This window comes from Podarcis vaucheri (assembly GCF_965113315.1).
Source record: "Podarcis vaucheri genome assembly, chromosome: 8".
Classification (NCBI taxonomy): domain Eukaryota; kingdom Metazoa; phylum Chordata; class Lepidosauria; order Squamata; family Lacertidae; genus Podarcis; species Podarcis vaucheri.
Window position 1 is genome coordinate 43,570,510 of NC_138766.1, and position 71,857 is coordinate 43,642,366.

Sequence of the window (71,857 nt, forward strand, 5' to 3'; positions counted from 1 at the left end):
GAGTTCACACTAGGCCCTCTAAGCATAGATTATATAGGATTGGGCAGTGAAAAATGTATGAAAGTAAATCAGAGGTGACTGAGCTTGTCTCTGACATCTCCCACTAGCCCTGGCTACTGGCAACCCCAGCTGTGACTGATAATCTTTGAAGGGCCAGAGCCAACTGCTATGGCAAATATTTCCATTTATAGTTTGAGGAAGGTGTTGTAATGTTCTGCCTTTCCCTCAGTTTCCCCACCCGCTTTGTATGGGTTCATAGCCTAAAGCATGGGTAATTATCTAATTTTCAAATGCCATGTATTTGAGTGTCATAGCATATATTTAGACAAATTTACTTTTGACTAAGCTCAGGACACGTCACCACTGCAGAAGCACCATTGACAAACAACTGCTAGCACGGAATGTGTCATCGTTTTGGTAAAAAGTGCTTCCACAGGAGTCATTTCTCCTTTGAAAGCAATATACAAATATTAAACTGCCACCCCGAACACACACTACATTTCAGGGGTAGAACTCAGCTAACAGGCAAGGAATGAAGTCTGGCAAAGGCTGATTGTGAATAATAGGATTCCTACAGGGCATTTAAAAGTACCCTTTTTTACAACAAAGGAATCACCTTTCCTATCCTGTTTCTTGCGAGTTTTTCGTCTTGCGATGAGGCATCAGGCATAAGACTGCATTTTATTAATGTTTGATCAGGACTTGTATATTAAAGAGAGAGCTCAGATTTTCAAAAGTTTCAAGCCAGAAGACCAGCAGTTTACAACCTTGGTAATGTTTATTCTTCTAGACAAGGGCCCCTTTGATTGATAGCAGAAAACAATTCTCTAAGTCGTAAAAGCTGGAATTACAGACTGAATGAGGACACTGACCCTACATGTTACAGAAGATAAAAAAGGCAGAAATAAATATAATTAGGAATGAGTAAATAGTAAAATAATGCCAATGTGCCTCCCAGTAAAATGAGCCAGATCTTCTTTCTAAGGTTAAAAGGCCAAGACCAAATGGGGAAGCATCTAGCTGGCAAGTCTTTTTTTCTAATGGGAAAAGCAGCTGGCTGAAGGAGGGGTTGTAAACTGGAGAGGCTTCTTTTGAAGCTGTTTTTTTACTGAGTTCCTTTTTACTTTACAAAGGCCTTATTCCTTTTAAAAGGCTACCTATGTTATGTATTAAATATATTGTCTTAAATGTAATTATGCAAAGGATTTAAGAAATGCTAGATTTCATATAGTTCTAAGAGTTGTATTTTGAAATTAAGTCAGCCACCAGTCTTGCCCCCCTTGCTAGACAAGAGACGCCGTCCTGAGCAGTCCTGATATATTAGTTGTCAGACATTGGTTTAGAAACCTTCAAATGAAGGAGATCTTTCAATGTTGATGTGAAACTCAAGATCCTTGACATATGTTTAAGATAAAAATTTAAGATTAACCATTTGTTTTAGAAGGCAATAGGGCAAGGAGGGCAAGAGGTGAGCTGGTAATTAAGATGCCTTGTTGAGACACATGTAAGATATATTACTACTTATTTGTCATTTATAGATGTAACAATATATAGCTCTTTGTGTTCCATATAAGGACAGGAGGATATGGGTGTATCTTCTAGGATTGGTTCTAGCAATCAGCCAATAGGAAATTCAACCAGGCTGATTGGACAGAGGTAGCCACAGGAGGAGCAAAGGGGGCTGGATTGAGGGAATATAAGTGCTGGCCATAATGGCAGGAGGCCAGGCCAGAGCTTGGTAACCATATACCACTGTGCCTCTCATTTATTTGTCTGACAAATAAATAATTATTTTAATTTCTCTATTGCTGCGTTGAATATTTCATTCCAGCTAAGCGTTAACCACAAGCAGGGTGCTACATTTTATGGTGCCTGCGACTCGGATAAGTGGTCTGCTGGAACGCAGCCCCTTCGCCCTACTGGGCAGGGTACAAGAGAGAGGACCACTCACTGCCTACCCAGCGCGCACTGGAAAGTTTTTTTCCAGGGGAACGCAGAAGTCTCATCTGTCTGATACCCTGCTCACTGGCGGCGACGGACCGGGGGGAAACGGAACCAACCAAGGGTAAGTGCACAAAGGGATTTTTGGCCCTCCAATTAACTGGGAGGAAGAGAAGTCTTGATCAAACTTCTGCGTCTCAGTAAGTGGGAACTGAGTACGCTAGGTGGTTGGGTATATCAGATGGTGGTCTGGTGGGGGAAAAGGGAAGAATGGGAGGTAGTGTGTGGTGAAGTATCTAGCGCATTGTATGTGTGAGAAAGTACAGAGCAATCTGTAGCTGACCTGAGTGTGGAGTGGGCAGTACTTCGGTTCCTGGTAAGGCGACTTCACCAGGCAAGGAAACCCACGAAGCGTGTGTGTGAGTGACTGAGTGGATACTTCACAGGGCCATACAATGGGAGTTGGGGGTTCAAAGGGGGGAAATACACCTCTTGAATGCATGTTAAATAATTTTAAGAAAGCCTTCTCAGGGGCATATGGAGTCAAAATGACGCCAGAGCGCCTGAGAACGTTATGTGAATTAGAGTGGCCGAAGCAAAATACTGAATGGCCATCTCAAGGAACCTTTGATATAAATTTAGTAAGCAAACTTTGGTCTAACATCGCCAAAGAAACTGGAGGGTGCCCAGAACAATTTTCATATATAGATTCTTGGCTGAGCACATTAAATAAAAATCCTCCATGGATAAGGGAATGCAAAGTCCAACGATGCAAATTATTGGCTGTAAAAGCCGAAGCTAGGAAAGGAATCTTGCCAAATAAACTCAAACCCATTTTTGAGGGACCAGAGGAAGAGCTGCTTCCACCTCCACCCTATGCTCCACATCGAAGGGAGCCTAATCCAAACACTCCACCAGTTGTAACCCCAAGGCAAGAAAGTGGAATGAATAATGGGGCTGGAGTCACAGAACTTGATTCCTTGATAGATTATGATAAATATCTTCAGGAGGCATTGGAGGCCTATAATAAAGCCCAAGCAGAAGTGGTTATTCCACCTGTGAGTCCCAGTAGAACTCCATCTACAGTCTCTTTTAGTGGAATAACTGATTGCTTACCCCAAACTCCTGTACATCCAAGTCCTAGAGAATTATTACAGAAGTTACAGGGAGACCTTAATCGGTCAGCAAGCAATACAGCCAGGCGTATAAGGCTGCTAAAAGAACGCCTTGGGACAAATACCATCCCCTATGATTTGAGGCCCCTAGAGCAAAGCGAAGAGAAAGATCACGTACTAGCCCCTCTCAGAAGAGTATTTGATGCACTTGAGGAGCCTGTGCTGGTTAACGGGCAACCCGGACCACGGCCACCTCGAACTTCGACCCTCCAGTACATTCCATTCACAACTACGGATCTGATGAATTGGAAAACACACACCCCATCTTTTGCAGAAAAACCTCAGGCTATGATGGACTTGGTGACTTCAATAATAAATACTCATAGTCCTACTTGGACAGATTGCCGCCAGCTCCTGAATACTCTGTTCACCACTGAGGAAAGGAGAGACATAATTGAAAAGGCACAGATATATTTGCGTGAGCAGGCCAGAGTGGGAAATGTTTTTAATATTGACCGTCATCTCCAAGACAACTTTCCCTTGGAAGATCCTAATTGGGATCCAAACAATGCAATTCATCTGGCCAGGCTTACCACCTACCGCCAGACGCTTGTGCAAGGTATCCGCAGGGCATGCCAGAAGCCCACTAATATGTCTAAAGTCTCAGAAGTAGAACAGAAATCAAATGAGAGTCCAGGAGACTTTTTAGAGAGGCTGCAGGAAGCCTATCGTATATGGACTCCTTTTGACCCTGAAGCCCCTGAAAACAGCAGAATGATTACTGCTACATTTGTGGCCCAGTGCGCTTCTGACATTCGTAAGAAAATTCAGAAATCAGAAGGATGGGAAGGGATGCTGATGAGCCAAATTATGGCCATTGCACGCCGAGTTTATCGGAATAGGGATGAGGCTGAGAAGCAAGAGAAGAAGAAGTGGCAGAAGGAAAAGATGGTAATGCTGGCCACAGCAGTGAAGCAAGACTACCGCCCCTTAAATGGAGGAAGAGGACGGGGAAGGAATCCACCACTGGGAAGGAATCAATGTGCGAATTGCAAGAAGGAGGGTCATTGGAAGCGGGAGTGTCCTGAACCCCTGAGGTTGGAAGAAGTACGCCCAGGCCCAGGCCCAGGTTCTGGCCCAAGAAACCAGGGACGGGGACGGGGAATGATCCGAAATGGAAGATATCAGAGACCTGGACAAGGACAGAGTAGAGACAATTTCATTGGACTGGCAGAGGAGGATTTTACCCAAGACTAGGAACGACCGGACTCCATAAAGTTAGGCTTCCAGGAGCCCACGGTCACGATTCAATTAGGAAGCCATTTAATAGACTTTATGATTGATACTGGGGCTGAATACTCAGTACTCCCAGAACTATTGCAGAAAAAGGCATCCAAAAGTGTAGTCATTAAAAGTGCCACTGGTCAGTCAGCTAAGAGGTCTTTCCTCCAACCTTTGGAATGCCAGATTGGGGGACATCGTTTAACCCATCAGTTTTTGTATATACCTGAGTGTCCAATACCTCTCTTAGGTAGAGATATGCTGTCCAAATTGCAGGCCCAAATCACCTTCACTCCTCGAGGTCCAGAAATGAAACTGCCATCAAAGGCAGCAGGAATAATTTCCCTCTCAGTACCTAAGGAACAATCATGGCGCCTAATGTCAGCCCTGCAAGTCCAACCCACATTGGAAACAGAGTTAAACAAGCTCCTCCGAACCCTACAGGTGCCACCAGGAGTATGGGCCGAAAATAGCCCACCAGGAATGGCCAAGAATATAGCTCCAATTGTAGTAACCTTAAAACCTATGGCTACCCCTGTATCTGTAAAGCAATATCCTTTACCCCGGCGAGCAGCAGAGGGCATCCAGAAACATTTGGACCGCCTATTAAAATATGGTCTGCTTAAGCCCTGCCAATCAGAATGGAACACACCCCTTTTGCCTGTTCGAAAACCTGGGACAGATGAATACAGGCCAGTGCAGGACTTGAGGCTCGTAAACCAGGCTATCGAGACCTTGCACCCAAATGTACCAAACCCATATACCTTGCTGAGTTTGATCCCACCAGAAGCAACATTTTTTACTGTATTGGACTTGAAAGATGCATTCTTCTGTTGCCGGCTGGCACCACAGAGCCAACCTATATTTGCCTTCCAGTGGGAAGACCCTTTGACAGGAACAAAAGGCCAGCTAACCTGGACAAGATTGCCCCAGGGATTCAAAAATTCCCCAACTTTATTTGGCACTGCCTTGGCGAAGGATCTAACAAGTTACCCCTCAATACCTGGAGAAAAGGTGGTTCTGCAATATGTAGATGACCTTATACTAGCAGCAAAGGATTTTGATACCTGTAAAGAAGGTACAGAGGAACTGCTCCACTTGCTCTGGCAAGCTGGCTATCGAGTTTCCCAGAAAAAGGCACAGTTATGTTTAGAAAAGGTCAAATATTTGGGCTTTGACATCTCACACCAACAACGAGCATTGAGACCAGAGAGGAAAGAAGCTATTTGCCTTATCAAGGAACCTACCACAAGGAAACAACTCAGAGGATTCCTGGGAACAGCAGGGTTTTGTAGACTATGGATACCTGATTTCAGCAGTCTGGCCAAGCCCTTACATGAAAGCACTCGAGGTGCAGAAAAGGACCCATTCGTATGGGGACCTGAGCAGCAACAAGCCTTTTTAGTTATCAAACAACGACTTATGGAGGCCCCAGCCCTTGGACTGCCTAATTCAGAAAAACCCTTTCAGCTGTATGTACATGAACAGAATGGGATTGCAGCGGCAGTCCTGACCCAGAGATTAGGAAGTTGGAACCGTCCAGTAGCTTATTTGTCAAAACAATTGGACTCAGTAGCAAAAGGATGGCCTCCATGCCTAAGGGCAGTAGCGGCCACTGCAAGCCTTGTCAAAGAAGCTGATAAATTTACCTTCGGCCAGACGATGTACGTGAATGTACCTCATGCTGTTCTGACACTCATGGAATATAAGGGTAGTTATTGGCTAACGAACCCAAGGATGGCTAGGTACCAAGGCCTATTGTGTGAAAATCCCAGGATTCATCTACGAGTAGTGAATATGCTCAATCCAGCGACTTTGCTGCCCCTACCAGAGGTAGATGATGAAGAATCACATGATTGTCTCCAAATAATGGATGAAGTTTATTCCAGTAGACCTGATCTGAAAGATGAACCATTGAAAAATCCAGATGTTGTATATTATACTGATGGTAGCAGTTACCTGCATGAAGGTGCCAGACGAGCAGGATATGCTGTGGTCACCAATGAGGAAGTTGTGGAAGCTGAAGCTTTGCCTGCTGGCACCTCAGCACAAAAAGCTGAACTTATAGGTTTAACTAGAGCTCTGCAATTGGCAGCCGGATGTAAGGCAAACATCTATACTGATTCTAAATATGCCTTCTTAACCCTGCATGCACATGGTGCTCTATGGAAAGAAAGAGGTCTAATAGGAGCCCACGGGAAGGCCTTGAAATATGGACCTGAAGTAGAAATCCTGTTAGAAGCAGTATGGGCTCCAGAACAGATTGCTGTAATGCACTGCAAAGGTCATGGACGAGGAAGGGATCCAATAACCAGAGGAAATCATGCTGCTGACAAAGCAGCCCGAGAGGCAGCCCAAAAGCCTGTGGGAGGATTTATAGCAGCCCTCATACCAGAGGTAGTTCCAGAAGAAGTTAAACCTCACTATACCCCAGAAGAGAGGAAGTGGGCTGAACAGGAAGGAGCAGTTGCGAAGGACGGTTGGATGATCCTGCCAGACAATAGGATTTATGTACCTCATCATCTAGCAGGCACAATTGTAAGAAATTATCATGAATCTACTCACCTTGGCGGTACTGCAACCAGAGAGAGTCTCAGTCGGAAGTTGTATATTATTAATCTATCACAATTAGCAACTTGCATTTCACAGAAATGTGTTCTTTGTGCTAAAAACAATCCCAGGCAGGGACCGGTACAACCTCCTGGAATCCAACATGTGGGATATGTCCCCATGGAAAGCCTAATTGTGGACTTCACAGAGCTGGTCCCTTCTAAGGGATTCAAGTATCTCCTTGTGTTTGTGGATACTTTTACCGGATGGGTTGAAGCTTTTCCCACCCGAACTGAAAAGGCACGAGAGGTAACTAAGAGACTCCTCACTGAATTAATCCCGAGGTTTGGGTTACCTAGATGCATTGGAAGTGACAATGGGCCAGCGTTCATTGATCAAGTAGTACAAGAAGTATGTCGAGTCCTACAAGTGAAATGGAGACTGCATGCAGCCTATAGGCCTCAGAGTTCAGGGAAAACTGAAAGAATGAATCGGACTTTGAAAACCCAATTGGCAAAATTAACCCAGGAAACGGGATTGGGATGGGTAGATGTGTTACCCATAACACTGTTTCGTGTTCGGTGTGCACCCACAAAAAGACTTAAGTTGTCACCTTTTGAGCTCCTGTATGGGAGACCGCCCTCCTTTGTTCAGGATATTTCAGCTGACCTTAAACAAATAGGAGACCATGTGACACAGGGACAAGTGCAATCTCTCTCCCGTGTTTTTGTTTCTCTTAACAGGTGGGCCCTCGAGCGCACGCCGTGCAGCATTGCCGAGCCGATTCATCAGTTCCAGGCTGGCGATAGCGTATGGGTGAAAGAGTGGAAACGTGATCCACTTGCACCTAAGTGGCGTGGACCTTACACCGTCTTGCTCTCTACTCCAACAGCGGTGAAGGTAGCTGAGGTGACCCCCTGGATTCATCACTCCCGTTTGAAGAAGTCCGAAGGCAGTTGGACGTGCAAAGGTGACCCCTCTAATCCTTTAAAACTGACTCTCTCCAAAAACCCCTGTATCTAGCCCTACCGGGAACGGGCTAGGTCACGGGCAACATTAGACGACCGGCCTGCTGCAGCCACAACCTGGAAGCTGGCTGACCTGCGCACGCCTGAAGCTTGAGGAGCATCAGAACCAGCGATTGTGAAAGGAAAGATTCTCTTATACAATTAATTGACTGCCCCCCCCCTTGTGGAACAATTATCAGAGATATTACTCATTGGGGATCCTCGGGATATATGTTTTGGTCTTGGTGGTTCCCCATTTCTGTCACTGGGGGAATTATATTGGGACTAATATTTATCTGCTATCACAATAAGGTAATCTTTTGTGGAAGGAATGCATATGCTAGACATCAACATGATTTTATTATTAATCCTGATCCCTTGGAAAGGGGAAGGGTCCTTGAATCTGACCAAATTGACTAAATATGGATTCCGCCATGACCACAATATGTGGGTAGGTTTAGCTGAGATGGTAGCCAATGTTGCAAATAGGACCAATTGCCTTGTTTGCTCTCTTGGGCCAGATGATTCAGAGGGAGGTATGCCCTTATTACCGATACCATTAGATGCCATTGGTATGGTAAGCGAAATACCACACCAAACAGAAATACAGAATTTCCCCGGATGGAACTCAACTAAACCAATACGAGTTATACCTGTACAAGGGGAATTCTGTGTACATAAATCATCAGATGCAGCTGATTCTACCATGATAGGCTCTTCTCATTGTCGCTATACTTGGGATAATATTAAGAATACCTGGGCACACGGTACTACCTATCGAATTCGGAATGCCTTGCCCTGTGCACCTCCTTTTATTCATGCATGGAAAGTGGTATGGAACATAACTGTGACAGAAAAAGGCAATCTAACATACTGCACTGTGAACTCTCTACCTCTTTTGCTATTTCGCCTTCTGTACTCCACATACCAAAAACCTCAGACCAGATGGTTGTGGTGGATATGTGGAGAATGGGCATACAAGAAACTCCCCTCCAAATGGAGTGGGACTTGTTTCCTGGGATGGGTATTACCACCAATGTGGATTATGCCCACTAATTTGGCCAAGCGAACACGAAGAAACGCTGATATTTCTCGTATAGCAGGAGGAAATACCCAAAGTTGGAGCGGTACTGATGATTGGCCACCAGAGCGCATTATAGCCTATTATGATCCTGCCTCCTGGAATCCTGGTGAGCTCATACAAGGGGCACGGGATCCTATTTATAATCTAAACAGAATAATTCGATTGCAAGCAGTAGTGGAACTTGTAACCAATGCAACGGCCCAGAGTTTGAGACTTATTGCACAACAGTTGGATGAAAGTAGAGCCGCCATTTTGCAGCTGAAAATGGGAATGGATTATGTACTTGCCAAGCAGGGAGGTCTATGTGGAGTCTTGAACTTGACAGGGAATGCCTGTTGCTTTAACATTTCAGATAATGGTGAGGCAATCCGTGTGTTGGCCACAAAGATGGAGAATATAGCACATGTCCCAGTACAAACATGGGAAGGATGGGATATGGGATGGCTCACCAATTGGTTACCTAATGTCACAGGACTCAAAGGGATACTATTGTCTTGCTTGTTTTTCTTGACAGTAGTGGTAATGGTTTTATGTATGATGCCATGTATCATTTCATGTTTTAGAAGTACAATTAGCAAGATGGTTTCAAATGAAACTCTACCTCATATCATGGCCCTATACAGAGCTTTACCTCAGGAACATGATGAAGGTCAAGCTATCAAGGACACTTGGGATGAAGGTCCTTGAGCTTGAAAGGGGGGAATGAGGCATCAGGCATAAGACTGCATTTTATTAATGTTTGATCAGGACTTGTATATTAAAGAGAGAGCTCAGATTTTCAAAAGTTTCAAGCCAGAAGACCAGCAGTTTACAACCTTGGTAATGTTTATTCTTCTAGACAAGGGCCCCTTTGATTGATAGCAGAAAACAATTCTCTAAGTCGTAAAAGCTGGAATTACAGACTGAATGAGGACACTGACCCTACATGTTACAGAAGATAAAAAAAGGCAGAAATAAATATAATTAGGAATGAGTAAATAGTAAAATAATGCCAATGTGCCTCCCAGTAAAATGAGCCAGATCTTCTTTCTAAGGTTAAAAGGCCAAGACCAAATGGGGAAGCATCTAGCTGGCAAGTCTTTTTTTCTAATGGGAAAAGCAGCTGGCTGAAGGAGGGGTTGTAAACTGGAGAGGCTTCTTTTGAAGCTGTTTTTTTACTGAGTTCCTTTTTACTTTACAAAGGCCTTATTCCTTTTAAAAGGCTACCTATGTTATGTATTAAATATATTGTCTTAAATGTAATTATGCAAAGGATTTAAGAAATGCTAGATTTCATATAGTTCTAAGAGTTGTATTTTGAAATTAAGTCAGCCACCAGTCTTGCCCCCCTTGCTAGACAAGAGACGCCGTCCTGAGCAGTCCTGATATATTAGTTGTCAGACATTGGTTTAGAAACCTTCAAATGAAGGAGATCTTTCAATGTTGATGTGAAACTCAAGATCCTTGACATATGTTTAAGATAAAAATTTAAGATTAACCATTTGTTTTAGAAGGCAATAGGGCAAGGAGGGCAAGAGGTGAGCTGGTAATTAAGATGCCTTGTTGAGACACATGTAAGATATATTACTACTTATTTGTCATTTATAGATGTAACAATATATAGCTCTTTGTGTTCCATATAAGGACAGGAGGATATGGGTGTATCTTCTAGGATTGGTTCTAGCAATCAGCCAATAGGAAATTCAACCAGGCTGATTGGACAGAGGTAGCCACAGGAGGAGCAAAGGGGGCTGGATTGAGGGAATATAAGTGCTGGCCATAATGGCAGGAGGCCAGGCCAGAGCTTGGTAACCATATACCACTGTGCCTCTCATTTATTTGTCTGACAAATAAATAATTATTTTAATTTCTCTATTGCTGCGTTGAATATTTCATTCCAGCTAAGCGTTAACCACAAGCAGGGTGCTACAGCGAAGCACGGTTTCCCATAGGAATGCATTGAAAATCAATTAATGCGTTCTTATGGAAACCACTTGCCAGGCTGGCGGTGCGGAGAAGGGCTTTTCTCCCCACCGCAAGCCTTCAGGACAGGTACGGGAACAGAGGGGAAGGGGTGCAGCGCTTCTCCTCTGTTCCCGGGGCTTGCGGTGGGAGGAGGGTTTTTCCTCCCCACCGCCAACATTCAGAACAGCATTCTGAATGTTGGCGGTGGGAAGGAAAACCCTCCTCCCACCGCAAGTCTTCAGGACAGCCATCCGAAGGCTGGCGCGGGGAGAAGGGCTTTCCGCCCCACCGCCAGCCTTCGGAGGAGCCTTCCAAAGGCTGGTGCGGGGAGAAGGGCTTTCCGCCCCACCGCCATCCTTCGGAGGAGCCTTCTGAAGGCTGGTGCGGGGAGAAGGGCTTTCCGCCCCACCGCCAGCCTTCGGAGGAGGTCCGAGGACAGTGGGGAAGACGCGCTGCGCTTCCCCACTGTCCCGGAGATTTCCCTATGGGCTTTCGTCTTGCGAAGGAAGCCCATAGGGAAATTCGTTTTGCGAAGCGCCTCCAAAACGGAAAACCCTTTCGTCTAGCGGGTTTTCCATCTTGCGAGGCATTCGTCTTGCGGGGCACCACTGTATTTCTAATCAGAGTAGGGAACTTGCAGCTCTCCAGACTTTGTCAGACTCAAACTCCCATCAGCTCCAGTCAACATAACGAAAGATCAGGGATGATATAAACTGTAGCCCAACTGGGGGCTCACAGTTTCACCACCTGCTCTCTCTCTCTCGCTCTTGCGCTCTCTCTCTCTCTCTCTCTCTGTGTTCAAGAATAATATCTAGGTACAGAATAATAACAGTGCATATATTTGTCATTTTTGAGTCAGTAACAAAGGTTGATAAATGCACATGCACACATAATTTTAATGTGTAACTGCACAATCCTATAAATAGAAGTAAGCCCCATATGGGTTCAATGGGACATACTCACAGATGGGTGTGCATAGGAGACTGCAATATGTCCCTGTTGTGTAGAAGAGCAGAATTTCAGTTGGTGACATGGGAACTACACCTGCTGAAATTCCTTCCTTTGTGCAGAGGTGCAATTTTAGAAAAAGAGGTGCCGGAACTCACTGTTAACACCTCCCTCATTCTCTTAGAATGGCAATGGCACCCACCTGAGAGGTGCCGGAACTGAGTTCCAGCAAGTTCCGGCTGAAAGAAAGCCCTGCCTATAAGTCTCTACTCAGAAGTCCCAATTACATGGAAGCATAAACTACCTTGCTTCTTGCAGAGAAGCAGAGTGAAGTTATTAAAATAAATTAGAGGAGATACTGCAGATTTCACTTCTAGGTCATAAATATAGAACAGTAATAATAAAAGTTTGACCTGCAGTTCGATTCTGCAGGGTAATCTTCAACAATCAGTTTAAACAAAGGCCCTCGTGTCCTGAACACTTATGAAAACAGTTCATGATAAGCACAGCAGCAATACCAGTCAAGTCTGCAGTGCTATTTGAACTCTTTAAGCTAAGTACATGAATTACAGCACTTTATAGAGTGCTTTAAAAAAACCAGAATTGAACAGCAGTTTGCTATAAGATTAAATAATTGTCCCTTAGTATGTATTATACCAGCAGAGAACTTGGTCTCAATTCAGATCTCAAAGTGGCAAGTGAAATTATTTTAATGTGTATGCTGTGTCATCAAATACTCAAATTTTCTGGGGAACTAAGAAGAAAAAAAGAAAAACCAGATTGGCTGACAAACTTGAGTATGTTATAGTAAACCTAGAAAAATGATACAATAAAATCTTGATTTCAGTATAATAGTGCCACACAGCTCATATGCAAAAGTATCCAGACGTTTCTCATCAATAGGAAAAGTATTAAGTCATTTGCACTTCAGAGAACACATTCTCTATTAGAACAGAATAATAAACCTTCCGTCAAAGAATGAGATGAAAATTAGGCATTCTTTTTCATTTCTGCCAAATAGAGAAGAATAAGCTTAATAAGAACCTAAGTTGAAGGAATCATTTTTCTCCCAAAGGATGTCAAGCTAATTTTGTCTTATCACCTTCTGCAGTTTAACACCAGCTCTCAAAGTGATCCATTGCTAATGGAAGTCACATTAATACAGGGAAAATGAAAAGCATTTTTCTTCTATTTGGATCCCTTCCAATCGGGATTTAGGTCTCATCATGGGACTGAAACTGCCTTGGTCGCACTGGTCGATGATCTCTGGCGGGCTAGGGACAAAGGTGAGAGCTGTTTCCTAGTTCTGCTGGATCTCTCAGCGGCTTTTGACACCATCAACCATAACATCCTTCTGGACTGTCTAGAGGGGCTGGGAGCTGGGGGCACTGTTATACAGTGGTTCTGCTCCTTGTTCCTGGGCCATGTTCAGAAAGTGGTGGTAGGGGGTGAGTGTTCAGACCCCTGGGCTCTCACTTGTAGGGTGCCTCAGGGTTCTGTCCTCTCCCCCATGCTTTTCAACATCTATATGCAGCCGCTGGGAGAGATCATCAGGGGGATTGGGCTGGGTGTTCATCAATATGCAGATGATACCCAGCTCTACCTCTCTTTCAAATCAGAACCAGTGATGGTGGTGAAGTCCTGTGTGAGTGTCTGGAGGCGGTTGGAGGATGGATGGCGGCTAACAGATTGAGGCTGAATCCTGACAAGACAGAAGTACTGTTATGGGGGGGACAGGAGGTGGGCAGGTGTGGAGGACTCCCTGGTCTTGAATGGGGTAACTGTGCCCCTGAAAGACCAGGTGTGCAGCATGGGAGTCATTTTGGACTTTCAGCTGTCCATGGAGGCACAGGTCAATTTTGTGTCCAGGATAGCTGTTTACCAGCTCCATCTGGTATGCAGGCTGAGACCCTACCTGCCTGCAGACTGCCTCGCCAGAGTGGTGCATGCACTAGTTATCTCTTGCTTGGACCACTGCAATGAGCTCTATGTGGGGCTACCTTTGAAGGTGGCCCGGAAACTACAACTAATCCAGAATGAGGCAGCTAGACTGGTGACTGGGAGCAGCTGCCAAGACCACATAACACTGGTCTTGAAAGACCTACATTGGCTCCCAGTATGTTTCAAAGCACAATTCAAAGTGTTGGTGCTAATCTTTAAAGCCCTAAACGGCCTCGGTCCAGTATACCTGAAGGAGCGTCTCCACCCCCATTGTTCAGCCAGGACACTGAGGTCCAACGCTAAGGGCCTTCTGGCGGTTCCCTCACTGCGAGAAGCCAAGTTACAGGGAACCAGGCAGAGGGCCTTCTCGTGGTGGCACCTGCCCTGTGGAAACCCTCCCACCAGATGTCAAAGAGAACAACAACTACCAGACTTTTAGAAGACATCTGAAGGCAGCCCTGTTTAGGGAAGCTTTTAATGTTTGATGGATTACTGTATTTTAATATTTTGTTGGAAGCTGCCCAGAGTGGCTGGGGAAGCCCAGCCAGATGGGCACGGTATGTATGTATGTATGTATGTATAAATAAATAAATATTATTATTATTATTATTATTATTCCTGGTTTCAGTGCAAACTGATGCGGAAGTATGGAAAAATGCAAAAATGTGGCTGTATTATCATGGCATTTTATTCCATTTCCAGTTTATTCCAGCTCCAATTCTGGGAAGAGGGACTAATTATTAAACAATTCTGGCAACTGTAGCTCTGTGAGAATAGGGCTCTCCTAAAAACTCTCAGCACTCTACTACACCAGTGAATGGGATTGATTTTTTTAAAAGAAAATTAAAAGCAACTAACCGCCTCTGCTGCCCAGTATCAACTGCACTTATATTATTTGGCATATATAAGTATGATTCCCCCCCCCCCCCATTATCTGTTCACCTAATTTTGCAAGATTCTTTTGTAACACTTCACAATAGGGAGAGGAATTGATTGGATTGAATAATTCATGTGTGCAAATCTTGGCACTACACTAAAGACTTATTTCACTTTTTTAAAAAAACGTGAAAGTCCTTTGGGAGCTCACTATTTAACCTTCCCCACAGTTGAAATGGACCATTTATCCCTAGACTTTGATTTCACATCTTGTACACACTGGATGTCATCACAAACGGCTGATGTGCTGCCAAATGATTATTTCATTCTCCTAAGCCAGGGATGATTGATTTTCATCAACACAAAGCCTTCAGATAATCCAAGCATACTATATTGCCATTCCTCACACGCTTGCTCACTCTGTCAAGGGGTTAAAAATGGCATCCAGACAAACTGTAATCCACATCTAGGATTTTTAAAAGACAAAGAAATAGAACAGGAGCACAAGAGTGGACAGCACTTTTTTTTCTGAAACCCTTTGCCTCTCCTCTGCTAATGGGCTGCCCTCCAGATGTTGTTGCACTACAACTCCCATCACTCCCAGACAGAATGGCTAATGGTCAGGGATGATGGGAACTGTAGTTAAACAACATCTGGAGAGCACCAAAAGAGCCATCCCTAGCCTATACAATATCCCAGGTCCCTAGGTCAGGGTGAACTAAATTAGCTTATTTTCCTTTCTTTGTTTTTTTGCTATAGAAACATGGAGGGAAATGGCAATGCAATGATATTCTTCATTGACCATATATATATATCTGTCATTTCTCCCTGAGTGCTCAGCAAAGCATGTTATGGGCCTATCTTGCAGGCTACTGGCTATGCTCCTGTGGCAGTACTAATGATTAAACCACCCCCTCTAGTAGCAAACTCAGGTGCTGAGTGGCAGCAGCTACGTATCCAAAATGGGGGCACTGAGAAAGAAGAGGGAAGCATCAACTTGCTCAGGAAATACCCAAGGTCTGCATAAGGTTTCCAAATTTTAAATGGGGGGGGGATCCCTGCCCCAACAAAAAAAACTCAGTTTAATAAGTAACCAAGGCATGTTGAGTGCCTCCTCCAGTGGGGGTAGAACATAGCCATTGTGAAGTCATATGTGAGGTAATAATACAGGAAAGGAATCTTGTGTGACAGAGTACCACTCCAGTCTCCCTTCACAAAACTGACCTCTGCTTCTCCTCTGAAAGAGGAGTCTATACATATTCGACTGAACATGTGCAGGCTGCCCTTGAGACCCATCATCAAAGATGCTGAGGCAAGGAGGGCAAAGAACCTACAGGCACAGCAGTGTTTGGGGTGGGGCCAGAAGAATACATGGTGATGAATTTGTGAATGGGACTTAAGTTATCAGCATTAAAAAATAAATAAATCTTAACATGAAAGTAGTCATTACCAGTCTAGACGTCAACAATGCCTCATGCTCTTCTATGACGATGGTAGCACTGACCCGACTCTGTTCTAAATAAAGTTCATGGCAGGAAATACTGAAGCCCATCTAGGCACCCTCCTTCTTTACACGCAATGGAGGTTGGCTTGGCAGTAACATCATCCACAAAAGCCAACCACAAGGAGGAGAATGGAGGTCCAAACAGCTGGTGGTAGTAGAACAGCATCTCCCTCCCTTTGCTGATAAGTCATGGCAACAACATGGCTGTTGTTTTTGTTCTGCTTTCAGTTGTATTTATATTGTTCATTTATTTAATTTGATTGTTCTTATTAGCCTATTGCTTTTATTGCATTTTAATAAGTTGTTCACTTTCAGTGCCTTTTAACTGAAAAGCAGCATAACCGTGAATGCTCCTTAGTAATCAGCCGATACCTGTTAGAAACTTCTTTCTTTAGGAAGAAATCAATGGGTATATCATATTGCGTGTCAAAATGTAAGAGTGCTATTTAACGCTTTTTTCGTCTATAGGCTTGAATGCTGCTATAGAAATCTCGTGTTTATGTTCTTTTGCTTTGCCTGGAATGATTCAGAAGTCATACATAAAAGGACTCTGCTGCTTGAAAGCATGAAACTTTTGATATATAGGCCATGAGGTAAGGTCTCTGTGATTGGATATGTCATGGCAAGCTTTTGAGGATAACAGAATCTCTGCATTTATTTATATTCATAGGCAATAACCCCCAGACCTTGGGTTAAAGGTTCTCTCCAAAATATTCTCAAGTATTTTGGAAGGAACATTTAAAGGATAGCCCCAAAATCACATTTTGTACCCAACTTGCATAAGCGTTTGGGGCTCTAACTTTCAATTTCTGCCTAGAAAAGAGCCACGTTTTGAAATAATTTCCAAGAGCATCAAGGAAGAAATGCAAAATATTGTAAAATGTGCAGAACATGCATGGAAAGATTTCCCCTTTCCTTCTAAATTTTGCTTGGGGGAAAAGTAGCTCCTAAAGACTCAAGGCCTGGTCTTTTGACTGAAAATGCCCCCAGATTTCCTCAATTGTGCCTCCTGTTATAAACCATGAAAGCATAAAGACAATGAAGTTATTAGAGTATAGTTGCTAGGCCAATATATCCCCTTCCCCCATGCCCTTTTCTTCCAGGGACAATATTCACAGTACCTTACCCCATTTTCACTTCATATAAAGGTAAAGGTACCCCTGCCCGTACGGGCCAGTCGTGTCCGACTCTAGCGTTGTGCGCCCATCTCTTAAGAGGCCAGGGGCCAGCGCTGTCCGGAGACACTTCCGGGTCACGTGGCCAGTGTGACAAAGCTGCTCTGGCGAGCCAGCACCAGCGCAGCACACGGAAACGCCGTTTACCTTCCCGCTATAAAGAGGTACCTATTTATCTACTTGCACTTAAGGGTGCTTTCAAACTGCTAGGTGGGCAGGAGCTGGAACCGAAAGACGGGAGCTCACCCCGCCGCGGGGATTCGAACCGCCGACCATGCAGTCGGCAAGCCCTAGGCACTGAGGTTTTACCCACAGCGCCACCCGCATCCCTTATAAAGTATATATAAAGTATATAAGGGAGAGATAAAGTAGATGGAGATATAAAGTAGATGGAGAAAAATAAGAATCAGGCTCAAATTCTGATTAAAATTGCGAGATTATCACAGTATGTCCAGAACAAATGTCTGCAGCCTATGAAGAAAAACTATGGCACTCCTTGACACAAGGAAAGTGTTCTGGCAAGAATTTAACAATTTCCAAAGATGGATTAGATGACAGTGGAAAATCATTTCAGTCATTGCCAGCTGATTATGCCAAACTCTGCTTCCACCTGCTACCATTTTGTGCTCACGATTTCACTGCACCATTTTGTGACTGGTGGGCCTCAGCAGTGTTCAGCCATCTTAACTTGACCCTCTCAAGACTACATAACTTAAATAACCAATGGGGAATAAAGGCAGGGGGTGGCAGACAGAAAGAGAACTGAAATCCAACCAGCAACTCAGACAAGTTTTATCCAAGCAGACAACAGAGGTGGTACCAATATACCAGCTTCACACAAACATATGGATTATGACCTTTAATGATCCAAAATGGCCCAATAAATTTTAGCTACATAAAAGTGTGAATTTAAAGCATGAGTGGTCAAACAAGGTTACAGGGAGTGTAAGATTTCTGTTCTTTAAGCAACAGAGATGCTACAGGCATAGAAATGTTTTCATATGCATCTAAATGCATGAAAAATAAATGTGGAAACAAGGTGTGTGAGAGATAGAGACAGATTTCTGCCCTGGGCCAACACTGAAGAAAAAGGCCGGTGCCAGATTTTCTAACAGCAAGACAGCCACTCCCCACCCAAAAGTTCTCTCATTCCCACAAATCAATGGTTACTATAGCTGCATGTGTATAATTAGCCTGTGTAGATCAAACGAAGTGGAAAACAATTAAGGTTTATGTGTGTGACGTGGTGCCATAGTTGTGGCAAGATCAAACACAGAAGCAGCTTCCTGTTGTTGCACCGTGAAAGGTGTGCACATTTGTTCGCCCTTCCTCCTTGCCCTCACTCCAGATCCTTCAAGTAGTGTTACCTATAGTTGCAGACTTAATCCGTTTTGGGGTGCCGCTCGCACCCCGAAAAGTCCGCAACTAGAGTGCCTCTTCCACGCATGTGTGCGGCACAATCGAGCGCTTTTGCGCATGCATGAAGCAGAGAACCCTTCTGCATGTGGCGAACCTGGAAGTAAACACTTCCAGGTTTGCCGCGTTCATAAGCTGAAAGTCCGTAACAAGAGCGGAATGCAACTAGAAGTACCACTGTACTTGGGTCACGTAAAATGTAGTAATTTCTAATGTGGCTATTGCAGCAAAGCAATTTTTTTCTGGGCGGAGAAGGGGAGCAGATACAGCTCCTTGCCAAGGGTACAAGGAACACCTCTGGTCAGAAGTATATCAAATGTGTTAATACTCCTGGCCAAAGGTTATTCTCCAACATGTGTTATTTTGGATAAAGCTGTGGAAATATTTGAAAAATCATTTAACAATTGCCCATTTTTAAAGCTCAAACTTTCTTGGGGAGTAGCTTCCCCTTCACTGTTTTCAGGATATTTTCAGCGAGCAATTTACAATAACTACCAGAGAATAATTGAAATTACACGTTACAGCTGTGTCTCCTTTATTTCATGTGCTCAGGAGGGATCTCTAGCAAATACCGGCGATTGGTGAAAATACACATTGTAAACCAAGTGATGGTAGGGCTAACCTCCAACAGTGGAGTTTAATCAAAGTTCAGAGGCCACAGAGTTGTCCAGGTTCAACCCCTAACATCTATATCTAACAGGCTCGTCTCAGCTATCTGCCAATCTCCCATTCCCACCACCCTTCTGAGTAATACCCCTCCCCACCTTCTCACTATATAGAAGGATCTGGCAACTTCTGTTTCAGTGTATCTGAAGTGTATTTTGTATTTTGCATGCACACAAAAGCTCATACCAAGAACTAACTTAGCTGGTCTTTAAGGTGCTACTGGAAGGAATTTTTTTATTTTATCTATATCTAAAACAATCAGGTGGTATAAAAGGCGTATTCCTGTGATCTACAGGACTGTGGCTGCTTCTTGCAGTCCTCACTCAATCTGATAGAGGTCTGTTACCTTCTAGGCTCTCTTGATTTCTGCCTTTGCAAAGTGCTTCTTACCATAATTCCTTTAGTCTTTCATGTTCTTGTTTAACAAAAGATTTTTGCTTTCACTGAAAAGACTGGATGCTTTTGCAGGGCTCTGATTAGGCTTCCTTAGGATATATGTCTCGACATGAGTTTATATAGCCTAAATCTTATGGGCAATATTCAATTAACAATTCCTTACACATATCCCTCATGTTCAATGAACACAAACATATGTTTTACCATATATATGTAGAGTTATGTATTGTGTCACACACAGCAAGATACAAACATGCACAAAGGACAATCATGACATGCAAAGTTCTGATGTGCAGTTTACTTCTTCTAAATATTTGAAGGATCTCCTGTTCAAAGATTCAGTAAAATGGCTCACAGTAATGTTTAATTTCACCCTATGTAATTAACTTTATTCTACTGTGTTTCTATGCTGCTTTCCAAAGCTCAGCTAGTTTGCAAAAGTTCTCGGTGACAAAGGGTTATATTAGTGACTGTTTTGCTACTTGCACATTCAGTTCTTTGGACCATTCTGCATAAACAGTCATGTAATAAGGAAACAAAACTCACGACACATATCACTTGTACAGAACAGAATTCTATTTAATCTTGATCACATACTATGAAAAATTACACACCAATGAGCACAAACAACAAAATTCGTGTTCCTCCAAATACTTCCCCATCTGACACATCAACCACAATTATTTAACACTGAAAATACTGCACTGTGGAGTGGCGATAAAAAGCCCAACCAATGAATGATGTCTGGCATTCTGATGCACAGAGCTCACATGCATGCAAGCACATCGTCATTCACTTAAACTGGTTGACAAAGGTTTCTCCTCTAAAAGGAGACACCCAGTTACATAGCTCTGGAATGGGGGCAGCTATTTTTCCATGGAGTGCAGTGGTTCTGAATTCAGCTGACATTTACAAATTTGCTTGTCTGCAACTTTGTGAAGCAGAACAACAGGCGATTTCAAATAAACACTTGTTGCATGATGAACACTTCAAAACTTGGGGGCAGCTTAAACAGCATGTAGAGCTTATTATCTGCGATAAATTACCAAGACCCTTACTACCTTGGCTTGTCAAGGTACTGAAAGAGTATGGAAACAGCTGGATTACCATCTGGATGGAAGCTACATTATAATTTCTTCATCCTGTGATCACTGTCATGCTGTAAGTTTATAAGCAGTCAGTAATGAACCAATGCATCTGAACGCAAACTAAGTATTTCAGGAAATGTATCCTTTGTTAAAAGTAAGAACCCAATTATCCCCCCAAACAAAAAATCATATTGTGTGTGTATGTGTGTATAGACAGACACACAAAACAAAATTCCATCTGTCACAGACAGTCAACCATAAACCATAGGTAAGCTTGCCCAATTTGGTTGTGTCCTGCACACTTTTAAACATAAAAATATAAAATAGCTGTCACTTTGGATGCTAGATCACGTCAATTGTGTTTTTGTGGCCTTCTTTCACTGCTGCTTTTCAAAGGCAAAAATCAAATATATACCTGGAAAAAAATGAAAAAGAAAGCATTAACCTTCTCCTGTTTCAAAGATTTCTGTTCATAAACAACCAAATCTGACAACATATAACCATCTAATAGAGCTTAGAGCAAGGGTTGCCAATCTGAGGCCACTGGTGCTAGGGCCTTGAGTTCTAGTGGTGCTCCTGGGCTTTGGATTGCTCCCAATCTGACCCATTCCACCAACCTCACTCAGATACAGGCCATCAACTGATGCAAGGGCCTTGCACATTCAGGTGGTTGGGCGGGGGTTTAAATCCTAATTAAACATTCAGTTGGGAGGGGGAAAGAAGACACATGCAGGATGCCTGCAGTTCTCCTTCTCCCGTCTCTCTCCTTACTGCCAAGACCACTTCACTTTAGGTGAACCTGATCCAACTCAGAGTGATTTGGGGCTGCTCCAAACGTGATCCAGCCAAATTCTGGGTCAACCCAATTTGGTTCGGTATTTGGCCAGACACAGGGAACAGCTCTGTTTATAAGAGCTCTGACAGCTATTATGAGCCTCCAAAACCAAAAGGCAAGCCAAAAAATTATAGCACCAAAGCTGTCTGGCTATACCTAACAGAATAAATATTGGCCTGGTTCACACACCATGGTAAGCCAAATCACCAAAATGCAGATTCCCAGAGAGGAAGTTGTAGTCACTCCAACACCTGTCTGGTCCTTTGTGCTCCGATAGCAGCTAAACCAACATTTGGCTTACAATGTCATCTGAACTGGGGCTTGTGGTTAAGCTCTAGCCTCGCTTACCACAAGCTCTACAGCCAAGAACAAATCTTGGTTAGCTAACAATTTTGCTACTACATTTACTTTGTGGTGTACTTGAGCTGAATGAAGTTGTGATCTAGAGGCATTTTTACATAGCAGCTATGTATCGCCCGTTTTTCCTGAAAACTCTGTGCTTAGCAGATACCCTCATAAAAAGTTCCTGCTGGAGAAATTCTTACATTTTAAAAACAAACTAGCCTGACAGGTATAGAACAGGTTTGGGGGAATAAAATACAATACTGATCTATTATAGTAATATTTAAACATCAGTTATAGTACGTACTTGTTGCCTCCCATTCAGATTTACTCAGGGTTCCCTTGAAAGAAAGAAAATGTCACATTTACAGACAGCAGATTATTGTATACATTTTAAGCAATTAGCAGGAATCTCTCTCTCTCTCTCCAGGGACAAACTGTTCCTTCCTGCTGCAATATTTTAATGCTTCAGATATCAATAATAGTTTCAGATTTCAGAAAGCCAAAACATGCACCACTGTACTTCAGTATTCTCATTGAAAGGGAAAGATCTGTTAGCACATTTAGAAGGTGATCAACCAGTGAGTTGAAGTATCTCACTGTAAAGGGGTGGGTTTATTATGTACTTAGCTATGCCTGATTGCACATTCAGGTAAGGAGACACATGAGTTTTTGTAATCAAGCAGTTTCTCTTTTATTTTAAGGATGCAAATGACTTGCATTAGTATGTGGTGGGCAGGCTGTCTAGTAAAGTTATATGTTAATAGCTTTTATAGATTAAATTGCAAAGCTGATACTATAAGATTTTGAGCACCATAGATTATGACTATGGACTATCTCTTCAGAAATAAGTCTGTTGTAATTGCCAAAGTTCAGATGCCAAACAAAAGGGAATACAGCACATTTCCTTCTCCTTTCAAGGCTGAAAACTTTCAAAGAAACAATGAGAAGCCACTTCCTGCACAGGCCTCCCGGCAGCTGCTCTAATGCCCAGAGAGACTAGTACTCAAGCGCATTAGAATGGCAATAGAAGTTTCATAATTCTGCAGAAACAAAAGAACAGAAATCCAGCAGCACCATTGGTGGCCAGCATTTGTCACTACTTCTTGCTTCACAATGGCGCTATCAGGAAGGTGTGCTGTTTTCCACTTAGCACATGGCCATCAATGAGTTTTCAGGGCACTATCCTGAGTTTTTCAGTTCCATGGAACCAACCCAACATGCATAAGCTTTGCCAAGTGTTGAGACACAGAAGGCAAAGAGTGGGCTGCAAGCAGCCTGATCTGCTCCAGAGACTGGATACTTGATACTTACAAGGGGTAACTTGGCTTTCCCACCATTCTTAAGCATTTCTGCATGTTCATAGTCCTCTTTTTTATTTGAGACCAGCCTGGAACTTTCATCAGCAGGGTATTTCTGGAAAAAAAAAAACAGATTATACAGAATTACTGCAAATAAAGCCAAGGGCTGGCAAACTAAAAAATACTGTTGTGTACCTGCCCAAATGAAAATTCAGACACAAATTGTCTGTACTGATGCCTACTATGCCCTTGAGCTAACAGTGACAAAGAAATGAGGTATTTATACCCAGTCATAATAGCTCCAACTGTAAGCCCCCAAATACTATTTAGTAGTTGACCCAATGAAAGATGTATTCTGTGTCACCAACTCTGTCACCTTGCATTCCACATTTATAGCTCTGATTTCTTGTATGATGAAACTCATAGGGGTTCACCTTGTGCTCCTAAGCACGCTCCATGCAATGGCCAGATCCAGACCTGCTTAGCTTCCGAAAGGAGTGTCCTCAGACCACAGCCTGGGATGTGTAAGACACAGATTCATACAAATCATCTAGTTCACAGCGAAAGGATCCCTGATGGATGGCCATCCAACCAACCTCTGTTTAAAAACCTTGGGAGCTCATTCTACTAGAGTGTTCTTCCTAATGTTTAGTCAGAAATTTTCTTTCATGTAATTTGAATCCATTGGTTCTGGTCCTACCCACCAGAGCAGTAGAAAACAAGCTTTCTCCATCTTCCATTTAGATACAGTGAAACCTCGATTTTCGAATGTAATCCGTTCTGGAAGACCATTTGACTTCCGAAACATTCGAAAGCCAAAACACAAAGGGCAGTTTGCAAATTTAAAGAGAAAATTGAGAAAAAATACAGTGGTACCTCAGTGGAAGCTGCTCAACTTCCAAGGTGCGTTTGAAAACAGAAGCATTTACTTCTGGGTTTTTGGTGTTCAAAAACCGAACCGTTCGATTTCCAAGACGTTCGAAAACTGAGGTACCACTGAATTTGAAGATAGTTATCATATAATCTCTTAGTCTTCTCTTTTCCAAGCTAAACATGCCTGACACTTGTATCAATACAAGATCCTTTAGATTTCTAATGATCATGATTTAATTATTGTTATTTCTTGCAGAAGTAGGCCATTAGCACTACAATGAGCCGAAAGTTTTGAAATGGAGGAATTCAAAGTACAGTACATCAACTTAGAATTATGTTCTACAGATTATCAAAAGGACACTTCCAAGTGAGCATGTTTATAATAAATGAGAAATGTAACTGCAGTGTAATTATCTGCACACTGATTGTACATTGACAGAACACACCAAGATATCAGGGTACATGAAATAAAGCATACCTAACACAATCCCATTCAAATGCAATGTAAGATGGATAACTAGTATAGCCTACCTAAACATATAAATTAACTTGTCTTAGAATTACTGCACAGTGTTTCTCAAAAAGCAACGCAACAATTGACAAGGCTGACAATTAGAAAAATCTGTCTATGTGCATTTGAAAACTAACCTCCAATGCCAGCATTTGCTGCAAAAGAATTTTATGTTCTTCATTCTTAACCTTTTCTTCGTAAAACTCCCGGAAAGTCTTTTTGTAGACTAGTTTCATGCCATACTTCTTGGCCATTCTAGGAAAAATAACTTTTGTTAGAAATATAAATGCTTAATAAGCACAAAACACAAATTATGAGTGATCATCAAAGCATAATTCAAATTTCCAAAAACTACTTCTGTGTCACAATGACAAGATCATAAGAAACATTGCAACTCATCTAAATTCACCACTACTTAATGTGAACATGTTTTTTTTTAAAAAAAAACTAGTAACAGTACTGTACATTTAAAATACGTATTATCGTATATACATACACAGTACAGCATGCATACACCTACTGATGTCCAACTATAACAGCAACCACACCCTGAAAGTGCCGCTCAGGGGGTTAGATATTCAATATTATAAGTTAGTTATGAAATGCTTAGGCATTGGCACCAATGCATACTTATATAGGTCATGTCTTTGCAGTACAATGTGGACTGTGGCAATGTATCCAAGCTATGGATACACTTGTAGTAGGTTCAGGAGGGCCTTGGTAAAGACCAGAAAACAGCCACTATAGTGGAAATAATAAGCAGGGGAGAAGAGGGAACCTGGCAAAACAGCTATGCAGTATAGAAGAGAAAACTGGATACCATGGCCCTGTAGAACCAAGTATCCTGGCTTTAACAAGATGCCAAGAAAAAGGAAGGCAGTTAAAAGGGAGGGCATGTCAGATTTTGTTCAAATATCTAGGATATGATGGACCAACCTTCAAATTACCACATTTTAGCTCAAGTGGCTAAAAGCTGACATAGCACTCCTCTAGCAACCATTTTTCATTTACACACACACACTAAAAGGTAAAACATAAAAACTTACTCCACCAGCAATGGAAAATAGACCAGGAACTCTGGCACATTAACCACTCCTTCCAGGTTAAAATCATACTTGCAGCCAAACAAGGGGTAATCTCCTTTCTTCTGAAACTTCACTGTGTATATTTCATTCCCAAAAGAGTCTGTTTCTGAAGCTTCAAGGCGCTTTCTATGACAGCATAAAAAAAAAAACGACAAGGAATTAAAAACCCACACAACCGTCTAACTAACATAAGACAACAGTATGGGCCTGTTTACATATTTCTAACCTCACTAATGAAGTCAGATACAGTAAAACAATGATAAAATCCTATCTCAGGACTATTTAGAGCAATAATATATTAACTTCCCATATATCAAGTAACTTCAGTAATATATCTCCCTAATTCATTTTCATGAATTTAAATAAGTAGAAAAAAGATTAACCAAATATTTGGGCCAGTCAGATAATCTTGCTTTCAACTGCACTGGTGAGGTTGCTGACCTCCTTCAGCTGACGTATAATACTTCCAATATTTATGGCAGACCAAGATACTCTGCCCTGCCTGCCAGAATGCACATCTAGCTAAATTTCATATATTTGGACTAGGTAGTCCCCAGGGGCCTTTGTATCTGCTGGCAAAAACCAAGTGAATTATTAGATAGTAGAATAAAATCTCCAGACTTATTGCAGACAAAAGATGGAAATTCAAGGAGAGGGCCTGGAATTTTCTTGAGGGTGCCAGACTTTCTTTGTGGCTACAGTCTGGCAAAACCTATGGAGAAAGTTTATTCCTTTTCATGTGCTAACGCTTGTATTTTGAGGCAGGTGTGGGATGGAAAGTGTGGAAAAACTGCAGTCAAGAGACCTAACAAACACTTGCAGGTGTATAAGGTGGGTGACTGCAATTCTGTACTATCAGTACATTAGTTCTTCATTAGTGCACATATTCTGCACGAAGTCTAAAAAGTATCCACCCTCAATTATTGCCTAAAAACATCATTCGTACACACTTACACAAGTTCATAGCTATCTGGAGTTGTGCCAATAAAATATCCTCCATGGCAAAGTCTTTCACAGGCATTTCTAAGCATCATATCAGCTTGTTCATATGTCTCAAAAGAATAATGATACACAAATTGACAACTGCAAATGTCAAAGTGGATGTTTCGATCATTGTACTTTTTAGAGAGAAGTTCCTAAGACAAACAGAAGAGAATTGTTTATTTTTGCTGTCAGAGAAAAAAATGGGACAGGAAAACAAGTGCATTGTTCCAGTATGCTTATCACAAAAACACAGTTTTTTTAATCTAGGAGGCACAAACCTAAAGTCTTCTAATTATTTTTCTGCTCTTTTCAACTGACAACCTGCAAGTTCAATCAACATAACCCATTATATTTTCCTATCTCCAATGTTAGGAACTAAAAACTAAAACTAAAAATATTTCTTGCTTGAAAGGAAACACCAATATTGGAGATAAATTATTTTTAGGCAAAAATCTGCACAACAGCACATACAAGAATAGTTACATTAACTTATTTAGAGCTCCTGATAAAGTGACCCGATCAAAGAAGTAGTATATTCATGCAGATCTTGTCTTTAACTATGCAATCATGTAGAAAATAATGCAATGGCTGGTTTACTTCTACACATTTGTTTTCTAACCTTTCCCTTCATTTACATTTTAGACACCCATTTATTTTTATATCAAAGAAATTACAAGTAATTTTAAAAAGCATGAAATAACTATACCTTTGTGCTGTCAGCAGTTATAAATTCTGCACTAAATATTCTCTCATTTTGACGACCACGGTTTTTCATATCATAGTACCGCGATTCACACTGTTGTACGGAAACATCAGCAATATCTATTTTTAAAAAATGCATAATCAAAAAACTCTTCAGAAAGCTGTAAAGCAGGAGAAGGCAAGTATATAATTGAAGGCTAAAAGTATTTTATTTGGCAACTGCTTATCACAACTACTCAGAGATCTGCATAGGGTATGCTAAAAATCATTGTACATAACCAAAACACTTAAGAAACAAAGAAAAGCATTTGCACCTTATATGCAAAAAGATTTCATAATTTAATATTAAATATTTACATTAGGAAGAGGTGTGTGTTTTTCTCAAAACTAATGCTGTGTCACATTCTTGGCTTAACTCAAAGTTTTTAATTTTAAAAAATTGATTTAGTACACTACTTTTTTTGTAACATAACAACTTTTAATTTGAATTCTTAATGCTGTGAGGAAAATGACTATCAGTAATTTTATTCTGACCGTAAAAAACTTTTTAAGAATGCTTACCTAACACAACTATTTACATATGTTTTGGAAAACAAAAAGAAGGCTGTGCTGCCATCTCTAGGTCAATACTGGGATTGCTTTTTGTCATTTATTGTTAGTGAGCTAAAGGCAGTAATAATTTCAGCTATACTAAGCAGGCAGTGAATACATACATAAGGGGTGACAGCCTTGGAAAACCCTAATTTAGACTTTTGAATAGCTGCAGAAAAGTATTCATGAAAGCAACAAACAACAATATCTGAACAAAAGACTTGAAAACTACTCTTAATACTGCAACCTCGTATTTCAGAGTTAAAGAATTCTCAGCAAGCTATTTGAGTAAATGCCTTCAGAGATAAATAGTTTGCTTTTACATTAAATCTGGAGACAACCCCAGGAACCATCTCAATTAAGTAATTTGCAGTGATTTTTGACTAAAAAATAGTGCTTGCCATACGACAGGATATAATAATTGTAAAATACCTGAACTTAAAAAGGACAAGAAGCTCAAGCTGAAACAATGAAGAATTCAAGCTGCAATCATATTAAATGAAATAGCAACTTCCAAAGGTCAAGCCCTGGAATGTGTATCTAGCATAGAGACATAGCAAATTGGTAAGGGATGGAGGGGACATTCTGTTTGTTATTGTTTCTGTATAACTTTTTTGTAACTTGCTATGAAAATACAGTACTGGAATGCTAACAGCTAAATTAAAGACAATTGCAGAGTTTTTCAATGTAAGCAGATGACATATCAACAAGCTGCACTGGCTCCCGGTGGAGTACAGGGTCAGATTTAAGGTGCTGCTTTTGACCTTTAAAGCCCTTCACGGCCTAGGACCCTCGTACCTACGGGACCGCCTCGCCTGGTATGCCCCACGGAGAGCCTCAAGGTCCATAAATAACAACACCCTAGTGGTCCCAGGCCCTAAGGAAGTTAGATTGGCTTCAACCAGAGCCAGGGCCTTTTCAGCACTGGCCCCAACTTGGTGGAACGCTCTGTCTCATGAGACCAGGGCCCTGCAGGATCTGATTTCTTTCCGCAGGGCCTGTAAGACAGAGTTGTTCCGCCTGGCCTTTGGCTTGGAGCCAATTGGATTCCCTCCCCCCCATTTTCTTTTTTCTTTTCCTTCTCCTGCAATGAGGCTACATTTTAATATTTTAATGTTCCATTATTTTAATGTTGTATGTTATTTTTGTTTTTAAGTTGTAATCATTCATCTTGTTTTTATTATTGCTTGTAAGCCGCTCTGAGCCCGGCCTTGGCTGGGGAGGGCGGGGTATAAATAAAAAAATATTATTATTATTATTATCATATACCATATATGGCAGCAATGCTGAACATGTGGCCCTCCATTTGCTATTGAACTACAATTTCCATCATCCTCTGCTGGTTAGGCCTAATTGAAAATGCATATATAATATTTGTAGGGCAACAGGTTGGCAAAGACTGGCTGATGGCATTGCAGACCAGTTTTGCTAAATAGTTGGAACTGAAGTAACAGTTTATGCATTTCCAAATATTAAGTGATTCAGTGTTTAAATCAAGTTCCTCTGAAGATACAGAACAAAATGAAACTGCCAAACCCTAAGATAATCCACGAAGTCTCTGTTCCATGTCTCCTTACCATGGCAAGGCTGGTAGGTTCAGGCAAGCAGCAGGACTCTTCTATGGAGGTACCCATATACCGGAAGAAACTTGACTTCCAATGTGAATTTTTAGTTGCTAAAAAATTGAGTTTTATGAATAATAAACCCAAGGTACATTGTTCATATCAAATTTGCCTTCTTACCTGTACATACAAGCCTACTAATTCTGCCTTTTCTCCATTTTAGCAAGTCCCCACCTTTGCCACATCCCAAGTCTAAAACTGCAATGCTTTGCTTTCTCTGCCGCACCCTCTCAAGGAATTCACCTAGGAAAGAAAAGACACATAAAATCTTTAGCATGCATAAAAAAATACATCTATTGTGCATTTCCTTTCGTAATTCTGGGAGTTTTATCATCTCATGAGTAACTTAAACAAAAAGTTGCACTCCACTAAAAGCAAAGAAGATTCATTTGTTTGAGATAAATTTAAAATGTAAGCATGGAAAAAGCATTTACAATACTATCCTATGCATGCCTATTCAGAAATAAGTTCTGCTGAATTCACTGGAAATTATTCCCAGGTAAATGTATAGGTTTGGCATCTATTTTTTGTTATCTCTTAAAGAAAAAATATTGTAGTTTAGCTCACAATAATTTTGCAATTACAAGTTCATAGCACTTAAAACTGAGAGCCAGAGACTCCGATAGATGTAGGAAATACATATCTAAATATAGTGTAATTATTTTATTTATTACTACATTCATATGCTGTCTCAAGGTGACAGCCATGGTTCGCTTCCTCATTTTATCCTAAAAACACTGTGAGGCAGGTTAAGCTTAGAGAAAGTGGCTAGCTCAATATCATCCTGTAAACTCCAGACCCTAGTCCAACACTCAATCATAGAATTCACTCAAATCACTCAAACAATAAATTAGTATTACATTAAGGAGCACTGTACAGAGTAAACATGTGAACATTATAGTGGTTCTTTTGCTTTAGATATTAGGTTTCATATTTGGGATTCAAAAATCAAGTGCAAGATCTGATCCCAACAAAGTAGCATCTGAAAATATGAATACACTAGAAGTATATACATTTCAAAATATATAGCCATACCAATGAGCACACTCTTTATCCAGTTGTTAAAATTCCGAAGATAGAAAATGCGACTCATACTACGCTGTTCCAATCCAACTTCTTCAAGCTTATTATAATGTGCTGCTACAGTTTCAGTATGCTGCACAAGAACATCAAATAAAAGATAAAGTGAAAAATATGAGGCTTTATATGCATTCATTTGCTACTTAAAGCACACAGCAGCTCTGGATCCAAAATCTGATGACTCTACCATCTTCACAACCTACATTTCTAACTTCCTACTCCTATTCCTTCCCTAATAGTGGTAGCATTATGTGCTATGAACAGCACATTATGCACTATGAACAGTACAAAAAAAAAGCTTTACACAAACTTAACATAAAACAACACCACCACTGATTTGTAGGTAGAGTATCTGGTTTTGATGTAGAAATCTAAAATGAAATCACTTGGTAAATAAGAACGTTACTAGATGATCAACAAATTATTGTACTTTAAAAACCTTAGAAATACTGTAACTTAAATAACCTTGGAAAGTTAATAGCACTATAAAAATAATAGCATGCCTCATGCAACTAATTAGATTACCTTGAACTCTGTCCAGCTTTTTCCAGCTTCCTACCCCACCCAGAAGAATTTTTTTTTAGGAATAAACATATAAAAGTACTGTTTCATGCAAAATTCCTAAGATTAAACACCACATAGGGCGAGATCCAATGTAGCACAAGCAGGAGTTGACCTATGCAGTGCAACTTTTCCTTTCACCCACTTCCTGCTGGGTGCGCTCCCAAAATCTGCTCCCGAGGGTTGGAGGAACCTTCCCAAAATCTGTTTTAGAACTTGTAGATACCCAGCTGGAGAACCAAGAAGAGAAACTGCAAGTCCAATCAGGCAAGCAAGCAGTCTTAACAGGAGATCATCCATATGTTCAGTCTGCATGCCATTAAGACAAATTTAATCATTTATTGTGAACATAAAGATTGCTCCTGCTTTACTCTCCATCTGTGTGATCAAAGAATTATGAGCCCTTGTTTAGCATTACAACCTATCAAACCTTAGCTTCACATGCAATCCATAAAGCAAGAATAAGATAGTCAGCTCAGATGTAATGCTAAGTCGGGAGTCACAATTTGTTTCTTGTACCAGGAAGAGCCAAGCAGGAGCCATTTGACTATGTTTTGTCATGACACATGAATGCAAACAAAGACGAAGTCTGTAGGAAACCTGTGACCCATTAGATGTTGTTGGACTCCAACTCCCTTCAGCCCCAAGCATAGCCAATAAGGGACTATGGAAACTGTAGTCCAAAAACATCCAGAGGAATAAGGAAACACATCCCTCGATTAAGGAAATACAGACTAGCTATTTTTCCCCCTCTTAGTGCTGCTACAGTTCAAGAATAAAGACTTAACTGCTATGGAAACACTTACTCTTTTCTTTGTTGGGCTTTGGTCAAGATCAGAATCCCCTCTTCTTTTTCTTGCTCTCCTGCTGTCCACAGCACTGGCATCTCCCTTTTCAGTTGTGTCACAATGTTCTTTATTTATTGTTGCTTTATTTTCTTCCACCGTGACAGCAGGCTTTATCTCTAGGTCTGGGGAAGCATCTCTCTTTGCTTCTTCAAGCAAGTTCTTTCCATCTTCTGGAACCCCCAAACTGGCTGTGTCAGTAACACTAGCCTGTGGAAAGATAGTCATGTTGGTATGGAAGAAAAATTCCTTAGCTCAATCAGTATATAAAGTTGATGACCTTGATCAATGTGTGTTGCAACTAAACAGACATTTTCTGCCTACAGTGCACAAATGCTTAAAAGAGAAAAAGGCTTCAAAATTGTTGTTTGAAACACTCACCATTTTATCTGCAGGAACCTCTTCAGATTCAGATTCAAATTTCATCTTTTTCAGTCTTTTGTCATCAAGATCACTCCCATCTCCCTTATCTTCATCACATGTACTAGAAGTTTTACCATCATTTGCTATGATAGAGGAATCAGCCTGTGAGTCTTTAGCAGTTGCGCTATCAGCTTCTTCAAATTTCTTTCTTTTTTTCTTTCCGCTGTCTAGTAACTCAGCCATGCTTCCAACAAATATTATTGTGTTATAAATATCTGCAAACAGAAAGTTATATATATATAAGACAAATCTTCAGACCCCCAATCTGTTATAATTGATTCTGTATTAACATGATAAACCGGATGTTGTCATGGTTTTACACTGCATGCTAAATGAAGTTCTTGTTATGTTTAAAATTGGTATGCTAAAATGGTGCTCATATTCAGCCTAACTTGATTTTGAATCCCAAGATGTTTTAAATCTTTTTTAAAAAAAGAAAAATCATTTGTATATTGAGCCTCTTTGTTTAAAGGAGACTCAAGGTGGCATTTACCTTTTCCATGAGAAAACAAATAGTTCATGGAAATATCTACTTAAAGCATCTATCTCAGCAATCCAAACTTCTTCCCACAAAGCCCTTTGCCATTCTCCTAAAGACAAACAAGCTGTTTAGCAATATGGATTATTATTCTCTCTTGTGTATTATGCTATCTTCCAATATGGTCTATTCCATTACTGTGTCCCCCACCTAGTATCATGTGACCACTGGGCAGCTGGGGGAGGGGGCCGTGAGGTTGACCATAACTTCCATACAAACTCCTCTATTTAATAATTTTTGTATGCCTGCAAACTTGGGTTTTCTCTGAGGCTGCTCATCTCTTTTTGTTTCGGTGGTCCGTTTTGTCTACAATCCCGCGAGCGCCCCTCAGTTGAGTTTGCCATTAAAGGGAACGACCACCTCCACCCCCCAAAGCAATGCCATACACGCCTACTCGAGAAAGGGAGGGGCCGGCCCGCTGTGCTCAAGGAGATGACTCCCAGCAAAAATCACGTTCAGACTGAAGACTGCCTAAGTTTCCTGGGAACCAGGCCAAAGCAGAATTAAGCAGCCCTTCACTTCGCTTTGAACCGAGGATTTGAAACCGCAGCTCCGGAGCGCATTGTGAGCGCGAGCAAAAACTACGGGCCCCGCAACGCAGGGCTGTCGGGCCCAGCAGCTACAGGCTTCGCGGGTCCCATTGCGTGGAAACCTCCCGCCCCCGATTCCAGAGGCCTCTCACACACCAGGACGAAGGGAGAGGCGAGAGAGAGGCCCGTTATTATTATTCAAATAGCCACAACTCTTCCCCTCCCCCACCACCGACCGTTTCTCCTTTAAGGCCTCAGAAAAACGAAACGGTGCGAGGAGGCGGCGACGGCGTAGGCCCAAACTTGCGCCCGGCACAGCGCGCCTAACTCTGCCCGGCCACGAGGACGCCGCCGCCGCCTCTCCGCCCCGAACTTCAGACCCCGCGAGCGGCCCCGCTGCGCAGCCACCTTCCTCACCCGCCAAAGTTGAGTTTTTCTACCGTCCCGCTCTCAGGAAACGAGGCGCAGTTTTGCATCCGGGTCACCCACGCGCGCCTTCCTCCTCCTCCGAAAGAAGGGGGCGGGCGCACCTACTTGGGCGTACGTGCCAAGCGTGCTTCCCTTTCCACCAAGACGCGGCAAGAAATGCGGCTGGCCGGGAAGGACTACAAGCCCCAGAGGTACCCCGCGAGGAGCATGCGCAGCAGCGCGCTCCCCTCGCGGAGCAGCTGGGACTGCAAATGGCACGTTGCTCGTATGGGGGTCAGTGGAGGGGAGGAGAGAAGTGAGCCTAGAGCGACCGCCCGCTGCTTCGCGCCTGTGGTGGGATGTTGCTCTCTTCGAAAGGTAGCGAATTATTTTTATTAGTATTATCCGGGGGGAGGGGGGACGGGACGTATGAGGTAGAGGAGTTGCTGCAGCTTCTTATTTCTCTTCTTCCCGCGTTTTGTGGCGTCTCGTGGGCCCAGTTTGGTGCGCGGGCTCCTCGTTCCTCTTATTTCTTCGAACGTCCTGCGCTGTTTTTTTCCAGAGGAGGAAACTCCCCTCCTCACGCTCTCCCTCCATGAAGGGAAAGCTGCAGGGATCGGGGCGGCCGGCGTTGTTCGGCTAGCTGAGAGAAAGCTGCGTCTCCCAGGTCGCCACACCCACCAGGTGCAACGCTAAATCCCGCTCGGTATCGACCGAGGCAATGGCTAATACCTCAGTGGCTTCGCTCCATGGTCGGGCAACGACCGCAGCCCTTAAGACTGTGGGTGAAAGGTCGCCGCGTTTGGATTGCCGGCGGGCGGGAGGGGGGGCAGTAAGGAGTGTATAAAACCACGCAGGGCGAAGAGAAAGTAAGGAAGGGACAGGTTTTTCCTTCCCCTCAGGGGTGCCAACTTGAATAAAATACAGTGATACCTCGGGTTAAGTACTTAATTCGTTCCTGAAACTGTTCTTAACCTGAAGCACCACTTTAGCTAATGGAGCCTCCTGCTGCTGCCGCGCCGCCGGAGCCCGATTTCTGTTCTTATCCTGAAGCAAAGTTCTTAAGCTGAAGCACTGTTTCTGGGTTAGTGTAGTGTGTAACCTGAAGCGCATGTAACCCGAGGTACCACTGTACTGCGGGGGGGGGGGAGTAGGTAAGCCCCGCCCCGCATAATCGATCACAAAACGTGGTGCACGCTCACACTTTGAACGGCAATGCCCCATCAACTTTGTGGGGCGGTCCCCTCAAACATTTTAATGGAGGGGGGTGCCGTAGGGATTTCGGCCCCTAGGAGTTGGTTCCTATGCTTCCCCTCCTAATACAGGGACCCAGGTTCATTGAATGAAGCCGGGGGTTGAGAGGTTCAGGCCGGGCACAAGAAAGGGCTTCCTCACCTAGCGCATAGTTAAAATGTACACTTTGGCGCCAGAAAGGTGTGGCGGGGACCCCCAGCTGAAATTACCTGAAAGAAATGTTTTGCGGCCAATTTGCGGGATGGGTTTGGTTTTCTGTTGTTGTTTTTAAAGGCCGGTGGTCATTATGCATTATGCAGCCTATGAAAGTGTTTGTAGTATGCCTCTTAAGTGATAAAACAAAAAAGTCATTGTGAAGCAAAGGAGCTTTTGAATTTATCAGGACTCTTTTTTCAAGCTGTATGTTAAACAAAACAACAACAAAAAGGCCTGAAGAAGACCAAGGAGATAATGTCAGACACTCTAGGAAGCAAATGGCACTAAATGACAGGCTTCCAAACAAATGTTCATAGACTCAGAATAATGGAATCCCATCCACCCCCCTAGCTCTCATAGCTCTGCTATATATGTCATCTAGCAGTTTGTTTTCTTTTGCATACTGTTGTGATCACTTCAAAAATGAGTGCTGCATTTCTAGTGAATTGTTTAAAATGCTTGTGGTAGCTCTTCAGAGGGTTTTATGTAGACTGGAAAATAATTAAGTCTTATTAACCTAGTATACAGTACTTGTCAGTCTGTGGCTCTGCCATCTGATATCACCCGAAGATTGACCTTGAGTGTGTAGAAGTAACAAAAGTAACACAGCTGCAGAGGTGGACTTGTGACTGTCAATCAAAACAATTATTCGTCAGTAAAACAGCGTAGTACTCAATTCACCAAACACCTCTTCGTCTATCTGGTGTGTAGAATAAGTAAGTGAAATAAGAGGGGGGAATTTTCCTAGAGTCCAGCTCTTCCCAACCAGGTTTACAAGTGGTCATTCTCATGTCCCTGTGCATACCTTTTTCTTTAGAAAGTGAGAGACCTGACATGAATTCATGTACTGTATTATGGATTATTATGGACCATCTGAAACCTCAGATGCTGAATATTTCTATATCTGTGCACAGTGAAGTAGGTGAAATCTCAAGGCCGCCTTGAGCACCAACTTCATTCTGGGAGTCTGGGAGGCTTCAGCACTGCTTCTGAGATCTAGTTGGCCAGGGAGCCTTGTATGGTTGAGCTATATCCAGCCTATTCCCAAATCAATTTTATAAATACTGTGCACCCTGGCCTTCAATAAATACTGTTAGCATTTTTTCTACAGTTTAGGTATTGGATGCCTTCAATGGGGTAAGCTATCTGTGTAGATCACCATCCCATCTTGTCCCTTAATGGTTAGCTGGTTGCTATACTATGTCAAATAATCAGCTGGAACAAAGTAGGATATCTCTGGCCTGGAGGCTTTTCCTAACTAGGTATCTCTAGTAAAAGGTAATGGTACCATCATATGCCAGATAAAAAATTTGTTCTACTGATCCTTGCTTCACTGGTTTTGAAATAGGTCCTCACTTTTATGTAGGTTCTACTCTAGCTGGAAGCTGAAGAATCCTTACACCGAATCAGTGGTCTGGTCCAGCGGCTTTGGCCTTTGAAGCATCAGATGTACAATGACTTGATCATGAGCCTAATCAAACAAGTGATAAACTTTTAAGGATAAAGGCATTGTCCCTGTGATAGACTTTCTGTTTTTAAGAGTATTGGGAAAAGGTAAGCAATTCCTTTTTCTGTGTGTGAATAACCTAGCAATATGATATTGGGGCTGAAATTTTTTTGGCTAAGAAGTGACCAAATATTTTGAGATGTTATTCTAGAAAGTTGTTGTTGTTGCTGCTGTTGTTGTTTAGTCGTGTCCGACTCTTCATGGCCCCATGGACCAGAGCACGTCAGGCACTCCTGTCTTCCACTGCCTCCCACAGTTTGGTCAAACTCATGCTGGTAGCTTCAAGAACACTGTCCAACCATCTCGTCCTCTGTTGTCCCTTCTCTTCTCATGAGGTGGCCAAAGTATTGGAGCCTCAGCTTCACAATCTGTCCTTCCAGTGAGCACTCAGGGCTGATTTCCTTAAGAATGGATAGGTTTGATCTTCTTGGGACTCTGAAGAGTCTCCTCCAGCACCATAATTCAAAAGCATCGATTCTTCGGCGACCAGCCTTCTTTATGGTCCGGCTCTCACTTCCATACATCACTACCGGGAAAACCATAGCTTTAACTATACGGACCTTTGTTGGCAAGGTGATGTCTCTGCTTTTTAAGATGCTGTCTAGGTTTGTCATTGCTTTTCTCCCAAGAAGCAGGCGTCTTTTAATTTCGTGACTGCTGTCACCATCTGCAGTGATCATGGAGCCCAAGAAAGTAAAACCTCTCACTGCCTCCATTTCTTCCCCTCTATTTGCCAGGAGGTGATGGGACCAGTGGCCATGATCTTCGTTTTTTTGATGTTGAGCTTCAAACCATATTTTGCGCTCTCCTCTTTCACCCTCATTAAAAGGTTCTTTAATTCCTCCTCACTTTCTGCCATCAAGGTTGTGTCATCTGCATATCTAAGGTTGTTGATATTTCTTCTGGCAATCTTAATTCTGGCTTGGGATTCATCCAGCCCAGCCTTTCGCATGATGAATTCTGCATATAAGTTAAATAAGCAGGGAGACAATATACAGCCTTGTCCTACTCCTTTCCCAATTTTGAACCAATCAGTTGTTCCATATCCAGTTCTAACTGTGGCTTCTTGTCCCACATAGAGATTTCTCAGGAGACAGATGAGGTGATCAGGCACTCCCATTTCTTTAAGAACTTGCCATAGTTTGCTGTGCTCGACACAGTCAAAGGCTTTTGCATAGTCAATGAAGCAGAAGTAGATGTCTTTCTGGAACTCTCTAGTTTTCTCCATAATCCAGCGCATGTTTGCAATTTGGTCTCTGGTTCCTTTGCCCCTTTGAAATCCAGCTTGCACTTCTGGGAGTTCTTGGTCCACATAGTGCTTAAGCCTGCCTTGAAGTATTTTAAGCATAACCTTGCTAGCGTGTGAAATGAGTGCAATTGTGCGGTCGTTGGAGCATTCTTTGGCACTGCCCTTCTTTGGAATTGGGATGTAGACTGATCTTCTCCAATCCTCTGGCCACTGCTGAGTTTTCCAAATTTGCTGGCATATTGAGTGTAGCACCTTAACAGCATCATCTTTAAAAATTTCAATAGTTCAGCTGGAATACCATCACTTCCCCTGGCCTTGTTATTAGCAGTGCTTTCTAAGGCCCATTTGACTTCACTCTCCAGGATGTCTGGCTCAAGGTCAGCAACCACACTACCTGGGGTGTACGAGACATCCATATCTTTCTGGTATAATTCATCTGTGAATTCTTGCCACCTCTTCTTGATGTCTTCAGTTTCTGTTAGGTCCTTACCACTTTTGTCCTTTATTATGGTAATCTTTGAACAAAATGTTCCTTTCATATCTCCAATTTTCTTGAACAGATCTCTGGTTTTCCTATTCTATTGTTCTCTATTTCTTTGCATTGCTCGTTTAAGAAGGCCTTCTTGTCTCTCCTTGCTATTTTTTTGAAATCTGCATTCAATTTCCTGTATCTTTCACTATCTCCCTCGCATTTTGCTTGCCTTCTCTCCCTCGCTATTTGTAAGGCCTCATTGGACAGCCACTTTGCTTTCTTGCATTTCTTTTTCATTGGGATGGTTTTTGTTGCTGCCTCCTGTATAATGTTACGAGCCTACATCCATAGTTCTTCAGGCACTCTGTCCACCAAATCTAAATCCTTAAACCTGTTGCTCACTTCCATTGTGTATTCATAAAGGATTTGATTTAGATTGTATCTTACTGGCCCAGTGCTTTTCCCTACTTTTTTCAGTTTAAGCTTGAATTTTGCTATAAGAAGCTGATGATCTGAGCCACAGTCAGCTCCAGGTCTTGTTTTTGCTGACTTTATAGAGCTTCTCCATCTTTGGCTGCAGAGAATAATCAATCTGATTTCGATGCTGCCCATCTGGTGATGTCCATCCATGTGTAGACTCGTCTCTTGTGTTGTTGGAAAAGAGTGTTTGTGATGACCAGCTTGTTCTCTTGGCAGAACTTTGCCCTGCTTCGTTTTGAACTCCAAGTCCAAACTTTCCAGTTGTTCCTTTTATCTCTTGGCTCCCTACTTTAGCATTCCAATCCCCTATAATGAGAAGAACATCTTCTTTGGTGTCATTTCTATAAGGTGTTGTAAGTCTTCATAGAATTGGCCAATTTCAGTTTCTTCAGCACCAGTAGTTGGTGCATAAACTTGGGTTACTGGGATGTTAAAAGGTCTGCCTTGGATTCGTATCAAGATCATTCTATCATTTTTGAGATTGCATCCCAGTACAGCTTTTGCCACTCTTTTATTGACTATAAGGGCCACTCCATTTCTTTTACGGGCTTCTTGGCCACAGTAGTAGATATGATGGTCATCCGAACTGAATTCACCCATTCCCATCCATTTTAGTTCACTGATACCCAGGATGTCAATATTTATTCTTGCCATCTCATTTTTGAGCACATCCAACTTACCAAGGTTCATGGTTCTTACATTCCAGGTTTCTATGCAATAATTTTCTTTACAGCATTGGACTTTCCTTTCACTTCCAGCCATATCCACAACTGAGCGTCCTTTCGGCTTTGGCCCAGCCGCTTCATCAGCTCTGAATCTACTTGTACTTGTCCTCCACTCTTCCTCAATAGCATGTTGAACACCTTCCGACCTGAGGGGCTCATCTTCCGGCGTCATAACTTTTATATGCCTGTTGTCTTTGTCCATGGAGTTTTCTTGGCAGGGATACTGGAGTGGCTTGCCAGTTCCTCCTCCAGGTGGATCACGTTTGGTCAAAACTCTCCACTATGACCTGTCCATCTTGGGTGGCCCTGCACGGCATAGCTCATAGCTTCTCTGAGTTATTCAAGCCCCTTCGCCACGGCAAGGCACTGATCCATGAAGGGGTGCTAGAAAGTGGTTGCTACTAATTCAGTAGTAAACTAAGGGTTTAATCACAATATTTATAGATAACGTGAATTCCCTATGGAATTTGTATTCATAATATGACTCAAAAATCTGCAGAACAAATTAAGTTAGTTTTGAGAGAAGTTATTAACCTGTTCCAACTCTTACTTGAGATGAAAGTTTACTCAGTTTTGATTTAGCATAAATTGATACCTGACCACTAGTGGCATTATTGCATACACATACAACACTAATAAAATCATAGTTGCAATGAATCATATTCTAGTTCAATTCATGCTCAGTACAGGACCTGCAATGCAGGATGCAACTACTACAGCATCTCTGGCAGATGGCTGAAATACATTCAGCTAAGGAGAGCCGCTCTTAAATTTAGCCAGTACATTAGCTCTTAGGCCTAATTTGTGTTTGTGTCACATTGTGAAACAGACAGCTCCAGCAAGTGAGTAAGACAGCACTTTATATTTAGCTTGGTTGTATAGGGAATAGGAAGTAAAAGAAAATTAAGGCAACTTGGCTACAGTGAATGGTATGAAAGTAACCAACATTTTTAAAATATGCTTAGAAAATGTGTGGGATGAGGATCTAAAATTTCTTTTTATTGGAATTGCTTTGCTGTTTGATCAATAGATATTCTAAGAGATATTTTTAGGAGCAGGGAATAAAGGGTAACAAAGGCTTACTGGTCAATTACAGTAAGTTTGCCACACTAGTTGTAATCTAAGGAAGGTGCAGTAGAGGGCAGACCGTAACTTCAAATCAGTCTATCTAATTCCTCATCTGAGACAACATTACTAAAGCGCTGATCTTCAACCCCAATAAAATAATAAATAGAAACAAATACTTGGCCTTTTGTGACTCTTGCATGCATGTATACATACATATATAAGTCACAGCTGAAAACTAAAAGACCTTCCAGAACTGTGTCTCATGTAGTTGGAGAAATTATTGTGAAAGCCATGGTATATGCATAGAAAAGTTTAGGCATATATTCTGGGATCTTTAGCTCTTAAAATGTTCAAGATTTAGTAGGCAGTTGCTGCTTTTATGATTATCAAAAGTGTGTTCCTCTGAACCAAAGCCATGTCACATTACATGTTTGTACATTTATGTTACAAGCATGCACACACATGAAATGGTGTACCGACCTCCCCGCTGCACCAAGGATTCCCTGTCCGAGCTGCTTCAGGTCGTGGCGGATGTTCTCCTGGAGACACCTAGTTTGGTTGTCCTAGGGGATTTTAACATCCACGCCGACACGACCTTACAAGGGGCCGCTCGGGACTTCGTGGAAAGCATGGCCTCCATGGGGCTGTCCCTGAATAAGTTGGGCCCAACTCATAGTCATGGACATGCCTTAGACCTGGTATTCACCTCTAGTGACGTGGGTGATCTGACACTAAGTAAAAGTGAAACCAAAGAAGTGCCATGGTCAGATCACTTCCTGGTGCAACTGGACTTCTCCGCGACCCTTCCCCTCTGCAGGGAGGTGGGACCAATTCGGATGGTCCGCCCCCGCCACTTAATGGATCCAAATGGTTTCCAGAGAGTGGTAGGGGATGCTTTATCCCATGTTGATGGCCTTTCAGCTGATTCCCTGGTGGCCCGCTGGAATGCGGAGTTAACCAGGGCTATCGACTGTCTGGCTCCGAAGCGCCCTCTCCGATTGCATGGAGCCCGGACAGCCCCGTGGTTTTCTTCGGAGCTGAGGGCGATGAAACAATCGCTGAGACGGCTAGAGCGTCGGTGGCAGAAAACTCACTCCGAATCTGACCGGACACAGGTTAGAGCTCAACGTCGAGCCTACCAAGTGGCGATAGCGACGGCGAAGAAGACTTTCTTCACCGCCTCTATTGCATCTGCAGAAAATAGTAGCAGGAGACTCTTTCAGGTGGTCCGCAATTTAACGGAACCACCTTTACCACCGGGGCCTTGTAAAGACCCCAAGATCTCCTGCAACGATTTTGCAAAGTTTTTTGCAGATAAAATCACTCATATTCGGAAGGAGCTAGACACCACCGTGGGAGCAGGGCCGGGGCGGGAGAGTGCTAGAGCCCTGTCTGGTCAAGTTGCATGGAATCAATTTCAATCCGTTACCCCCGAGGATGTGGACAGGCTGCTTGGACGCGTGAAACCAACCACCTGTCTCCTTGATCCTTGCCCATCCTGGCTAATAAAAGCAAGCCGGGAAGGGCTGGGCGATGGGCTCTGCGGGGTGGTGAATGCTTCCCTCTGTGAGGGAACATTCCCAGATCCGCTGAAAGAGGCGGTCATTAAACCGCTTCTTAAAAAACCATCTTTAGACCCGGCCAGTATGGCCAACTATCGCCCAGTCTCAAATCTTCCATTCTTGGGCAAGGTGATTGAGCGTGTGGTTGCTGAACAACTCCAGGCACGCCTGGAGGATGCGGACCATTTGGATCCCTTCCAATCAGGGTTCAGGCCTCATCATGGGACTGAAACTGCCTTGGTCGCACTGGTTGATGATCTCCGGCGAGCTAGGGACAAAGGTGAGAGTTGTTTCCTAGTTCTGCTGGATCTCTCAGCGGCCTTTGATACAATCGACCATAACATCCTTCTGGACCGTCTAGAGGGGTTGGGAGCTGGGGGCACTGTTATACAGTGGTTTCGCTCCTTCCTCCTGGGCCGTGTTCAGAAAGTGGTGGTGGGGGATGAGTGTTCAGACCCTTGGGCTCTCACTTGTGGGGTGCCTCAGGGTTCCGTCCTCTCCCCCATGCTTTTTAACATCTATATGAAGCCGCTGGGAGAGATCATCAGGAGGTTTGGACTGGGTGTCCATCAATATGCAGATGATACCCAGCTCTACCTTTCTTTCAAATCAGAACCAGTGAAGGCGGTGAAGGTCCTGTGTGAGTGCCTGGAGGCGGTTGGAGGATGGATGGCGGCTAATGGATTGAATTTGAATCCTGACAAGACAGAAGTACTGTTTTTGGGGGACAGGGGGCGGGCTGGTGTGGAGGACTCCCTGGTCCTGAATAGGGTAACTGTGCCCCTGAAGGACCAGGTGCGTAGCCTGGGAGTCATTTTGGACTCACAGCTGTCCATGGAGGCACAGGTCAATTCTGTATCCAGGGCAGCTGTCTACCAACTCCACCTGGTACGCAGGCTGTGACCCTACCTGCCCGCGGACTGTCTGGACAGAGTGGTGCATGCTCTAGTTATCTCCCGCTTGGACTACTGCAATGCGCTCTACGTGGGGCTACCTTTGAAGGTGACTCGGAAACTACAGCTAATCCAGAATGCGGCAGCTAGACTGGTGACTGGGGGCGGCCGCTGAGACCACATAACACCGGTCTTGAAAGACCTACATTGGCTCCCAGTACGTTTCCGAGCACAATTCAAAGTGCTGGTGTTGACCTTTAAAGCCCTAAACGGCTTCGGCCCAGTATACCTGAAGGAGCGTCTCCACCCCCATCGTTTTGCCCGGACACTGAGGTCCAGCGCCGAGGGCCTTCTGGCGGTTCCCTCATTACGAGAAGCGAAGCTACAGGGAACCAGGCAGAGGGCCTTTTCGGTGGTGGCGCCCGCCCTGTGGAATGCCCTCCCATTGGATGTCAAGTTGATGGACAACTACCTGACATTCAGAAGACATCTTAAGGCGGCCCTATTCAGGGAAGCTTTTAATGTATGATATTTTAGTGTTTTTGGTTTCTGTGGAAGCCGCCCAGAGTGGCTGGGGAAACCCACCCAGATGGGCAGGGTACAAATAATAAATTATTATTATTATTATTATTATTATTATTATCAAAAAGCATGAACATTGTGAACCCAGAAAAGAATGGCACCACTAGGTTAGCTGCATTTTAGTGAAATCAAGTCTGATTAAAGAGGCAGGCAGTTAAAGTTGACCTGGAAAATTTGATTTCTGGAGCAGCCATATTCTTGACGATTAAATGAGTGGGTTGTGAAGATAGAGTGGCCTTGGACCACACTTGCAAATTAGTCACTTGCTTGTGGTAAACTAAAAGTGCATTCAGGCAACTGGGTGTCTAGAATGGAAAATTCTGTCAACAACTTAGGACTCAGTTGTTTTCTAAAATCTCAGTTCAGTTTTTAAGTGCTTTACATTACAGAATGAGTGACAACCTAATTTCCAGCTATGTTTCCTTGCCATAAACCCATGCACCACCTCAGCAGTAGCAAGCACCCCCTGTCTTTCCACCCACAGCCCTGCCTGTGGTAGCTTTTTCATACCCCATTCTAGCTATTTCATTCTCCATGCTCTAGGAGAGAAGGAGAATTTACTTTGACTTTTGCAAAAAGTACTGCAGTATCTCAATTCTGCTTCATACAGAAACCCTATATAGCACAATTCAAAACTTCATTCAAAAAACGATGGTGAAGTCTTTGCTTGTTTTATTCCTTTTTTATTTACAGGTGCGGGGTTCATTACGTCACAAATTCTTGCTCCGTGACAAGTTCCCCAGGCTTATAGCTTGTTAAATGAAGTTCAAATTCCGCTTGTGAAGAAGGTTCGAAACAAAGCCTGGGGAACTTGTCGTGGAGCAAGGGGAAGTTGTGAAGTAACACACCCCACACCCGCAAATAAACAAGGAATCAAGCGAGCAAAGACTTCATGTTTTTTTTTAATGCAGTTTTGAATTGTGTTCTATAATACTTCATTTACCCCCCCCCTTTGTATAATTTCATACAAAAACCCAACGGGAAAGGAACAACTCTTGTCTTTTTCCTTTGTAAACACAGCCAAAATTTGCAGGCTGATGAATAATTGTACTAATATTAATTATCCTCTTTTGAGCAAACTTTTTACCATTGTGGTATAACAATGTAACAGTTGATTTCAGTGTATTACAGTAGCCTACAATGTATTTGTTATTAATTTTAACAGTTTTCCTTTCAACGTTTCTTAGGAGCTGTATATAACAGTATCTTCAATATGCTGTTGCCATCAACCAAAATGCAGAAACCATTTCAGCTGGTGTACAGGACATATTGGATGCCTTATCGCAGCTGTATCTTTCCATTCTTAAAAGGAAAAGCCTCCTTGCTTAATACTAGACAGAAAATGGTTTCCTTGGCGTTGAGCTCCCAGCACCAGTGTCTACATGCATCTGCTGCTGTTTGGGTTTCCAAAGAAAGGCAATTCTTGGGCATGGCATCATCCCAACTAGAAGACCATCGCAATAAAGAACTGGAAAGAGAAATTCATACCAAACCATCTGGTAAATTAGCCCAGAAAGACTCTGTAGAACCAAATTCTGTAGAGCTTGATCCCTTACAAGACAAATCTATTAGTCTCGTGCAGAGATTCAAGAGAACTTTTAAACAGTATGGCAAAGTTATGATTCCAGTGCATCTTTTGACTTCCAGCATCTGGTTTGGAATTTTTTACTATGCAGCTTTAAAGTAAGTGATGAACTCATAATCACTATATTTATTAGTCTTAAGCAAATCTTTACAGTAATGCGCCCAATCACTTATGCAGTGTATGAGATATATATATACACACACAAATATGCACACATATTTAAAAGCATATGTAGAATGTAATGGTCTATTCCAGTAATATTCCATCCAATTTCTTAATTTTTATCATGCATTTTGTTATGGTGGTCACCCAACTTGGATTAGGCTGCAACTCAGGTATGTGTCCCATATCACCAGTTGAGAACAAGATATTCTGTTGCACATAACATTCCAATATTTTAAAGAGTATGTATGTGTAAATCACTAATGCTTGTACTTCAGATGCACAATTTTCCTTCCAAAATGATGGGACTATCTGGGAAAGTACTCTAGAAGTTTTCTCTGTGTCATATTTTTGAAGTCTTTTTCTTTTTCTACATTTTCTATTCATTGTGAAGTCATGTACATTGCCGCTTTTGTTCTCTGGTACCTGGTTATAGAGCTCTGTACCTTGCACTTTGATTTCAGTATCAGAGATGAACTGAGCTTATAGACCATTCATACAGAAGTCCACTCCTTGTTTGCTTTCTTCATTTCAACAGCATAATTTAGGCTACAGAAGTCATTTTGATATTGCTATTGTTAAACAACTAAGTCTAAAACCCTTGAATATTCTATTGAAAATCAACCAGAAATCTGACAGTTGATCTTGATCTTCTGGTTTAAAGTATTACAACTGGGAATATCTTCTGAATATCTTCTTGACATGTTCCTCTTCATTGGCCATTAATGCTTGAATCTGCACTTTATACTGGTGCAATAAAAGTGTGATTGATTGCAATACAGTAAGCCCTCAACTTATACAGGAGTTACTTTCCGGGCATTGCGCCTGAAGCCAAAATTGGTTACAGTCAAAACCCATTGAATGCAATAGTGGGTGAGATTGCCCCCAACATGTCTGCCCCCTTTTATTTTTTAATGTTCAAGTGCATAAAGCTGAATGAGTGTTCAGTTAAATGTGCGTAGGTTGCAAGTGTACTGTATTTATTGTTAAATATAAAAATCTTTTATTCTGCAGTCTTGTCAGAATAAATGTTTATAAGGTTGTTAGTACTTTATTCATTTTAATCTCTTTCTTTCACAGAGGAATAAATGTTGTTCCTTTCCTCGAATTCATAGGGTTGCCTGAAAGCATTGTAAATATTCTAAAGCATTCTCAGAGTGGTAACGCGTTAACTGCCTATGCAATGTATAAGGTAAGTACTTGCAAAGATTTCTTAATTTCATCTGCAACCTTGTCCATAAAAATATTGATCATGTAATCGTATAATGAAGGGGCTACAGCCCACTGATTAACCCTGCAGTCTGTTATGACCAAGGCTGTGAACTTCTGAAATAAAAGTCACAGCTGTGAATAAATTTATTCAAAGTAGACCTTGCCACAAGAGCTCAGGGTAGGTAACAATCCTGTGGTTATGAAGAAGACAGATTCCAAGTCAACATTTTGGCAAAGGAAGGGAACAATTGGAAATACTATTTACAGGGCATCATGAGAGATTTAAATGTGGACATAAAGCATTTTAAGAGTTGTACGTATGAAATAAGTGGGTATTTCTAACAGTTTTCTGTAAACTGTACGTAATGTAGCTGAAGAACACCTTACTTTACCTGCTTGCCATTCTTTATTTTCTCTCTAAGTCCATCCTCTCTAGCAAAACGTGGTGTAAAATTTGACTCTTCACCATTGTCAAACACTTGTGTCACAGTAAGGAACGAAAGACCTCTCAGTTGTTGACGCATGTGGGTTTAGGCAATTATGGGATATTCTCTGCTTTGCTGTGTTGCTCCAGGCACCTTATTTACACTAACTTGTAATTCCAGACTTGCAAAAAGGCCAGTCATTTTGTTGTCCTTTAAGCTGCTAGCTATTTCCCCACTCTTGGCTGTGCTTTTTCATTTCTTATCACCTTGTTATAATGAAGAAAGCCTGTTGAACAGCAAAGTTGCTTGGCTGATTTTACATGTGCTTATTTATCTCTGTGTGTCGCTGCATGAAAGTGCTTTCATTTATCATCAGTGCAGCCAGGGATGAGGAACTTCCAGATGCTCAACTCTCTAAGTTGCATCTTTCCTGACCATTGGCCATGTTGGTTTGGGCTGATGGGAGTTGTAGTAGTTCTGGAGGGCAACATATTTTCCTTTCTGAGAAAGGCCATGCATGTTCTTCCTCTCCTCAGAATTAGAACCTGTAAGTTTTGGAGGCAATAGAAGATCAGTCCTTCCATTAGCGTGTCACCATGGAAATACAACGCAGCACTAATGGTGTTGGTTTGTCCTTTTTGCATTTATTTGTAAGACCAGTTGAATGCATTAAAAGGAGTGCTTGTGAACCAATGAGACACTAGCTTAAACCATGATACTGGTGAACTTTTGAGTGGCAAGGCACTTCCTCCATTTCCCATATGTTAAATGGGAATAATAATGCCATACCTCGGCAGATTTGTTCTGAGAATGAACAAGATGAAAGTGCTAGATATATGGTATCAATATTAAGTAGGGAGTTGTTCTCCCACCGATTCACATGTCTTAGATATTTCTCTTGTCTGTTCAATGAGAGTCTGACTTGTGTTCTCAGTTGCTAAGGAGACTATAATTGATTAGATTTTTTTCTTTTCTTTCTATTGGAAGCCCTACTGCTATTAAAATGAATATGACCAAGTCCAGTAAGAATGAGATCTAAAAATCCCACTACTTCTTTCACACCCAAGAGTTTAGGTTTTAATCTATTTTGTTGCTGTTTTTCATGAAGTGATTTTAAGATGCATCTAAGGATACAATACAAAGGGTGAAGATCTAACCCTAGATCTGTTGAAATGAGAGATGTGGCAGATCGCTGGTTTAGCCAGCAGGCTCTGTGCTCAGCCTGGTTATGCCTAGGACCCTCGTATCTACGGGACCGCCTCTCCTGGTATGCCCCACAGAGGAACTTACGGTCCTCTAATAAAAACATCTTGAAGGTCCCAGGCCACAGAGAGGTTAGGCTGGCCTCAACTAGAGCCAGGGCTTTTTCGGCTGCGGCTCCAACCTGGTGGAACGCTCTGTCACAAGAGACAAGGGCCCTGCGGGACTTGACATCTTTCCGCAGGGCCTGCAAGACAGAGCTGTTCCACCAGGCCTTTGGTTAGGGCACAGCCTGACTCCCTCCTTCAGCAATCTTTACAATACTTTAGTTTATGGTTGCCATTAATTTTGATTTTAATTAATTCTTATGATGTTTTTATATTGTTGCACTTTTTTAGTGTTGTTAGCCGCCCTGAGCCCGGCTTCGGCTGGGGAGGGCGGGATATAAATAAAAATTTATTATTATTATTATTATTATTAAGTCCCCAATCATTAATCCTGGCTTAGTGCCGAGCCCAGACTGACATAAACCTTGGAAAATGGGCAGGGAGGTGAGACCCAGGGAGAGTGAACTTAATGCGGGATCCTAACTCTATTCTGTTTGCTCATGTAACCTGGCAACATGGTGGAATTTATGCTTGTTTCCCCTCTGCTGGTCTTAGGCTGGTTTAACCAGCAGTAGCCTTGCTCCTGAATGGAGTTTGGATCTCTCTTCCCATACGTAGCACTAAGGCAGGAATTGCCAGTTTTTCCAGAATTGAAGAACAATATTGGATATTATTTTACCTTCTCAAAAAGAATAAATGTGGGATTTTTTGTCTTTTAGTTTTTGTTCTCTCAATTTGAATTTTAACAACAGCTTTGTTTTGTTGCATGGATACTGAATTGCTTTAATTGCTTTCCTCTCTCAATAGAATTTGCTGTGCTCTGTCTTAATGCTTTTTATTTTTCTTTCACCTGCATTTCTCACGTCATGCCACTGGCTAGCCTTTTATTAAGATCTCTGAGCTTTAATTCTACTGCCAGGTGCTAAATATTTTCCAATAAGACACTATCAAGTAAAGTGAGAGCTTTTTCTGATGCAAGAGGCAGAAAGCATTTATAAGTAGATACAAAACTGCCAAACCATCAGCTTTCATTGAAGTAGGAATTAGTATATGTCCTCCCACTTATTTCCTGATGATATGTCATTATGTGGAACTCAAAACTGGGAACAAAGATTTGGGTGGGAGTAAAGAGCGAGCACAGAGGGTACAAGATTAGAAAGGACAATCAAAAGCATATAAAGGTCTTGTTTAGTCCTTACATAGATAACATAATCTTCATGCTTTGAAAATGTATTCTTTGAAAAAGCTTCACACTCCATTGGAGTCACTCTTCAAGATTAAACCTGTACAGTCGTACCTCGGCTCCCGAATGCCTTGGGAGTCGAACGTTTTGGCTCCCAAACAATCGAAAACCAGAAGTGATTGTTCCGGTTTTGAACATTCTTTTGTAAGCCAAACATCTGTTGTTGTTGTTTTTAAAGATATTTATTAAAAGTTTAATAGTTACAGAAAAAAGAAAGAAGAAACAATAAAAAGTTCACAATACATCAAAAATAAAACAAAAAACAATGCAGCAAAACAACAAAAAAAGCAAAAACAAAACATTTAAAAAACACATCCAATATCTCTATATCTCTACCTTTCTTTTACTTGTATCATCGACCTCCTCACACCTCCCTTTTTTGTATTCTTGTTCAATTAGCTATTTCAGCAAATCCTTTCCATCTTTCTTAATTTTTGTTCTATAATTTATCTTAACACAATCTAACCTTAAATTTCCACTTTGACCCATTAACAAACTATCTTTACTTAATTCTTTATAACATTTCTGCTAAAGCCATATAACTTCATTCCAGCATCCTTCTAACATTCATTAATTTTACAATATTTCTGTAAATAAACTTTAAATTTTTTCCAATCTTCTTCCACCGACTCTTCTCCCTGGTCTCGGATTCTGCCAGTCATTTCCGCCAACTCCATGTAGTCCATCAGCTTCATCTGCCATTCTTCCCGGGTGGGTAGATCTTGTGTCTTCCAGTACTTTACAATTATTCTTGCTGCTGTTGTAGCATACATAAAGAAAGTTCTATCCTTCTTTGGCACCAATTGGCCGACCATGCCCAGGAGAAAGGCCTCTGGTTTCTTCAGGAAGGTATATTTAAATACCATTTTCATTTCATTATAAATCGTCTCCCAGAAGTTCTTGATCCTTGGGCATGTCCATCAAAGGTGAAAGAATGTACCTTCAGTCTCATTACATTTCCAGCATTTATTATCAGGCAAATGGTAGATTTTTGCAAGCTTGACTGGTGTTATGTACCGTATTTTTCGCCCCATAAGACGCACTTTTCCCCCTCCAAAAATGAAGGGGAAATCGGGGTGCGTCTTATGGGGCGAATGCCTGCAAGCCTCGCGCGCCCGGCAGGAGGTCCCACCGGGTGCGCGAGGCTTGGGGCGGCAGCCTGTCGCCCGAAGCACGGGGAGCCCTGGGAGGGCTCCCCCTGCTTCGGGCGAGTGTCTGCAAGCCTCGCGCACCCGGCAGGAGGTCCCACCGGGTGCGCGAGGCTTGGGGCGGCAGCCTGTCGCCCGAAGCACGGGGAGCCCTGGGAGGGCTCCCCCTGCATCGGGCGAGTGTCTGCAAGCCTCGCGCACCCGGCAGGAGGTCCCTCCGGGTGCGCGAGGCTTGGGGCGGCAGCGGACTGCTTGCGCGCACCTAGAAGCTTGGAGCGCGCTGAGCTCAGCACGCCCCAAGCTCCTGGTGTAGCGCAGCGATCCGCTAGCCCTGGGAGAGCCCCGCGCCTCTCCCAAGGCTAGCAGACTGCTTGCGCGCACCTAGAAGCTTGGGGCGCGCTGAGCTCAGCACGCCCCAAGCTCCTGGTGTAGCGCAGCGATCCGCTAGCCCTGGGAGAGCCCCGCGGCTCTCCCAAGGCTAGCGGACTGCTTGCGCGCACGCAGAAGCTTGGGGCGCGCTGAGCTCAGCATGCCCCAAGCTCTTGGTGTAGCGCAGCGATCCGCTAGCCCTGGGAGAGCCCCGCGGCTCTCCCAAGGCTAGCGGACTGCTTGCGCGCACGCAGAAGCTTGGGGCACGCTGAGCTCAGCACGCCCCAAGCTTCTGGTGTAGCGCAGACTGCTTCTGGATTAGCACAGGGGTCCGCTAGCCCTGGGAGAGGCGCCCGGCTCTCCCACGCTAGCGGAGACCTTGCCGGCACGCAGAAGCTTGGGGCGTGCTGAGCTCCGCACGCCCCAAGCTCCTGGTGTAGTGGAGCGCACCTGGGGGGGAAATAAAATTTTTTTCCTTTATTTCCCCCCAAAAAAACTAGGTGCGTCTTATGGGGCGAAAAATACGGTACCACCTATAAATCATTTTCATTAAATTCTCTCTTAAGGCATTACATGCTGTAAACTTCATACCTGTGGTCCATAACTGTTCCCAGTCAGCCATCATAATGTTATGTCCAACATCTTGTGCCCATTTAATCATAGCAGATTTCACCGTTTCATCCTGAGTATTCCATTTCAATAGCAAGTTATACATTCTTGACAGATTCTTAACTTTAGGGTCTAACAATTCTGTTTCCAGTTTTGATTTTTCCACCTGGAAGCCTAGTTTTTTTATCCAAATTATATGCCTCCATTATTTGATAATAGTGGAGCCAATCTCGCACTCTGTTTTTTAATTTTTCAAAACTCTGCAGTTTTAATCTGTCTCCCTCTTGTTCCAGAATTTCCCAATACTTCGGCCATTTGGCCTCCATGTTGAGTTTTTTCTGAGCCTTTGCTTCCATTGGTGACAACCATCTCGGGGTTTTATTTTCTAACAAGTCTTTATATCTTATCCAGACATTAAACAGTGCTTTCCTGACAATATGGTTTTTAAACGCTTTGTGTGCTTTAACCTTATCATACCACAGATATTGTTAAAACCTTCCAAATCCAACACATGTGTTTTCAAGAAGCATCCATTCTCTCAGCCAACAAAAAGCGGCTGATTCATAATAAAGTTTAAGGTCTGGTAGGGCAAATCCACCTCTTTCTTTAGCATCAGTTAATATCTTAAATTTTATACGAGGCTTCTTGTCCTGCCAGACAAATCTAGAGATATCTCTCTGCCACTTCTTGAAGCAGTCCATTTTGTCCAAAATTTGCAATGTTTGAAACAAAAGCCAAACATCTGACGGTGCTTCCATGGCTTCATATTGGCTGCAGGAGATTCCTGCAGCCAATCAGAAACCGCACTTTGGAAGTCGAACGTTTTGGAAGTTGAACAGATTTCTGGAACGGATTCTATTCAACTTCCAAGGTACGACTGTATTGCATTGCCACACTATAGCATAGCTAACTTTCAAAGCAAGATTCCATTTTTTCTTAAGCAGGGCTTTGCAACTGTCAACCTTCAGAAACTTTAAGAAAAGCACAGTAATGCAGACAGAACTTAATGAGCTTAGTAACTTTTGTGACATATCTTCTGGATATTATCAGTCATTTATTGTCCATCATCTCAAGTATATAATACTGGAGAATTCATCCTTTTGCTGTAGAAGGCTGCAGTCATAAGTCCTTCAAGCAGACATACGATTGGATGCTAAATAACTTTGCACAGAACTAGGAAAGTTTACTTCTGCAAATTCTGATGCAAGCTGACCTGTTCAACAATATTTGGCCTGATGTGCAGATGGGAAATTAACCTCTGGATTTTACATGTCTCTAAATATTGTAATATGGTTCTCAGCTGAAAAAATATATTTAAATGCATATTTTAGGATGAAATAGGTTTAGGAAATAAGCACACTAAAATAAAAGCATGTTTACATATATATTTTTGATCAGAATAAGTATTTAAATATGAATTTTCATGCAGGTTTTTAAAGTTGCAGATGTATGCTGAAACAGGACAGGATAGACTTCTCAATGAGCATGTGCAAAATTGAAGAGAGACAGAAATAGACTGATCAATCCCTAAACAACTTCAGTTAGTAACGTATAGAGGATGTGGCAGAAGGTTAATAAGCCCACAATATATGTCTGATTTATTGCCCTCTCCTTAAAATACCTACCATAACAGAGTAATGCAGCATTGTTTCAATAAGGAATGAAAAGGTACCCTGACCACTGTCTAGCCTTCACATGCTCATGTTATCCTAAAGATACTTCAACCTAATTGTCAGTTTCTATGATATTGAATAACTGCTGCCTTACCATGTAAAGCTTGTTGTGACTTGCACACTAATCCTATTTCCTAGTGCTTCACTTCTAAAGGATCAGGTTTAAGGGTCTGGAGGGGGCATGATCTAACTATATTGTTGCTAGCAACCATTGCTAGTTCAGCAGCATCCTCACTGCTGCTGCAGTATTTGTCAGCTCCTGTCAGGCAGCGATACTTACTTATACAAGGGAAGATATAAAAAGACTGCCCCATACCTCGTGTTCATTTAGCCACTGGAAGGTATACTGAAGCTTGGGAAAACTCGCACATATCTTTTCAGATAGTAGGAAACTGGGATGGCAGAGAGAGTTTTCCTGCCAGGGTAAGGATGATGCTTTAGCTTAAGAGGTACGAGTAGTTTGTGTGCTGCTGCAGCTAACAATGATAGACCTGTCAGGAATTTTGCCTGGTAAGAGGAATTTGCCGTTGAAGTTATACATGTATGTGTATTTCCCTCCCTCTTATTGACAAGATTGCAACTCCGGCCAGATACACAGTGACTTTAGGAGGGACATCTATCACTGTAAAGTACCTTCGTAAGCAAGGCTACATGTCCACACCACCTCTAGTCAAGGACTACATTCAGGATCGAATGGAAGAAACGAAAGAGCGACTATCGGGGAAAATGGAGGAAACCAGAGACATGATTAGTGGCAAAATGGAAGAAACGAAAGAGAGGCTGACTGGGAAGATGGAAGAAACAAAAGAGAGGATAACAGAAAAGATACAAGAAACAAAAGATAAGGTTTCATTTATAAAAAAGAAAGAATAGGAAATTGGTGGCAAAACCAAAGCATTCGTAACTCTTTAGCAAATGTGGAATGTATACACTTGCTGCTTTTTGTTTCTGCTTGTTTTAGATGTTTTGGGCTGATTAGAAAGTGCCAGTGATTTGAAAACTAAAAGAATAACATCTAAGGCTCACACCCAACTTTAAACAATTATTGCAATATTTTCAAGTGTTATGATTTGGGACCATAGCTAGGTCCCAAAGTGGGGTTCTGTGGTCTGCGAATTATGACCAACAGTCTTGTCTGGATCTTTGTGGAGAAAGAACAAAGTTATCTAAACATCTGATTTGAGCTGACCTCTTTGCCACTGTTAAGTATCTTGGAAGCAATGTATGAGAATGTTTGGGTCATGTACACAAACGTATTTTGGAGATGGTGTCAATATTTGTAAATCATTTAATCATAATATTCTTAAAAGATCAGGTAATTATAAAATATGTATTACTGATATATTCTTATAAACAGTTTACTGAATGGTGTATGAGAGAGACTGTAAAATGATACTAAACTTAATTGTATATTTCAAATGTGCAATTGGATTGATTATTCCACGGTTAGACTAAAAATGTCATGCCATCATTAAAAGTTTTGAAAATGGAGAAGATAAACCTACCTCTGCATATGAAGTCATTTACATTTTCATCTTTGTGTTTAGAGTAAAGACTGATAGATACTGCTGCCTTTTACATTGAAGAATCCTAAAAAAATTTCCACAAAACTTCAGCATTACTATACTGTTGAGTACTATGGAGTAATCTAAAATTTACAGGAGTGATTTTTATGATTCCCATGTTGTTGTCATTTTCTGTGGTAGTCAGTTAAGTTTTACTCAGAGTAGACCCATTGAAATTAATGGCCCTGGCTTAGCCTTGTTCATTGGTTTAAGTGGATCATCTCTGAGTTCATTGAATGCCATCCAAAGTTACCTGTTCTGTCTGAAGCATAACATGGCATTTCAGTTCTCCTATGGTTTTGTTTTTTAAAGCGCTTATAAGCTGGAATATAAAGGAGTACTGCATTGGAGTGGGAGATCCAGAAACTCATGGTGCACCCTTTCAACCTCTTGTGTATGCATACCACTGCTTGTGCTGTGACTGGAGGGGAAAGGAGCCAGTGATAGGAGGATTGCACCCAAAGCAGCAAACATTTTTTGCAATCTGGTTACCTTTAAGCTGTATGAAGGAAGATATGTATTTGTCTGTCTATTTCTAGACTTGCTTCTTTTATTTCTGTCAAGTTACCAGAAAGCATCTGTAGAGTTAATTTCATAAAGGCCCTCTTTCAGAGACAGTGTAAGAGAGATTCTGCGAGATTGATGGCAGTCCAGGAGGCATCTGCAAAGTCCATTGCTACTGATTTAAGGAATTGTTTTCTTTAATGTTTCAAGTATAAAAGGGAAGCACTTACCAACAAACCATCTTGTGCAGAGCAATTAAGACTTTTGAGAGTTACACTATTGCAGGGTGAGTCCTTTAAAAGAGGCCCCGTGGATACAGAGTACCCATGTTCCACGGGGCCTCTTTTAAAAGACTCATCCTGTATAAGAGTTCAAAGACAGTATTGTACAATGGTATAAATTGCTCCCCTCTTTACATGGTCAGTTTTCAATGGTGAGGCTGAACTTACTGCCACTTGTGTGTCCCAGACTGAGTTTGTTGAATCAATCTTCCAAGTGCTCACCATGCCTTTTTTCTTCCAAGGCAGTGTGTTTCCTTTGGTCCCAATTGTGCAGGATGAGCACCACTTGACACTGCATGTTCATCCTGGCATTACTGTATTAGTTCAACTGAACTATCCAAAATACCCCTGATATGAATTTTTCTCCTTTCTCTCATCACATGGAAGATGAATTGCCAGTGTCATTCTGGCAGCTGGCAATGAGGATTTTCTGTGTACAGCAGGAAGAAAAATATGTGATAAAATAGGTAGTTGTATCCACCAACAGCTGTAATGCTTTTATAAGCATGCTTTGTGAATGGGACTCGATGCACGAGAGAGAAGACATTGGCAGTTGGCTTTTTGTCTTCCCTTTGTCTTTCTTGTATCTTTTAATTGAGTGAAAGGATTCTGGGAGAAAATGGCTATGGATAATGGCTATATTTAAAAAGGTGGAGGTCAATATGGCATGAACATTTGCCACGCCAATTATAATTGCTTTAACTGTAGGTGTCAAACTGGGACCTCCCCTGTTGCAGAGATTTGAATCAGCAGCCATTTTCACAAAGTTTCTTAGCATATGTAATAAAGCTGAAAATAACAAAAGCAACATGAAAAGCAAGGCACGTGGCCAGCATCGGGAGACGCAGGGAACTGTGACCATGGTTGTGCCCCCATATATTTGTGTCAAAAATAAGCAGCTCTAAAATAAGCAACCCTAATGCAAGTCTGAATTCAAAGTGGGCACCTGCTTATTAATGAGATATTGTTTACCTGGCCTTGTACCCTGGTATGTATTGGTTTGCTTTTTCCTAGGTAGATGTGCGGATCTTGCTAGAGGAAAGCCCCAAAGGTTGATACTTAGAACAGCATACTTCAGAAAGCAGCACTGAGGTCATGAGGTCATCACAATGTGCAAGGACAGCATAGTCAAAAATAAGAGCCATGGCTGGAAGTGAAGTACCACCATGGCCTTAAGCGCAATATTTATTTTATTTTTCAACAAAGAGCATGTTGGAGAGTTATGCTGTCAGATGTCAATTGCATGGATGTTAGCTTTCACTCTAGTACAGACCTGGCCACTTTTACCTTTGCATATATAATACAAATAAAATAGTACAGGGGGAAATAGAGGGCTGCAGCCTAGAAATCTATTTCTGAACGACTTTCCCTTGCTTGTCTCTGTACTTTTAAGCCAAGTTTAAAAGAATATATTCTGGTTTATTGTCAGTCTATTAAGAATGAAACAATTCCATCCTCTTTCTTGAAATAAAATTTGTGTTTTGTTGTAGTGATAACACCTAGGGCTTAAAAATAATATTGGGGTGGGATGTCACGCTGGTGTAAATGGAAGCAGTATCTGCATGCTGCTGCTGTGCTTGATCCTTCATTTCAGTGTGACTTTCCCTGGCTCTCTGCGCCAGCCACACTGAAGGAAGATGGCAAAGCCACAATATTTGGTGAAATGTTGTTTCATGCACTATCCAATTTATTCCTTGACAAGTTTGCCTTTTTCTTATATCCACTGTAGATGGATCTTGCTGGAATAAATTTTGCAAAGTACCATTATTAAAGTACTCATGGCACATCATTACTGTCTGTGCGTTCTTCTTGTGTCACTGGCTGAGAGGATCTGTAAATTATAACTCCCTTTTACCGTCCTCCAATATGCTTCAAACATTATGCTGATAGAGATATAAGTTGTGTGTAGTGTGTGTTTTTGAAAAGCAATTATCTTTTAATTTTTTTCATAACTTTTGTATCCTTACTGTGGAAATAATTGTGCTGAGACTTTTGCTTGGAGTTTGCAGAGATGTTATTCTAATTTTCCCTAAGCGCTAATGATACTCTTCTGAAAAATAAACTTTTGCTTGTGAAATGGTTGTAATATTAAATTGCATCACAACCATTATCCACTTGGTCCCTAATAACTAGTTTGCTGTTACAAATTTTCCTTTGAACTGTTTTCTTTACCACTGTAATTATCTTTGCAACTCCCATCCAAAAGAGAAAACAGACAAATGGAGAAAGCTCCACTGGACCCAAGCCATTTCCTTCAAACACCTTGTGGCCTCGTGTATTCTATATGAATTACATAATTCAATATGGGGGGAGGGAACTTGCTTCATAGCAGGAGCGCCAAACATTATGGCTTTTCATTCATTCTTTGGTGAAAGGGTTCTGTTTTAATACTTCAGTTAAGCACAAATCCATAATATTTCCCTCCAAATAACTGGTACTAATTCCAACAAATTTCTCCAGAAAAGTATGGATCAGACTGTGCTATGTTATCTTCTTAGTTGAATCAAAACATCCTGCATAAAACGTAATGTGAAGGCATCTTTAGTGAAATAAATTTCTCAGCTGCTGGTGCCAGCAGTGATTCAACTGAAGAGAGCATTATCAAGACTTGTTTTGTACAAATATCATGAAGTGTTTCCTGGCATATACCAAAGTAATCAATACAAGTTCAACCAGCAGAGCAATCCTAATGTGGTAGGGGCTGGTGTAGCAGCAGACCTCCTTTTCCACGCAGAGAGTAGGACACCTGCAGGATCCAAAAGTCCTTCAGCCATCTTTTCTTGGAGCCTAGTCTTGTTCCTTTAATTTCTTAAACAAAATACTATAAATAAAGTACTTTTTAGATGCACAAAAGTTTTTGTCACCATTTTTAGAATAAGTATTAAAACAGCATGAGACACTTTGGTATTTCAGCACTACTAGGTTGTCAAGTTTCTGTCTAACATAACTGTTACGAACAAACAAGCTTTGTAATAGGAATATTTTACTTAGAAGGTTTCAGACTTTGGAAATGGTCAGGTGTAAAGATCTCTCTGGGCAAGTTTCCATAAGTATACTGGTCTGAGGCTTAAACATCACATGATAGCAATTGCATAAATGCTTCCTCTGCCATTTTTATATGATCAAGGGTCTGGAAACCAAGCCTTAATGACATGCATGATTGCATCTCTCATGTTGTTTCAGCCTGATGGAGATCCAGTCAACTTTCTATTATTGCGCCTCGTGTGTGAATTAGCATTTTCATAAATCCAGGGCTAGTTTGGGTTTAAAATCGAAGCTTCCGTGCTTTGCAATACAACATCTGCTTAGAACTGGAACCTGAACAAGGCCCACAAAGTCAATAATTTATTCATCCATCATAGCCTATCCAGGTCACTCCCTGTGTCCCTAGAGTACCTGGGAATTCAACAGCCATGCTTACTTGGCATCTGATTTTATTTTAGCTTGGAAGCTACATCTCATGAACTTGCTGCTTGTCTCGCTGAAACAAGATGCTAGATAATGTGTGCACAGAATCTGCATGCAACAGACTCCCAGGTAACCTGATTTCATATCGGCATAGCCTTTGTGTTTTTTCCTCCTTTCTATGACTTTTCTGTCAGGTTTGTTTAATGCTCTGGTCTTCTGGTTATGTGTGATCCCTTTGGGTGGTTTGCTTAATAAAAATCAAGCTCTATCCTTCTGCATAAATCGTTTACTGTCACCCATAATAATAATTACAGAATCTTAATTACCTCTAGCAATTATGTGGCTAGTCTGATGAGGACAATTCTGTAAGTAGAAAGAACACATCTTGATTGTATAAGCCTGCAAGCAAGCCTGTAACATTGAGTTTGTTTCCCAGCCTGATTAATTGATGAGACAATCACAGGCGACTCTGTGCATTAATATAAACTTGGTTTGTTGTTTTTAAAGGGAATTGTCAGCTTTTTTAAAAAAGAAAAAACACACAGTACAGTGGTAGATTTTTATTAAGTGGATGTATTTGGACACACAAATGTGACTAGAATAATAATAGATAATGGAGAACTTGTCCACCACAATGTAAGTAATGCAAGGTACACAAAAGGAGAAGTCAGCAGCTTTTCATTACTGATAACTATTCTCTAATGACTGTAGGAGTGTGTGTGTGTGTGTGTGTGTGTGTCTTTTAAGGTGATGTCTTGGTTATATCAAGCAGTACTTTGGGGTAGGGGTAGCATTAGAGCAGGAATTGCCATGTTGAGACTTGTAGTCCAACATTAACTGGTGGGTGCCCACATTAGCCATTCCTGCTTTCATATATTAAGGTCTGGAGAGGACAGCATATAGATGAGAAAGAATAACAAATCCGTTATACATTCAAAAGGAAAGAAACTAAATAAATAGAAGGCCAAACGTCAGTGGTGGACCAGAAGGCATTGTACAGATACTAGAAGAGATTATAATGGTGCTTATCAACTACATTTCCATTTTTAAGAATAAATTTACAAGTATTTACCATTTTTAACCCATCACAACTTAAAGTGGAAATTGATGGAGTACATTAATTTGACTTAGTAAATTTGGAATTGATTAGAGTTGTTTATTAACTCCAATCACCATTGGGACAACATCCCATCCCCAACCTCTGTTATGCAGGCCATAAATTTTCAGATGTTTGAGCTTCTTTCCACATGGAACATCTTGAGTTTCCATGAAGGAACAGCTTCATGACATCCCTAGTTACAGATGCCCCTTCCCTGCACAGAAAGGGCCATAGAGCATCAACTATACATGCAGATGGTTGCAGCTTCAGTCCCAGGCTTCTACAGGTAGGGCTGAAACGTCTCCTGGAGAGCCACTACTAGTCAGACTAGACAACACTGAGGTTGCTGGAGGTGGTGGCAGCTACTAGGCATGTTGGCTATGCTCTGCTTCCACAGTTGGAGTAAGTCATGCTGAAAGCCAGTTGCTGGAAAGCATGCTCTGATATTACTTTAGATTCCCTACAGGCATCTGGTTGGTCACATTGAGAACAGGATGCTGGACTAGCTGGCTCGAGCCAGCAGGCTCTTATATGTTATGTATCCTGTTAGGTGTTTGTTGGAAGATCCTTTGAATACCTTGCTCTTTTGTAATTTGGCAGTGGGTTGATGTTGTGGTCGTAGGTGCTAGTGCAGACACCCCCAACCTTCGGCCCTCCCATCATCCCTGACCACTGGTTCTGTTAGCTAGGGCAGTGTTTCCCAACCGGTGTTCCGCGGCACACTAGTGTGCCGTGAGACACCGGCTGGTGTGCCGTGGGAGGGAGTCGGGCGAGTCGGGCGGCGAGAGGCGGCGGCGGCGAGGATCCGCGTCGAGCCGGGGGCGGCTCCGCGGTGGTGGTGCCGAGCGGCGGGGCAGCGCGCGCGACAGCGGAGGAGGAGGAGGCCGGCATGTCCGGGCAGCAGCAGCAACAGCAACTCCCGGCGACGGCTCCTCCTCCGCCCGCTATCGCCGCCACCACCACAACAGCCGCCGCCGCCTCAGCTGCCGCCGTCCCTCAGTCCCTCGCTCTGCTGCCTCCTCCCACCCCGGCAAGGGGAAGGGAAAAAACGTTCACTTTTGTGCGTCCCTCCCGGCGTGACGCTGCGCGCTGACGTCACGGGGCGGGGCTTTAATGGTGGTGTGCCGCGAGATTTTTTTCCGGTAAACAGGTGTGCCGTTGCCCAAAAACGTTTGGGAAACACTGAGCTAGGGATCATGGGAGTTGTAGGCCAAAACATCTGGAGGGCCGCAGGTTGGATATGCCTGTGCTAGTGCTATCTCATATTAGTTTAGCTAGCAAGGAGGCTGGAGAATTTTTAGCCATGTCATTCACATTTAGAAATTCTAAATGAGCATTTCATTCCATACTGGCTTTCAGAAAATTTGTGAACAAATAAACCTTTTGTATGGGTGTGCACTTGGATATTGATCATTGTCTTGCAATAGGTCGTGGTGGTTTTTTAGCCTGCCGTGGTGTTCTAACAATTAGACTGCTATGGTTGTTGTATGGCTTCTGGTTTTATTGATGTGTTTAACTGGCTGGTTTATTGATTGTTGTAATGCCATGTTCGCTATCATAAGGGCACATTTTGGAGCCACATGTGGGCTATATATCTCAAACATGAATAAATAAAAATAAATCAGTCCGACCTTAACAATTGCTAGCCTCAAGCATAGGAACTTGTAGGCACCAGCGATGAGACCTGCTTCACAGACTGTGTCTTAAGAAAAGCACTAACAGCTAGAAGTGGGTATCCCATGACAATGCAGTAAGGGGTGTGGAGAAGAAGGTCAAGTAGAAGACCATGCTCAAGTGCATCATGCTTTTGAGGAGGACTTAGCAGATTTGAAGCCTTGTTGCTGCTGCTCCTACAATGTGCATCAGCCAGAGCATTAAAGCTGCCACAATAAGTGAGGTTTACTTTCCAATTGGTAAATGGGCTGCAATAAGATTTTGACTTTGAAAAGAGCACATATCCCAGTTGGCAACCCACTTGGCAACTAAAGGGCTTGATTTTAAAAATTATGTAATCCCATTCATGCCAATGAGCTCAAATCACATTAAATCCAAATCCCCTGCCTTAACTGAAGTGTCGATTGGTCCTAGCTACTTCAGTGACAACTAAATAGCCTTAAATCTGAGTACTTTGATTTAATTAGGTTGGGAATCCCATGAGAGACACTTATTTTGCTGGACTCATTTTCTGGTTATCAAACAAGGGAACAACAGAATGACCATTCCCTGGGCACTTTGAGGATGACTTGTTAAAGAGAGAGATATTTATTTCTTAAGACTTTTGGAATCACATTGTTCTCCATGCTGAGCAGTGGCGCAGTATGTCCTGATCCCGAGTCTCTGAAGAATTTCAAGCCTGGGAATGTCACATTTACCATGAACGGATAGGGGAAGGATGTACACACACACAAAAAAAAAAACAGGGTGGGGGGAAAGAATCTTTTCCGTAGTGAGAAGAATAAAACTGGTTTCTTTTCTCTTTTTTCCTTGCTAAGAGATTCCTGCTGTGTAGGGTTAAATGTAGGTCAAGCTGTCTGAGCTTGTGTCTGCGATCTGCAGCACACTCAACACTAGATTAAATTGGGATTTTCCACTTACTCAACTGTCAATCTCCGTAATATCGGTAAAAGTTAAATTAATCAGGAGTGAGCAGGGCCTGGCTCTCAAGGGGGCTTCTTGAGCTCCGGGGTGTTGCTTAGGCTTGTTGCAGGGAGGGGGAAAGATATGGTTTCTGTCACTAAGATACTGCTGTGTTCTGGCTGTTTGCCTAGAAGCTTCAGAATCTCGGAGAGAAAGAAAAAATGTGCCGTTGTTAACACAGATCAGCAGAGCTGTTGGTTTTTCTTTCTGAGCACTAATGCTACACAATTTGCATAAGAGGCCCACAAAAAAATGCCCATTTGTGTTCTCTTGGATAAATCAGGTTGCACTGCTTTCTTATGTTTGCTTTGTCCTGTAGTGTTGACATCTCTCTAAACACACTAATGTAAGAACCTGCCTTATGCAGAATTAAGACCATTGGTCCATCTACTTCAGTACTGCTATTATCTTTATTCCCAAAACAGCTTATTTACCAAGTCCAATGGAAAACTGAGCTGGGGAAGGAGATTCACCCATTACAAGTAATTATACCTCTCTTCATTCCTCTTCTATTCCTTTGCACAAGGGCCTTGAAAAGCATCAGGGAACTCCCTGACGTATTATGAGGGGGCTTCTTTTGCTCCTTTGCAACTGACAGCAGCTCAGAACCTGACTTTTCTTATGTCACCACATGTCAGATATCCTATTTAGGTTTGCGGAAACCTTTTAAAGCAGCCTAGCATAAGACTAGATTTGCTTTCTGCTGTTGTTTGCAGGGTTGGTATATTTCAGAGGAAATTACCCTGATATGTGGACACACAGAGTAAGGTTAATTTTGAGGTATGAGGTTTCCTTGAGGTACTGAGTGCAGCTCAGCTCAATCCACTCCCCTGCCAAATATACTGTCTCCCTCAGGTAATGAGCTGCTCTAAGCCATTTTTGTATAACATACTATGAGGATGAGTTCAATGCCATATAGAAAATATTGTACCAGTCTGTGGATTAAACTGTGTTGGAAATATGACCTTCCTTCTTCCCATCTGAAAGTGGTAGAGATTCAAAGAACCAGTGTGGGATACTGGTTAAATTGTTGGACTGGGAGCCGGGAGACAGACCCCAGTGAGCTTCATGGCTAATTTTGTCTCTTAGCCCAAGCTCTGTCACAGAGTTGTGAGGATAAAATGGGGAGTGAGGATGCCATGTATGTCACCTTGAGTTCCTTGGAGGAAAGGGTGGGATATAAATGTAATAAGTAAAAAGTCTATGCTGAAGTTAGAGAAACATTTAGGTATGTAAGATTGTATACTCTGGAATATTATATAGATGCACTATACAGTGGTACCTCGGTTTACGAACTTAATGCGTTCTGGAAGTCTGTTCTTAAACTGAGGCGCGCTTTCCCTAATGAGGCCTCCCACCGCCAGTGCCCTTCCACCATTCGGCTTCCATTCTTAGAACGAGGAAAAGTTCACAAACCGGGACACTACTTCCGGTTTTGCGGAGTTCGTAAACTGAATAGTTCATAAACAGGGCTGTTCTTAAACCGAGATACCACTGTAATCCCCATTGCTGGCCAAGACCAGTTGGGCTAACTGAAACTAATTAACCATAATCCTTGGATTTATAAAGCAGAAAAAGCATCAAACAAAATAAAAATATGTCCTGGCCTCTTAATGGAGTGTAAATGAGGTCATTTCAGGAGATGATACAGGAAGCAGGGTTTCTTTTTAACTGCACATTTTAATTAGAACTCATTCAAAGCACAGCAGATCAAAAAAATGTGATAATGAAAAGAAGCCTAATTATTTTTTTTGTCTAAGCAGCAAAGTCTCAGAAAGAGAGCATTAGCTAGAAAAGGGATTATTATTATTTTTAAAAAACGATTGTATTTAATGAGAATCAATACATTTGGGAGGCTGAAAGCAAACCCTGAACATTCTACCACATAATAGCAGACAGATACTGGATTCAACTTCCAGCAGGAAACCACCTATGGAGATGAGAGTGACCCTGTCTATACAGTGGTGCCCCGCAAGACGAAAGAGTTTTCCGTTTTGGAGGTGCTTCGCAAAACGAATTTCCTATGGGCTTGCTTCGCAAGACAACAATGTCTTGTGAGTTCCTGCTGGTTTTCCCCCCCCCCCTTTTTCTTAGCTGCTTATCAGCTGATCCGATCAGCAGATAAGCCGCTAAAAGCGCTAATAGTGCTAATCCGCTAATCCGCCAATGGGCTTGCTTCGCAAGACGAAAAAACCGCTAGACAAAGAGAATCACAGAACGGATTCTTTTCGTCTTGCGAGGCACCACTGTAGTTGGTTGACAGGCAATGATTTCAGGAGGCACGATCAAATGGAAGCCATATTTTCAAACAAATATAATTACAGTGAAAAGCAGATTAGGAGAAAGATCAAAGCAGTCTCCGAAATGAAGCTGTGTACATTTGACTGGTGCATTGGGGATTTGGGACCAGGGTTAAAAAAACAAACTTAGCTTTTATCTTCTTTAGTGGAATCTATAAAATGAAGCTTTGGGGGACAGGGAGAAGAAATCAACTCTCTCAAAAGTGTTGTTGGAAGATATACCCAGAGGATTCAGTAAAAGTAGGTTTGGATTTATTTAATTTTTATAGTAAATTTAAAAAAGCTAAGTTTAAAACCAATGAGTCCTATATGACTAAATTGTCGCACTAGCAGAAACCAGCAGAACTAGCACAGTTAGACCTCCCCCCCCGCCCCAAAGATCTGCTCTGGAGGGTGGAGAGAAGCCCAAAAACACCACACAGTGTGGGAGGGGAGGGAGATTATGCTGTTGGAACAAGCAGTTTATTGCCCAAGGAAACGCTCTTCTTAGAGCTAATCTTACGTTTTTTTCTAATCCGCCTATCTGGGCATGCCCTGATATTAACCCATTTTGCTGTAGTTATCACTTTTTGCTACAGTTAGACGGTTTTCACAGGCTCCTCCCCCTCCCAACATACATGAATTCAATATGAGCTATAGCAGGAAGCAAATTCACACTGCATCCAAAACAAATTTACAGCCTAGGACTTCCCCCAAAGAATCCCGAGACCTGCAGTTTCCTTTTCATAGAGCTACACAGTTCCCAGCACACTTAACAAAACCTCCCAGGATTCCTTGGGGGATGTCATGGGTTTTAAATGTATGTTGCATTTCCAGGGTATATTCAAGCATCTGTAACATTGTTAGGCTTCTCACCCCCTCATTTTAGAGCATCATCTGTTTGAGAAAAGAAAAAACTGAACAAGAGACCAATTAACATCTTGATTTTTTAATAGCTTTGTTCTGTGGTTTGACCACAGCTCCTTAAGAACAAGCATAAAATCTGTATTTAAAACTAACAACAGCACTTAGAGCAACATTTTCCTTTAAAAGTATTGCAATAACAGACCTTAGGTCTAAAAACTAGAACATCACCATTTGCTCAGTTAAAAGGAGGCAGGTACACAACTGCTGAAATCTTTTTCTGCATATAACTGGAAGTTACATTAGAAATTAAGCAGCAAATTGAGGTTAAAGGGAACAACAGAAGCTTAAAGCAAGTTAAGATTCCTTGTAGTTTCACATGAACCACTACCAATAAGTTTGAATAAAAACCACGTGTTTTTTTTTATCCCCCCCCCCCCGATACCTTTTAAAAAGTTTAAATGAAAGACTAAATATTGTAGATAGTGCTGTATTATTTGTATTTTTGGAATAACTTCAAAGAAAATGAACACATACAAACAACCGAGGCAGACATAAGAGCAGAACATATGACCCAGTTTGGAAAGCAACAAATCATATGCACCTTATTGTGTAACACAGATTATAGGCTGGAAAATTAACACTAAAATAATAATAAAATGTACTGAAAGCAGGCATGAATGCAGCTGTAAATTCACGATCTAATAGCCAAGTTAGTGTGCAAACAATAGAAACATTATTTGCTATTTGAAGACCAAGGTCTCTGGTAATGTGTAAATTGCTTTAATACTGCATGTAAAGAAAATAGTTACTCTGATAAAGTCTGTTTTAATTTTTGCCGTCTTAATAACATGCCTTTGAGCTCTTCTTCCAGAGGGAAGTGTTTGGTTGTATGCAGGTTGTTTGGGGGGGGCGGGGGCGGCTAAAGTTTGATTTAAAATGATAGATATCTAATAAGTGGCAAAGTCTGAATGGAGCTCCAGGTCTACTTGACAGGTTTTTATCTTATCTTATCTTATCTTTCCTCACTGCAGATTCAAAGCAGATTGATTATTTTTAAAAAGAAGGGTTTTGAGGGTTTGGGGGTGTTGGGTTTTTTTTGGTCCAATGGGTATAAAACATTTTGTTATTGCAATTTTCAACCTGCATGCTAAACACCACCCTGCACACAGTTCACTAACATGCAAGGTTTCATCTACTCTGGAGAACATCACAATAGCGCAGAGTGAGCAAGAAAATGGTCAGCACAACAAAAGTTTAAAAGGTTAGCACTCCATCTCCCAACCAAATGAACAAACAATATTTAAACCGTGCACACAAGTTTTTGGGAGGCTACTTAAAAATATCTAGTGTGGGTGTGGAGGTGGAAGAACAGAACAGATGGCAAAAATATGAAAGCGCCACAAACACCACAGTACTTGGGGATAGCAGTTAGTATCCTGGTACAGGATAGAAGTATATATTTCCTAGAAGGATATCAACAAGCAAAACTGCAGGCCTAGTACAGAAGTAACGATATGCTAGTAAGAGCTTAACAAAGAACACATTTCTGAACTCGTTTGGCCTTGTTGACCTCCACTGTGAAAGACAATGCAGACTGCTTCTCAGATTTGGATCAGTCCTCCAGCAATGACCTAGATCAGTGTTTTTCAACCACTGTTCCGCGGCACACTAGTGTGCCGCGAGATGTTGCCTGGTGTGCCGCGAGATGTTGCCTGGAGGGAGGCGGGCGAGTCGGGCGACGAGAGGCGGGGCGGCGGTGGCGAGGAGAGGCCGCCCAGCGTGGGGCTCTCGCCGTCTGCCTGCCTGGCTGCCTGCGAGCTTGGCGGGCAGCGCCTCCGTCCGCAGCGCCCGCCTCGCGGCTCTCATTCCCTGCCCCTGCCAAAGCTCACCCAGCCAAGCCGCGCTCTCCTTCCTGCCTCGCTTTGCTGCCTCCTCCCCCCCCACCCCCAAAGCTTGGAGGGGGAGGGAAAAAAATCGAAACTTACACTTTCGTGCGTCCCTCCCGGCGTGACGCTGCGCGCTGACGTCACGGGGCTGTAATGGTGGTGTGCCTCGAGATTTTTTTCATCAAACAAGTGTGCCTTTGCCCAAAAAAGGTTGGGAAACACTGACCTAGATAATGATTGCTGACAAGGGCAGCCAAACAAAACAAAACAAAACAAAAAAAACTTTTTAAGCACAGCCTTTGAAAGCCACAATGTCTCCTGAGAACACAGCCACCACGAGACATGGAGGACTTCTCTTCATTCCTGTAAATTAAGTCAACAAAGTGGTCAAGGATCAATTTGTGGTCCAGCTTTGCTAGGAGTGGGCTAGAAGAGACCGACTGAGTTAGTTCTATTGAGTTTAACCTGAAAGGCATCCACTGTTAGGGTGTGAAACCTAAGACGCTGGCAAGTTAGCAATGTCATGTGACTTTAAGTAGTCAAGCTCGTTAAGTTGTTAAGTTGCTCAGTATATAAAGAGTGTTTGTTTTCTCTGTGTGTGGGGCGTGAAGCAAAAATGTCCGAAAGCTCCGGAGGTGTTTCTGTTATCTTTCTGCAATAAACCTGTCTTTGGAAAGACAGGCTTCCCTGTGTCATTATTTCTTTGCTGCTGAGACTCTGAAGCTTGTACTGCAACAAGAATCTCTGCACTGGACTTAATTAATACTCTGCAAAGAGAGCTGTTGCTGGTGGCGCAGCGGAAGTGTTTACTGGACCAGTACAAACTCTCTTAGGTTATGGATCCTTCTACGTTTCTACAGCTGTATTGTGTGCAGAGAAAGTGAAAGCAGCTTTCGAATGAGAAAAAACCGGCTTGGTCGTAAATCCAGCTCTTAAAGGAACTGAGAGGCTGGAGGCGTCTGAAAAGTGAGTAAGACAAATCCCAAGGGGAAAGAGAAGCAAGGGCACACAGAGGGAGTAGCAGCAGACCCCAAGAATGGCAGCAGAAAATTTCCAGGTTCCCTTTACAAAGTTGAACTCTGCTAATTACGTGCAGTGGTCTAAGAGGGCTCAAGTCTGGTTGGAAGCCAAAGAAGTGTGGGCTGACTATGTCCAGAGGCGAAAGCCGTTTGTGGCTGTAGCAGCAGATGCCACAGCAGAGCAACAGGCTGCTGCACATGCTCAGAACAGGGAACATGATAAAATGGACACTAAAGCTAGATGCATGTTGATGGTATCGATAGACGATTCCCAATTACCTCATGTGGAAAATTTAAGGTCTGCATTTGAAATTTGGGAAGCTCTTAGGCGAATTCACCATAGAGCCACGCCCGGAGAGAAGGTGAACATTATACGTGCTTTGTATGAGTTGAAACTGAAGCCAGGGGATAGTGTGGTTGAACACACATCACAGATGACTGAGTATTTCAACCGACTGTCATCTTTAGGTGTGAATTTTCCTGAAAATATTAAAGTTTATACTCTGCTTAGCAGCCTGCATGCAGAGTTTGAAAACTTAGTACTAACTTTACAAGTTTTGCCAGAGGACCAGCTGAATATGAATTATGTGACTGGTAGATTGTGTGAGCAAGAATATCAACATCATCGAAAACGTATTGATAATTCAAATACCCCAAGGGTTGGATGTTCAGATAATTCCCAGCGTGGGGAAACTAGCAGGCAGAGCTGTAAGGAAGCCTCACAAGTGTCTGCTATGGCCAGCAAGTCATGTTTTCGATGCGGCAGCAGGTTTCATTTGATAGCAAAGTGTCCAGAAAAGCAACAGGAATTTCAACAGTCCAAGGCCAGTTTCCGGAGTTACATGGGAAGACGACGTGAGAACTACAAGAATCAACGATCCAGAGGGGGAGCAGGTGCTGATAAGGGACTATCTGCAATGGCAGCACAACAGAGTCCTAAAAGGAGCCAACAAACTTTGAAGTGGATAATTGACAGTGGAGCAAGTCACAGTTTAGTTCCAGCGACATCTAGTGGCCGCTTGATGAACTGCAAGACATTGCCAGTTGCAAAAACCGTGACTATAGCAGACAATAGTAAACGAGAAATGAACCTTAAAGGCACAATTTATGTTAACTGTTTGCAAACTAACCTTCCTGTTTTTGTTCTTCCAGGAATGAAGAATGGACTTTTGAGTGTGTCATGCCTGGTAAAAAGTGGTTTTAAGGTTGAGTTTGAAAATGATGTGTGCACCATTTCTAAACAGGGGAAGGAGCTAGTTAAAATTCCCTGTGAGGATGGGCTTTTTGTTTTGGTTGAAGAGCAGTTAGCAGCAGGTAGATGTTCAACAAGTGAAGCGCAAGCTAAGTGTGTAAATAAGGCTCCTCATACAGGTTGTGCACATCTACTACACAGAAGGTTAGCTCATATATGCTTTAAGTATGTAAGCAAGATGCCAGATTTAGCTGAGGAGTGTAAGATTAAACCCTGTCCAAATTTTCTGGATTGTTGTGCTTGTAAACATGCTAAGGTTAAGACATGTAACTATCCTAGATCTGATAGAGTAAGCAAGAAACCCTTTGAACTTGTGCACACAGATGTGTGTGGCCCTATGCCAGTCAAATCGCTTGGAGGTGCGAGATTTATGCAAATTTTGGTGGATGACTTTTCAAGGGCTAGTTGGGTTTTCTTTCTGAAAGAAAAATCACAAGCAGCTTCCATCCTGATGGATTGGATTGCAGAAGTCGAATGTAAATTTGACACCAGGGTACGTAAAATACAATCAGATCGTGGTGGGGAATATGTGAACCACACGCTGGAGACGTGGTTAAAAAGGAAAGGTATAGTTCATAGACTTACCAATCCCTATTCACCACAGGAGAATGCAGTTGCCGAAAGAAAATTTCGAACATTACAGGAAGCCATTACTGCTTTGCTGTTTGATTCTGGTCTTCCACAGCGTTTTTGGGCTGAGGCTGCACTGTATGCGAATTATACTTTTAATAGAGTGTACAATAGCACAGTAGGCAACACTCCTTACTTCATGCTATTTGGGAAAAAACCAAAAATTGATCATCTAAGAGTTTTTGGATGTCGTGCTTATGTGCTGGTGCCTAGGGCACAACGTAGGAAAGGCGATCCTAGGTCTAAAGAAATGTTTTTCTGTGGTTATCAAGCAAACACAAAAGGTTGGAGATTTGTGAATGTAGAAGGCAATCAAACGAAAATCACAATCAGCAGAAGTGCGGAATTTTGTGAACAGGATGGTTGGAATAAAATTCATGGAAATCCTGACATACTATTTGATGTGGTGAACAGTAGCAATGAAACTCAGGCCCCAGGGCAGGTATTAGTTCCAGAACAGACTGAGGAATTTGAGTCTAAGGACGAGGGTGAGAAATCGCCTAGTTCACCCAAGTCTGTAAAGTCAGAATCTTCTAGCTGTAAAAGT

General features: G+C 42.2%; 2 protein-coding genes and 1 long non-coding RNA gene across 3 annotated transcripts; 1 reads left to right on the plus strand and 2 right to left on the minus strand.

Moving 5' to 3' along the window:
* Positions 1–20,402: 20,402 nt before the first annotated feature.
* RNMT (RNA guanine-7 methyltransferase) lies at positions 20,403–34,310 on the minus strand. Its single transcript, XM_082235205.1, has 12 exons — positions 34,173–34,310; positions 32,646–32,902; positions 32,226–32,474; positions 30,814–30,934; positions 29,899–30,021; positions 27,570–27,685; positions 26,834–27,015; positions 25,841–26,005; positions 24,932–25,049; positions 23,424–23,525; positions 22,417–22,450; positions 20,403–21,347 (listed from the first exon to the last, which is right to left on the minus strand). Exons 2-12 carry the CDS (start codon positions 32,868–32,870, stop codon positions 21,310–21,312), a joined length of 1,473 nt encoding a protein of 490 aa, XP_082091331.1. The 5' UTR covers positions 32,871–32,902; positions 34,173–34,310; the 3' UTR covers positions 20,403–21,309.
* A 79-nt stretch (positions 34,311–34,389) lies between these two features.
* Positions 34,390–58,022, plus strand: FAM210A (family with sequence similarity 210 member A). Its single transcript, XM_082235212.1, has 6 exons — positions 34,390–34,541; positions 36,979–37,166; positions 45,338–45,833; positions 46,978–47,089; positions 54,457–55,842; positions 57,963–58,022. The coding sequence occupies exons 3-5, from the start codon at positions 45,364–45,366 to the stop codon at positions 54,754–54,756; spliced, it is 882 nt and encodes a 293-aa protein (XP_082091338.1). The 5' UTR covers positions 34,390–34,541; positions 36,979–37,166; positions 45,338–45,363; the 3' UTR covers positions 54,757–55,842; positions 57,963–58,022.
* An 8,567-nt stretch (positions 58,023–66,589) lies between these two features.
* LOC309539243 lies at positions 66,590–68,883 on the minus strand. The gene is made up of 2 exons (XR_014222782.1): positions 68,636–68,883; positions 66,590–68,154 (listed from the first exon to the last, which is right to left on the minus strand). It is a non-coding gene; the product is annotated as an uncharacterized lncRNA (long non-coding RNA).
* Between the last annotated feature and the right edge of the window lie 2,974 nt (positions 68,884–71,857).

Excerpts from the sequence above, each read along its gene's own strand:
- RNMT (XM_082235205.1), bottom strand. The coding sequence starts at position 32,870 with ATGGCTGAGTTACTAGACAGCGGAAAGAAAAAAAGAAAGAAATTTGAA. Across the intron at positions 27,686-29,898 it reads TAGTAGGCTTGTATGTACAG|ATATTGCTGATGTTTCCGTA; the intron begins GTAAGAAGGCAA and ends TTTTAAAAATAG. Across the intron at positions 27,016-27,569 it reads TAACTGCTGACAGCACAAAG|GAACTTCTCTCTAAAAAGTA; the intron begins GTATAGTTATTT and ends TGTTTGTCTTAG.
- FAM210A (XM_082235212.1), top strand. The coding sequence starts at position 45,364 with ATGCTGTTGCCATCAACCAAAATGCAGAAACCATTTCAGCTGGTGTAC. Across the intron at positions 45,834-46,977 it reads TTTTACTATGCAGCTTTAAA|AGGAATAAATGTTGTTCCTT; the intron begins GTAAGTGATGAA and ends TTTCTTTCACAG. Across the intron at positions 47,090-54,456 it reads CTGCCTATGCAATGTATAAG|ATTGCAACTCCGGCCAGATA; the intron begins GTAAGTACTTGC and ends CTTATTGACAAG.